Source organism: Ahaetulla prasina, chromosome 1, assembly GCF_028640845.1.
Source record: "Ahaetulla prasina isolate Xishuangbanna chromosome 1, ASM2864084v1, whole genome shotgun sequence".
NCBI classification, from domain to species: domain Eukaryota; kingdom Metazoa; phylum Chordata; class Lepidosauria; order Squamata; family Colubridae; genus Ahaetulla; species Ahaetulla prasina.
In genome coordinates, this window is record NC_080539.1 from 361,265,694 (window position 1) to 361,316,608 (window position 50,915).

Below are 50,915 nucleotides of genomic sequence, written 5' to 3' on the forward strand. Positions count from 1 at the left end.
GGCGGTCCCGTAAGTAACCCGGCCCAATGCCATGGAGCGCTTTAAAGGTGGTCACCAGCACCTTGAAGCGCACCCGGAAAGCCACAGGTAGCCAGTGCAGTCTGCGCAGGATGGGTGTTATACGGGAGCCACGAGGGGCTCCAGCTATCACCCGCGCAGCCGCATTCTGGACTAACTGCAGCCTCCGGATGCCCTTCAAGGGGAGCCCCATGTAGAGAGCATTGCAGTAATCCAGGCGAGACGTCAAATAGATTTATCTCATGGAAAAAATGTGTTTATAAAACTGCAGATTCGAAGGGACCTTGCAGATCATCCTTGCACTGTGCAGGAAATTTGTGTTGTATAAGCACAGTCTTAATACAGTGGAACAGTTTACTATATTTAGGGAGGTCTAGGGTTGTCAACTTTGCAAAGTAGTCCAGACAAGAAACACACCCAGAATTACTAACACTCTTTATTGATACATTGATAATTAATGCACATTCTGTACATTAACAGAATCTAGCAAATCTGAAAGTACATCTCTTCCCCCACCCCTCACTTTTACAGTCCAAGAAACTAGGGAGGGTCTCTCATGAGATGTTTGGCACGCCCTCATTCCTTCATTTATCAGGCTATTGTGCAATCTGCCAGTCTTCCATTGATCTCCTAAGATCATTTCCCACATACCATTACAGGTAATGCTCAATTTTACAACTGCAATTGAGCCCAAAATGTTCTGTTGTTAAGTGAGACATTTGTTCAGTGAGTTTTGCCCAGTTTACAAGCTTTCTTGCCACCGTTGTTAAATGAATCACTGCAATTGTTAAGTTAGCAATATGGTTGTTAAATGAAACTGGTGTGCCCGTTGATTTTGCTTGCCAAAGGTTACAAATGGTGATCTCATGACCCCTAAGAAACTGCAACCATCATAAATATTAGTCAGTTGGCAAGCATTTGAATTTTGATCACATGACCATGAGGATGCTGCAATGGTCATAAGTCACTTTTTTCACTGCAGTTGTAATTTCAGACGGTCACTAAGCAAGCTGTTGTAAGTCGAGGACTACCTATGTATGTCTTCTTTGTCTCTGTAGGTTTTTAAAAAGAAGCTGGACAGCCATCTGTTATGGGTGGCTTAAATGGTTTTCCTGCATATTGCAGAGGGTTGGATTAGATTAGTGTTTCTCAACTTCAACAACTTTGAGTTGTGTAGACCAGAGGTCTCCAACCTTGACAACTTTAAGACTTGTGGACTTCAGCTCCCAGAATTCCTCAACCAGCTTTGCTTACTCTCTTGTAATCCCTTCCTCTGCAATCTCTCCACTTTGGCGGATAAGAGAAAAAGAAACAGACACGTCTGGCTGAGGAACTCTGGGAGTTGAAGTCCTCAAGTCTTAAAGTTGCCAAGGTTGGAGACCCCTGGTGTAGACCAACTCCCAGAATTCCCAGGTTGATGACAGAGGAATTGTGGGAGTTGACGTCCACACATCTTAAGTTGACAAGGTTCAAGAAATACTGGTCTACATTATCATTTGTCTCTTCCAGCTATTAAAACAGGGGTGTCAAACTCGCGGATTGCGGGCTGGATATGTCATGTGCTGGCCATTCCCACCCCAATTTAGCAAAGGGGGGAAAGTTGCAATATGTCACGTGACGACAACATGACACTGCAAGTTTGACACCTCTGTCTTAAAACATCTATATTTGAAAGAAAAAATACTGAGTACAGATGTTATTGTATTAAAGTAATGTGTTATTAGAATCCAGACATTGCTGATAAGCCATGGCTTATTACTTTCCATATTAAGCAAACCCAATCAGCAATCATGGATGATAAACTAGGATTAAACAAAACATTGTTTAATAGTATGGATGAATAACCTCAAAAAGAACGACATACTTGAGCTCATTACAAATGTTTTACCTTTCTCTTTACCTCAAAAATCTTTCAGAACAAAGTTTTCCATTACCATTTGTTGTTTACAAGTCCTCTCAGAGATAAAAAGACTTTGGCCACTCTCTGCTTTTTGAGACGGTGATAATGCAAATGTGAGCTTTGCTGGCTGAGTTGAAGTCCACAAGTCCAAGGTTGGAGACTCCTGGTTTAGAGAACAAACATAATTGCTTGGGTTAGTACAACATGCTAATCAATCAGTCAGCCGCAATAGCTCATTACATAGATATTCATGTTAAAACAAACTATACTTTACCAGACATGAGTCTGGTAATTTACAGTGTGTTTTAACATGAACATCTATGTAATCGCAAATGGTCCAATTGCATCTTTTAACTTAGCGTATTATAGGAACCTAACTGTCTTTTTAGTTTATGCTTTGGTCTGGGATGCAACCTGTGATTTAACTGAGTAAATTATGATTAACTATGGGAATGTATTAATCTAAGTGCAGCTGCTATGGCCTGATTCACATAACATGCTATGTCGAATATATACAACCCTACACAAGTCATGTGTGAATACAGTACAGCCTTGAGTCTTCTAGTTGAAGATAGGGTGGGAAAAAAGAAAGGCTCTTGCTTTAAGATTTTTTTAAATTATACCTTACTAAATGTATACAGGTGCCCAATTCAGCATCACTCCATTAAAATGAATTTCAACCAATTAAGCTTTTGAAAAGGCAAGGTATGTGATTCCCTTCATACAAATCTAGATTTTTTTCTCTCTGCTGTGTTGCTCTTTTAACCTACTCAGCAACAATATGTAAAAGCTGATTATACTTGTTGGAAGAAATATCCATCTGGGTTCAGTTCCAAGTGGGGACAAAGACACTGGAAACATGGAGGCTGCTTGGAAAGATGGTTTAATGGTGGCCAGGATCACATGGCTTGAGATCCTGAACAGAAAAAGGGCTGAGATCCTGTGTGCTCCCTGGCTTTATGCTTTTTCTGAGCTTTGAACTTCCTGGGGCACAGGAAGAGTACCCTGATTGGTTGTCAGACTCCCAGGGGGTGGGGGTCTTAGCTAGCCTTGCTGGCTGATGTAATCTTCCCAGGTGCCATGTGGTGAGTTTCAGTTGCTAGATGGGTTCTATTATGATGCAGATGATGGTTGACAAAGGTGGGGGGAAATGAGTGAGCTTAGCTGAGGCTTTAATGGCCCATTGACAAAGGTGGGGGGGAGTGAGTTTCTGTCTCTGACCCATTGACAAAGGGGGGTGGGGAGGCAGGAAGCTGCTTTCTTTAAAACAGGTTTCTCCATTTCTCATCCAGGGAAATATATTCTGCCTTTTAAATATTTTCTAAAATATTTCATTCTTCTAGGAGGGGGGTGGGTGCTAAATTCCTACATACTTTAACAGAAATTGATTTGCATGCTTTGAATCAACTCTGCATTTTGGATCACACCTTCAAACATTCCTGATAGGCTTGTGTGTGAGAACTGGAAAGTTGTGTGCTTGATCATCCTTAAGGGTTTAGAGACATAAATTGCTATTCCACATTCCAGTTCCTGCAAATCCAAAATGGTAATATACACATAAACTTAGAACTTGATTAAAAACTCATTTAAACAAGAACTTGACTTTCTGTCTACGACAATGTTTCTCAACCTTGTCCTTGGCAGCCTTACGATTTCTGGACTTCAACTCCCAGAATTCCACAGCCAGCAGCTCTTAAAGCTGCCAAAGCTGAAAAACACTGATCTGCAATGTAAAATGTAGGGTCTTAAAATCTGGGTTGCAAAGATATCTAGTTGAGTAATAAAATGTCTGCCAGGAAACAATCAAACTCAGAGAACATCAAGGATTCTATATTGATTGCCACTAGAGGGCAGCACAGAAACAAATTAGAATTTTCTGTATCACTTTGCTGCCCTTTAGTGGTCATTCAAAGTGTTGCAGCCCAGACAGGACAGGTCTAAAATCATATACAGCAATAAATGGGTGAACAAGCTTGTGACTTAGCAACATGTGTGAATCTAGCTCAGGGGTAGCATAATCTTTTCAAGCCTGGTACCAGTTGCTCTACCATGCAACTTCCAGAATTCCCAGTCAGGTTTAGTCCCTGGAAGACATTATGCTGAGAAACACCAATTGAAAAAAGTTCAATTATTTAATTACAAGTAGTCCTCAACTTAACAACAGTTCATTTAGTGACCGTTCAAAATTACATCATCACTGAAAAAAGGACTTATGACTGTTTTTCACACTTATGACCGTTGCAGCATCTCCTTGGTCACATGATCAAAATTCAGATGCTTGGCAATTGGATGGAAATTTAATAAAATAAATAAAATAAATATACAAAGTCAACTTTTATTGCCCCCAACAATCTGGGTCCTCATTTTACCTACCTTATAAAGGATGGAAGGCTGAGTCAACCTTGGGCCTGGTGGGACTTGAACTTGCAGTAATTGCAAGCAGCTGTGTTAATAACAGACTGCTTTAGTCTGTTGAGCCACCAGAAGCCCCTTTAGTTTAGGAGGCAGAGGCTGCTTTAGTTTCATTTTCATTTTCAGCACAGCCTGATTAGCACAGGAAAAAAAAAATCTGCCTCCCAGCAATTTGCCTCCTTGTATCAAACAGCGGAGGCCTGCGTGGCAATAGGCAATGGCAATCCCTGCAGCCTGAAACAGCTGAGGGTCGGAAGGCCGATCCAACAGACAATCAGCTGCTTGTGCTAATCAGGCTGTGCTGAAGCTGAAATGGACTGTTTGCTGTTTGCTGCAAGGAGGTAAATTGCTGGGAGGCAGATGCCGAAGGGTCGGGGCAGGCGGGTTGACAGGGCTACATTCGGTGTATAAGATGCACCCAAATTATCATCCTCTTTTTACAGGGGGAAAAAAGTGTGCCTTATACTCCGAAAAATGAGATTTTCTAGTCCAACCTCCTGCTCAAGCAGGAGACCCTGTATCATTTCAGACAAATAGCTGTCCAATCTCTTCTTAAAAACCTCCAATGTTGGAGCACCAGCTACTTCTGAAGGCAAGCCATTCCACTGGTTAACTGTTCTCACTGTCAGGAAATTTCTCCTTATTTCCAGGTTGTTTCTTTCCTTGATTAGTTTCCATCCATTGCTGCTTATTCTGCCTTCAGGTGCTTTGGAGAATAGCTTGACCGTCTCCTCTTTGTGGCAACCCCTCAAATATTGGAGGACATCTAGCACCTTATTTGAGGGTCCTTGGTGCTCTCTGATCTTGGTTTTCTTGCAGACGTTTCTTTATCCCAGAGTTTCTCAATTTTGACAACTTGAAGGGGTGTGGACTTCAACTCCCAGAATTCCCCAGCCAGCTGTGGTGGCTGGGGAATTCTGGGAATTGAAGTCCATACCTCTTCAAGTTGTCAAAATTGAGAAACACTGCTTTATCCCAACTACGTAACATCATCAAGTTACCTAGTTTGGATAAGGAATTGTCCAAGCTCAGAGAGCACCAAGGACCCCTCATTTCAACCCTGAGCTACAAGTATTCTCTTTTATCAGTGGCTCCTTATTTATTTATTTTATTTATTTATTATTTTTATATGCCGCCTATCTCATGCACGAGCAAATCTTTGCAGGTCTTAAGCTGCTCCTTGCCCCATATATGACTTTGGCTTGGTTTTGTTTGGTGGCCTTGATCATTAAAAACGGTAACCCATGAGAAGAAAGGAATTCCATCTGAAGTTAGAACAATCAGTGGAATGACTTTTTTATTTTATTTTTTATTTATTTAGTTTGTCGATCATGTACTAGATAACAGGTATAAGTATAAACATGGACATGAACACAGGAAATGAGTACAAATGAATGAGGACAGTAAGACAGGGATGGTAGGCACGCTGGTGCACTTAGGCACGCTCCCTTTATGGACCTCTTAGAAATGGGATGAGGTCCACGGTAGACAGTTTAAGGTTGAAGCTGTGAGGGTTAGAGGATGTAACAACGGAGTCAAGTAGAGCATTCCAGGCATTGACCACTCTGTTGCTGACGTCATATTTCCTGCAATCGCGTTTGTTTACTTTGAATTTGTATCTATTGTTTGCCTGTGTATTGTTGAGGCTGAAGCTGAAGTAGTCATTGACAGGTAGGACGTTGTAGCAGACAATTGTGTACTATGCTTAGGTCAGACCGTAGGGGGCGTAGTTCCAGGTTGTCCAAGCCCAACATTTCAAGCCTGGTGACATAAGGGATTTCTTTGTGAGCAGAGGAGTGGAGTAGTCTTCTTGTGAAATACCTCTGGACCCGCTCAATTGTATTAATGTCCGATATACAGTGTGGATTCCAGGCAGATGAGCTGTATTCATGAATTGGTCTGGCAAAGGTTTTGTATGCCCTAGTTTGCCATACAATGTTACCGGAGAAGAAGCTTCGCAAGATTAGGTTAACAACTCTTAATGTCTTTTTGGCAATGCTGTTACAGTAAGCTCTGGGATTTGGATTGTTTGAGATGAGTACTCCTCCTTGACAGAGTGAGGGTCGTCTACAAGGTCGTATCCACCCAGCTTGTATTTGGTGTTCTGATTTTTATTGCCAATATGTAGGATAGAGCATTTGTTAGTTGAGATTTGGAGTTGCCAATTGTGTGACCATTCTGACACATAGTCAAGGTCGCTTTGCAGGGCAGCATCGTTGTCAGTGTTTGACTTGTCTCCAGAATTTGTTGGTGTTCCAACACTGGAGGTTTTAAAGAAGAGACTGGACAGCCATTTGTCTGAAATGCTTGAGCAGGGGGTTGAACTAGAAGACCTCCACGGTTCCTTCCAGCTCTGTTATTCTGTAAGGAGGCTATGAAAATTATGGGGCTCAACAGTTCCAACTGGGAGCTCAGCTGGTTCCTGAGCAGTTCCTTCTTCTTCCTCCTTGGTGCCTCATTGCTTATCTTTATTGCATCAGTGCATCATTCTACCTTGCCCTCAAAGTAGCTTGTATTCCCCAATGCTTATTCTTTGACTTTCTCCCCACTTTTACTAAAGAAAGTTAAGACATGTAGTGTTCTTGCTGTGCTTTACTAGTGAAAGAGAAGATGAAAGGGTACTTTGTACAATATACGGGGACCCAGTTATATGAGGGCGACATCTGGAATTTGTCATGATACACTTATCTTTTCTGTATACTTTCTTTTTACTTCAAAGACTGTCTTCTGAGAGATTCAGCAGATGTTATCCAATGCTTTCAAATATACTTACACCCATGAGACCTCAGAAACTAGGATGTTTCTTTCAAAGAAATCCTGCGCTGACATAATACACTTGGTGGAATTGTTCATACAGAGAGTTATTAATGCCAGAGTTTACTGGCAAAACTCAGTGTCTTATAGCTGAGGAGATTTTTTGACCCATTTTTAACTATTTGGAGGCATGTGTTGCAAGGCAATAGAACTTTAATAATATAATAATAATGTAATGCACAAAATCCACCCATGCCTTCTATAATTTTGTAAACAGAAAACTTAAAGACTCGAGATCCATCCCACCCCTAAAAGAACCAAATGACGAAGACTGTATTGACAAAACCGCTAAAGCCAATCTCTTTAACACATTCTTCGGCTCAGTCTTTGTAAACAGCAACAACACATACCCAATATTTCCCAGTCATACTACAGACAATTACAATGATTACGGTGATCTTATACATATTGATTTTACAGAAGACAACATTGAAAAGGCACTACGCAATCTAAAACCATCTCTATCTATTGGACCTGATGGACTACGTGCATACTTCTTAAAAAAGCTTTCCACTGCAATTGCAGAACCTCTAAGCATAATTTTTGAAAAATCTTTCAGTACCAGCTCTTTGCCCTACCAATGGTCACAAGCCATGGTCATCCCTATCTTGAAAAAGGGAGACCCTAGCCCAGTTGAAAATTACAGACCAATCTCTTTATGTTGCGTCACCTGCAAAGTCATGGAATCAATCATTAATCAATCTATTACCCTCCACCTAGAGACAAACAACCTACTCTCCAACAAACAATTTGGCTTCAGAAAAAAATTATCCTGTAATCTGCAACTCCTACACTGCAAAAACATATGGACTAAACATCTCGATCAGGGAAAGCAATAGACACAATTTACATAGACTTCGGTAAAGCTATTGATTCAGTGGTACATGACAACATTACTTCTAAAACTAAAATCCTATGGCATTTCTGGACTCCTACATAAATGGATAGCTGCCTTCCTGTCAAACAGACAAGTGGTCAAAATAGGAAGCGCTCTATCAAATCCTGTACCTGTTAAAAGTGGTGTTGGATGGAGACACTGAAGCAGTCGGCGTGAGCTTAAATGGACTCCAGAGGATGGTAAAGGACAGGAAGGCCTGGAGGAACGTTGTCCATGGGATCACAATGGGATGGACACAACTTTGCAACTAACAACAACAACAAAAATGCATTACTGGGAGACCTGGAGGACAGATTGGGAATAAATTATCCTATCTACAATCATATGAAAAAGAAAGTACACCCTTTTTAAGTGCTATGGTTTTATGGGTAGATACAACCTCAGATACACAACAACACATGACATATGTCATCATTTACTTTACAACAAGAAAACTTGACAATGACTGTATGTGATTGCTAGGAGTCAACTTAGACTTGACATTCAAAAGCACTCAAGAGTTTATTTGGACCCACTGTGTGGTGGGGCAGAATTTTCTTGCCATTCCTGGATTAGAGATCTTGAAAAGCCATTCCTGAATTGAGGATCTGGGAATACTTTCCATACCTTTTTTGAAGTGTCAATTCTCACAGACTGAAGGAATGGTTGGGTTCATGTGTTAGGCAAAACTATTATTTCTTTTAGCCAGGGTGTATTAGGCAAACCATAATGGATCTGATTCACACATAATACTAAGATGTACAGTACTGTTGGAAGAAATGTCCATCTGGGTTCAGTTCCAAGTGGGGAGAAAGATACTGGAAACCTGGTGGCTGATTGGAAAGAAGGTTTTTAATGATGGGCAGGATCACATGGCTTGAGACCCTAGGCAGAAAAGGGAAGAGATGCTGAGAGTGCCTGAGTTTTATACCCTCTCTGGGCTTTTGAATTTGAGCTTGTATTCTGATTGGTTGTCAGACTCCCATGGGGCCATGCAGGGATAACTTTGTAGGTTGTCTTTTTTGAGTCCCAAGCTTGGTTGAGCCTTGCTGGGTGATGATGTAATGAAAGGGCTTTGGGATTTCTATTATGGCTCTGCCTGAAGGAGGTACCGTAGATCTTTGTTATGTAGAATAGACTGGGCCAGGCCTTAATGACCCATTGATAAAGGGGGCTGAGTTTCTGCCTCCCTTTTAGGGAAAATATTCTGCCCTTTTAATATTTCCTAAAATATCTCATTTTCCTAGGAGAAGAGTGCTAACTTCCTACAGTGCAATACAATCTTGTTTGAAAATCAGACAAGGTACATGATAGGTTAAGCACAATATCTGAAGATAAGAAAAAATCTAAGATAAATATGAGCTACTCCTATACCTGTTGGTACAAATGTAGATTATTCTCCACATATGGTGACCTTGGATAATTCTTGCTCGTGTACATCAGCATCAAGGAATTTAAGCTGAGAAGAAAATAATAATTAGAAAAAAAAACCCAAAGAGAAATCATAATTGCAGCAAGGTGTATTATGTAATGTATTAAAGATCAGAACAGACTCCGACAAGTATGTATTTTAGACAGTTAAGTCAAGATAATACAAAATATCGTGTCTATTTATAGGTTATGGAATAAATGCAGAAACTTCAGTTTCTGGAGGATAGCTTTTACTATGTTTAACTCACCCATCTTGAAGAAAAAGGAAAACTTTACCCTCTTACACATATGCAATCATTTAAGATGTTCTAACAGATGTTCTTTGTGTGTTGTTTGTGATCTTGGTAAGGGAGCTTATCTTGGTCCTTCTGTCTGGCTCCAGACAACACAGGTGGCTGATTTGCACAGAGACCATCTTTGTTTTCTGCAGACCCAGGGAGAGGTGGCTGAAATAAGCACAGATTGCAAAACCTTTGCAACAGTAAAGATTATTTCATGTCCGACCCATTGCGACCCCATGGACAACGTTCCTCCAAGCCTTCACGCCTACTGCTTCAGTGACTTGATCCAGCCACCTCGTTCTCTGTTGTCCCATTCTTCTTTTGCCCTCATTCTTTCCCAGCATTAGGCTCTTCTCCAGTGAGTCCTTCGTTCTAATTAGGTGGCCAAAGTATTTGAGTTACATCTTCAGGATCTGGCCTTCTAAGGAGCAGTCAGGGTTGATCTCCTCTAGGACTGACCGGTTTGATCCAGTGGTAGGTTTCAAAACTTTTTACTACCGGTTCTGTGGGTGTGGCTTGGTGGACGTGACAGGGGAAGGATACTATAAAATCTCCATTCCCACCCCACTCCAGGGGAAGGTTACTGCAAAATCCCCATTTCCTCCCAATCAGCTGGGACTTGGGAGGCAGTGAATAGATGGGGGCAGGCCCAGTCAGAATTTTTACTACTGGTTCTCAGAACTACTCAAAATTTCTGTTTCTTGTTCTCCAGAATTGGTCAGAACCTGCTGAAACCCACCTCTGGTTTGATTGCCTTGCAGTCCAAGGGACTCACAGGAGTCTTCTCCAGCACCATAGTTCAAAGGCCTCAATTCTTTGGTGCTCAGCCTTGGTTGCTTGCTTTCTTACTTACTTATGTTGGAAGAAAATGTCCATCTGGGTTCAGTTCCAAGTGGGGAAAAAGACAATGGAAACATGGAGACTGCTTGGAAAGAAGGTTTAATGGTGGACAGGATCTCATGGTTTGAGTTCCCAAACAGAAAAAGGGCTGAGATGCTGAGCATGCCTTGCTTTTATGCCCTCTCTGAGCTTTGAACTTTCTGGGGCACAGGAAAAGTATCCTGATTGGTTGTCAGTCTCCCAGGGGGTGGGGGTCTTAGCTAGCCTTGCTGGCTGATGTAATCTCCCCAGGTGTCATGTGGGGAGTTTCTGTTGCTACATGGGTCCTATTGTGTTGTAGATGATGGTCCATTGACAAAGGGGGGGGAATTGGGTTTCTGCCTCTGGCCCATTGACAAAGGTGGGGAGGGGAGGCAGGAAGGTGGGAGCTGCTTTGTCTTTAAAACATGTTTCTCCATTTCTCATCCAAGGAAATATATTCTGCCTTTTTAATATTTCCTAAAATATTTCATTCTTCTAGGAGAAGGGTGGGTGCTAACTTCCTACACTTACTTACTTACTTGCAGATTACTAAAATAGCTTTTATGCAGAGAAAGGCTCTGATAAAGAACATGAAAGGTTTTGTGGGGAGATTTTTTCCCCTCTGCATCCATGTATATTCTGAGACCTTTTGCAAACTGCCTACATGCAACAGATAGCAAGAGTGGGGTGGGTGAGTGGGGAATCCTGGAAGCCGAAGTGCACACATCTCTTCAAAGAAATTATTTCTAAAGCTTTTCTCGTGTGCAAATGATCTTGTTTCCTTCCACCAGGAGTCACTCTCCATTCACAATTCTTTCTCCGCGGGTAGCGACTCATAATCTGTGTCTCTCCTCTGAGCTGGGATTCAGCTGGAAAGAACAGGTTTGCAAGCGTTGCTTGTGCGGACAGAGTTGAGATTTTTCTGAATAAAATCCTGCAATTGTGTTGATGATTACCCTCACCTTTCTATTTTTAGGAAGTCCCTCTCCTTTTTAAAGTCCTAGCCAGCAACCTGTCATAGGAACTGCCTGACAATGCCCCCTGTTCATTGAATTTTGGAGAAGCGAAGAACCAGATTTCTCAGTTTGGGATAAAAGCAAATGTATATTGCCAAGCAAGAGCCCTAATTTATGAAGATCCCCCTGCTGTACGTTTTGAGCATGGGAAAAAGGTAATCCATGTATTCTGATAGCAGCGTTCCAATATTTCAGGGGCTGCCACAAAAGAGGGAGTCAAGCTATTCTCCAAAGCACCTGAGGGTAGGACAAGAAGCAATGGGTGGAAACTAATCAAGGAGAGAAGCAACTTAGAACTAAGGAGAAATTTCCTGACAGTTAGAACAATTAATCAGTGGAACAACTTGCCTCCAGAAGTTGTAAATGTTCCAACACTGGAAGTTTTTAAGAAGAGATTGGATAACCATTTGTCTGAAGTGGTGTAGGATTTCCTGCCTAAGCAGGGGGTTGGGCTAGAAGACCTCCAAGGTCCCTTCCAACTCTGCTATTCTATATTTTTAAGTAAGAACATGTTCTGCTCAGCTCTGATTGACACGGACCTATGATGCCATTCATCCTTTTTTTATCTTGTAGATTGTCTTTTCAGGCAAGTTGGCCCTTAAAAATATGCTTTTGTTCAAGAAAGAAAGAAAGAGAGAGAGAGAGAGAGAGAGAAAGAGAGAGAGAGATGATAAACACTTAAAGTGGAAAGAACACATAAGGGATACCTGTAGATGGTGGGAATGGAGAAAAAAGTTTACCAACTGTACCAGCAGATAATTTACAAATGAGCCAAGTTAGAGGTAAATATAAAAAATTGCTTGGGTTTCACATAGTTAGGCCAGGTGAATTATGGACCATGTTCTCACCTTAATTTTCCTCCAGATTTATACAGACTGAAGAACACTTATACAGATATATACAGACTGCCTCATCACCACCCATGGTCATTGCATTTGGGGCATTTTACAGCAGACTCATCTTTATGGCCGATTTCATTTAATGACCACCGCAAAAGACAATCAAAAAATTGGATCCATAACAACCGCAAAGGCTTACAGCTGCAATTCTGGGCTCAATAATGGTCATGAGTTGAGGATTATCTGTAATACTGTCTCAGTTTGATGAGTTTGGCAGTTGGTGACTGTGGGTGGGTGACCCGAATCTTTCTCTTTGCTTGGCTTCCCTGTTTTACTCACTGTTGCAATGTTACATCATTCTTTTCCTTGAATCTTCTGACTAAGCAACGAGTTGGTTAAAAACTCACCAGCAGAAGCAAGAACAGTAATCACGATAGCAAAGGTTGATGTTATAAAAGTACGTCTATTTACTGATTCTAATTTATTAACAATACAGTCAGTGGCATATGAACAGAAGCACAATACATTCAGGGTTATTTAATTAGATTGTCTACCTGGAATGTGGAACACTCAAACATTATGCCTTTGTTTACTATAAATAGGTTTAAACCAGGTGAAGTAAAAAATGCATTATCAAAAATTTCCATTGGGGGAGGGTGGTCAATGTTTCCATTAGACCTGTTTTGCAGCACACCAGCCACTCTAGGTTGATCATTTCCTAGGTTCTTGCTGCAGCCGATCCGGTTGCTTCCAGTTTAAAAAAATCCTATCGATTCTTTATGTCTCAAAAATGCCATTTGGGTTACCAAGAAAATAGAATAGAATAGAATAGAATAGAATAGAATAGAATAGAATAGAATAGAATAGAATAGAATTTTTTATTGGCCAAGTGTGATTGGACACACAAGGAATTTGTCTTGGTGCATATGCTCTCAGTGTACATAAAAACCTAGGCCAACGTAGGATCCAATATGATCTGGTAGGATCTAATATGATCCAATATGGTCTGAGTGGCGATTGGTCTTATTTTCATCAAAAAAAAAAAAAGTTATGGTCTGAAAAACCTGGACAACTTTCCAAGACCACCCTATAAACTAAAGGTCTCCTGGGCATCTGCTATTCTACCTTCTCTTCACCTTCTCCAAATCTTCCTTGCCAGCTTGAATCAGAGAGCAGAGGGTGAAGTAGAAGATAAGCCACCCTAATCCCCCCCACCTTTGAGAACAGAAAGAGTTAACCACTCCCCCCCAGCTCTGCTTTTCCATTGGGTGACTGCAAAGCTTTCTCTGCGCCCCCCCCCACCTTTGATTTCTGTTCTTTGGAAGTGCCAGCCAATCAAGCTTCATCGTGCTCCTGGGGTGCCCACATTGGCGAAACTGCCAGCCAGGGAGAAATTGTTACCGCTGCCCATTTCATTTAATCTCTTCTCATTACTTCTCTCCCATCTTCTGTCAGCCCAAGAGGAGAGAAAAGAGGAAGCTGGGTGGAGGGTCTTTTTGGGGGTGGGGGGAGCAGGGTCCCCAGGTGTAAACTTGGAAAGCCATCCTCTCTTCCCTCCCTTCCTTGCCATGGAGAAACCCACTTGCAATTCGACTCACAGCAAGAAGGCGATCCAACCCCTTCATTATCTTAGGTAAGTGGCTGTACACTGAACAGGGGTGAACCGTTGCCATGTCTTCCTCTCCCAGCAGGGCTCCTGTGCCTGCTGGGATGGGAGGCAGGGGTAGAGGTGAGTCATCCCTGTGCCCGTTTTTTTTCTGAGTTGAAAGAAACGGCCTTAGTTTGGATGCTAATTGTCCCAGGCAAAGCCAGCATGGGAGAATCCTAGCTAGGGAGGGGCGTTCAGACACCAGCTGGGTTATTGAGTTGCCACTGATGGAAACAAGGGCTGGACCAAAAGAGGGAAATCCAGCCTGTGAACATTGCACCCTATTTGCATAGGGGGAAGAATGTCATTTTTGGGGGTTGCTGAGCAAGTGGGGGAGTGGGTGGGGTGGAATAATGCACTGGCTGAGAGATGAACGAAGAGCGAAATTGTTGCTAGCTCCTCCAATACAAATCAGCAAATCAGGAAAATATGATAGTATTAGTGCTGCTGACCCCTTCTTTTCCCACCCCACATGCAGTTGCATGCTGCAAGTGTCATTATTGCACAGCGGTTAACATTTTCGAGTAGGACCGGGGAGATCCCTGCTAAGCCCCTAAGTTTGTTGTTCAGTTTGGGGCCCGTCCCCACCCGACTAGGCTGTGCAGAGTAGAAAGGAAGGGTGCGGACTAAAAATAAACCGGTTAAGTCTCTTTTGCACACCTGAGACGCATTTTGGCTGCACATTCATGAGCGCCGCACGGCGCAGAGCAGAAGGATGCAGCGGTCACTGCTTGCAAGTTTTCTTTCTCTACTTAGGTCCACAAGCACATTCCCAAAAACCTCTAAAAAACAACAACCCAGCAGTGAGAAGAGAAGGGGGGGGGTTTAATACCCCTTCCCCCATTTCCTGGAGCAGGATGGCAACCAAAATTGTTCCACCCTCTTTGCAGTTTGACAGGAGAGTTGTGTGAATAGCTTGGTGTGCCCCCTTGCCACCGATCACCATAGTGACCATCAGAAAGCCGCGTTCATGAGTGAAATGTGGGTGGTGAGGTGTGCAAGGAAGGGGGGCATTTTCTTTCCAACCGTTAACGGTTTGATTGCTGGCGAAGGCTGGTGTCCTTCTGAATCCAAGCTTATACAGTCGGTTTTAATTTGACTGCTGGCTAGAACTGAGTCTTCCCAGAATAAGAGGTTTCAAACCAGGGGGGTGGGGACCTGTAACGAGGAAAAAAAAATAGAAAAGAAAAAATCTTTCAAGGGGGGAGAAAAAAAGGACGGACGCCCCAAAGCGCATGCATTTATATAGAATAGGGCCAATGCACTTTCACGCATCTAGAAATCTCTAGGTTCTTTGCAGGACCGTCGTTTGCAAGAGGGCACAGCCGACTCTAAAGAACTCTCTGCCACTGAATCGTCTGGACAACAAAAGCATGGGGAAGATTCCTTTTTAGGAGAATTTATAAGCTAGGATTCCCTGCTTTTGCTCCAAAATGGGGTTAGTGGGGGTGGGGTGAGAAACCCACTCGGTATATACTCGGAATCCTACAAAATAGCTTCTAGGGCTCAGGGAAAGAGTCATTGTGCTGGAAGATTCCTTTTTTAAAAATAAAAATGAAGTGTTGCCATTACGATGAGCAGCACGGGATTAGATATCCAGAGGCAGAGAGAACCAGTGGCTTTAGGGCGAACAGAAGTCACCAGGACCTGCTTGTGCACTGCTGTATTGTTTGAATCAGATTAGTTCTCTTGAACAAAATCCCCCTGTTTCCCCGTTACTGTAGCAACAAATCCAAAGGATCCATCGAGCTGGAAAGCTTGCTTTTGGGGAATCTCTTTCAGAAAGAAAAAGGGGGAAAAAAGTCTCTTTCCAGCAAAGTGAGTGAGACGCAGGGCTGTCTTAACGCATGGGCCTGATGGGCACTTGCCCGTGGCCCCAACGAGCATAGGGGCCCCATACTAACCTGTGCATGTTAACCTTTCAATGCACCTTGTATCATATAAATACACCAACATATTTATTTTACATTTTACTGCATTTTTTTTATTAATACTAACATGCAAATATATGTTTAATTTTATCCACCTTGACATTTTTATTCCTGTGAGTAATTGTCCTAGGGGCCCCAGTACACTGTTTTGCCCCAGGGCCCATAATGCTGTTAAGGTGGCCTTGGGTGAGAGAGAAGAGTGCAAATGGTTCTTTTCCAATTGCACAGGCTGGGGATCATGGGAATTAAAGTCAGATAAGGGAAGATGATGTAAAAATGAACGTTCACAATCACAATTGGGTCCAGAGTGTCTGTTGATAAGCGAGGCCGTTGTTAAGTGAGTCGCAGCTGATTTTACCACCTTTTTTTGTTATTGTTGTTAAGCGAATCACTGCAGTTGTTAAGTAAATCTTGTGGTAGTTAAGCAAATCTAGCTTCTCCCATTGACTTTGCTTGTCAGAAGCTGGCTGGAAAGGTCATAAATGGCGATCATGTGACACACACACCCACACACACACACCCGAGACACTGCAACCATTGTAAATACATGCCAATTGCCAAGCACCTGAATTTTGGTCCACATGACCATGGGGATGTTGCAACAGTCGTAAGTATGAGGACCAGTCACTTTTTCATTGCTGTTGTAACTTTGAATGGTCACTAACCGAATGGTTAAAAGTCTGTAGAGATTCTTGGTCATCCAGGTCACGTTTGTCCCAAAGGTGCTTTTTTTCAGGAGGCAACTGGACTTTCATGTTTTTTTTTCTTTCAAAGACGTTTTGCTTCTCATCCAAGAAGCTTCTTCAGTTCTGACTGGATGGTGGGGAATGGAAGGATTTGAAACGTTTTCAAAGAAAAAGCAAGGAAGTCCAGTTGCCTCCTAAAAAAGCACTTTTGGGACAACCATGACCTGGATGACTGAGAATCTGTACAGACTTTCATATCATTTATTTATTTATTTATTTATTTATTTTATTAGATTTTTATACCGCCCTTCTCCCGAAGGACTCACATGGACTAGCTAGATTTCTCCTAGATTATTGTTGTTGTTGTTGTTAGTTACGAAGTTGTGTCCGACCCATCGCGACCCCATGGACTCCAGGCTTTCCTGTCCTCTACTATCCTCTGGAGTCCATTTAAACTCACGCCGACTGCTTCAGTGACTCCATCCAGCCACCTCGTTCTCTATCGTCCCGTTCTTCTTTTGCCCTCAATTGCCCTCCTAGATTAATAAAACACAATTAAATATAAATGTTAAATATAAATATATAAATGTTAAAAGTATCTCTATTCAAATACCAAGGTCTAGGCCATCTAACCATTAAAGCGCAGCATTGTTTATATGAAAAAAATCAGATACTAGACCAGTATATGCCCTCAGCTTACAGCTTACAACCAGTCATAATAGGATCTACAGCAGTGGCCCCCCAACCATTCAAGTGCCAGGAACCGGTTCTGTGGAAGGTGGTTTTTCTGTGGACTGGGGCGTGTGTGGATTTTTTGTGCTGCCGGGATCTCACGCCTGCATGAACGGGGTTTTGCGTGCTTGTGCAGCCTGGTTCCTAGTGGGCTGTGGACAGAGGTGGGTTTCAGCAGGTTCTGACCAGTTCTGGAGAACCGGTAGTGGAAATTTTGAGTAGTTCGGAGAACCGATAGTAAAAATTCTGACTGGCCCCACCCCCATCTATTCTCTGCCTCCCAAGTCCCAGCTGATCTGGAGGAAATGGGGATTTTGCAGTAACCTTCCCCTGGATTGGGGAGGGAATGGAGATTTTACAGTATCTTTCCCCAGCCACGCCCACCAAGCCATGCCCACCAAGCCATGCTATGCCCACCAAGCCGTGCTACGCTCACAAGCCACACCCAAGGATCCATTAGTAAAAAAATTTGAAACCCACCACTGGCTGTGGACCAGTGCCAGTCCATGCATGGGGGTTGGAGACCCCGATCTACAGTTGGCGTGGGACCGCACAGTCACACTAAGAGGATACTGTGCCCCATTAATACAGGGGGTCCTGGCAGACGCCGTGTGAGGTGCATTTACAGGTACATATCTCTCAAATTTCAGCTTACTATTTCTTGCGAAGTTCCGTAAGCTCCCAAGGCTTTTTAATTAGAAATATTAGAGCAGGCGTAATATTGGCTAAATGGCAAACATGAGACGTGCACAGTCCAACCAACAGCTCTGCACATTCTGCACATTCCCTCCGGCCCTTCATGGGGAATGATAAATATTGTGCATTAAAAAAAAGAGAAATATGTTTACAGGTGATGGTCGACTTACGACCATTCGTTTAAAAACCATTCCAAGTTACGACGGCGTTGAAAAAAAATGACTTGAGACTAGTCCTCACTTGATTGTTGTAGCACACCTGCAGACACATGGTCAAAATTTGGCCACATGGCAACCAACCTGTATTTAGTACGGTTGTGGCCTCCTGGGGGGGGGTCACCTGATCTCCATTTGTGACCTTTCCAGGGAGCTTCCGAAGAGTAAAATCAGTGGGGACACTGGATTTGCTTAACAGCCGTGTGACTTACCTAACAACTGTGGCAAAAAAAAAGATTGCAAAATCAGGTGCAGCTCACTTAACAAGCCCGTCGCTTAGCAATGGAAGTGCCGTCTTAGTTGTGATCGTAAATCGAGGATTACCTGTACTTCCCGGTTAACTTCTAACCAGCGGTGAAATCCACATTTTTTTACTACCGGTTCTGTGGGCATAGCTTGGTGGGCATGGTGTGGCTTGGGTGGGCGTGGCTTGGTGGGCGTGGCAGGAGAAGGATACTGCAAAATCTCCATTCCTACCCCACTCCAGGGGAAGGATACTGCAAAATCCCCATTCCCTCCCCACTCCTGGGGGAAGGATATTGCAAAATCTCCATTCCCACCCTACTCTGGGGCCAGCCAGAGGTGGTATTTGCCGGTTCTCCGAACTACTCAAAATATTCACTACCGGTTCTCAGAACTGTTCAAAATTTCCGCTCCCGGTTCTCCAGAACCTGTCAGAACCTGCTGGATTTCACCCCTGCTTCTATCTCTCTAGGAAGCCTTGATGAACGTGCATATATCTCTCTGATACATTTTGTCCATAATGCAGGCAGTGTATAGATTCCCTGGTTAACATATAATGTCCAGGAAATGTAACATCAAATTGCTGCAGGCTAGTTTTTCCGAGAGTGAGCAGGTTATAAATTCAATAAATAAATAATTTGTTTGGCCTCAGGCACAGAAGTAATAACCACAGTAAAATCTGCAGTCTTTAAACAACCCCCAGTATCTCTTCTACCTCCCCTCATTCAGCTAAATAGCAGAGAAGGAGCACCCACGGCTAGCACTTAAAAAAACAAAACCTACTGCTAAGGGGTCCCTTGCCTGTCACCTGGACAATGTGCAGAATTTGAACCATCTGTAGTGAAGAGATAAGATTTCATCTTTTGTTCCTGTAGCAACAGACCTGATGCTTGGGGGTGGGGGGAGAAATAAGTTTCTTTTTCTGCTCTAATGTCTTAATGTTGTGAAAGGTGGAAGGGCAGATAAGAAGAAGATGACCAGCAGCAATTGAAACGGACTCAGTTACACCGTTAAGGGACTTAAGGGAGCACCTTAGAGATAAATTGTCACGAAGAAAATCTCTCTGTGTGGTTGCTAAGAGTTGCACTGACTTGATGGCACATAATTAATCTGCCAGTCAGTTAGTCAGCCAATCAATTACTCTGCTTAGTTGGTCATCAGAAAATAGCTGAAAAGAAGGGGATGGATGGTTTTTATCTGCTGCTCTGGCTCTTTCTTGCCACCTCACTTGGCCTTTATGGAACAGCTCTGTAGGTGGAAGAAAAGGGGGGAAGGAGGAGGTTGTGTGTGCCTTCTGTGATTCCATTCTCACACATGCATGCACATATCGTTTTCATTCAATTCTTTAATATTAATGTACTTCCTACGGCATATCCACTTATTCGCAAATAAGCCAAACTAACCTTGCTCAAAACCCAGTTCAGCGTGCTCTGCAAATCTAGCTGCAAGGTTGGGTTGAGCAACTGGCAACTGTAGGTCTGAATGTCCTCCCTTGTTGTGGCCCACCGGAGCTGGCAGCAGAGTCAGACAGTGAGGAGGTTGGGGAGGAACATGTGCCAGTCCTGCAGGCTGGGGAAAGCTTGGACGAGGGCTCTGCGTCAGAGGCAGAGAGGGAGAGAGACAACAGTGAGGCAGAGGAACAGCTGGAGCCCGTTCCCAGTGTGCGCATGTGCAGAGCTGCCAGAAGACAAGTGTTGTGGTCCAACAGCAGCCTGCGGACCTGGCAGCAGAGTCAGACAGTGAGGAGGCTGGGGAGGACAATGGGCCAGTCCTGGAGTCAGGGGAAGGCCTGGATGAGGGCTCTGCATCAGAGGCAGAGATGGGGCCAGGGCCATCTGGGAGCGATGTGCAGACTCCGGAGCCTCCAGAGGCAGACAGCAGGAGCCTGTTCCTAGTGCACGCATGCTAAGAGTTGCCAGAAGGCAAGAGCAGCTAATGCGAAAAGGACGACTCGGAAGTAAGGCCAGGAGATGATTGGCCCCTCCCATAAGGCTTAAAAGAGCAGCAACGGCTCTTGGGCTCTTTGTAGGAAAGCAACATTGCTATATTTGTTTCTTGTCGGCATCTCTTGTTTCTGTACTTTGTGGGGCTTTGCCAAGAAAAGCCTTTGGCAGGGTGCCAAAGAAGACAAAGGTTTGTGATAAGGCCAAAGAACTTTTTCTGAAGAATTTGTTTTGGAATTAATTTGGACTAAGCTGAGAATGAAGTAATTCTCAGCTGTTCTAATAAAATATGTTTGTTTAGGACTGATTGTGTCTGGTAATAACTACTTGGGCCTAGGTCACAACAACAAGAACAGCTCAGAAAGCAGGAGCTGAATTGGGAGTAAAGCCACACCTTGGAGGTGATTGGCCCCTCCCATAGGAAACAAAAGAGGAGCGAATGGGGAGGGGGCTTTTGCAGGAAACGGTTCGTTCGTTCGGTAGTTTCAAGAGTGAAAAGTTCTGTTTGTGATTCTGAGAGAGACTGTGCCAAGTTTTGCCTTACTCTGCGTTTGGAAACAAGTTACATGGCAGCTTGCCAAGCGAGATAATGTGTGTTGAGAAATATTCCTTTGAAAAAACTGTTTGGACAGACCTTGCTGACTGTGAATGAAAGTAATTCACAGTCGTGTAAATAAAAGAGGCTTTGCCAGGACCAATTTCTGGTTCCTGGTTTTTAAGGGAGCCTAGCTCAGAACATCCCCCCATCCCCGATGTTGAAGCCATTAGTGTCAGCCTTCCAAGGTAGACCAGACAAGAAACATAACCAACTGAGGTAATTCTACTTTATTGTAAGGCTATATTAATTGAATCTTGTAAGTCTGGAAGTACAAATCTCCCAGTGACACTTTTCCTAGCCTGATAAGTTAGGGAAGATTGTCCCAAAGATGCTTTTCCAAAGGCAACAGGACTTACTTGTTTTTTTTCCCTTGAAAACGTTTCCCTTCTCATCCAAGAAGCTTCTTCAGTTCGATTAGAATTGAAGTTAGAACTAAAGAAGCTTCCTGGATGAGAAGTGAAATGTTTTCAAGGAAAAAAAAAAAACCCAAGGAAGTCCAGTTGCCTTTTGGAAAAGCACCTTTTGGGATAACCATAACCATAACCATAACCATAACCTGGCATCTCCATAGATTGTTTGGGATATTCTTCCTGAGTTTCTTTCTCTGCTCATTGTGCAGAGAACTTCCCCACTCTTCTCTGTTCATTCCCTAGGCCATGGGTCTCCAACCTTGGCAACTTTAAGACTTGTGGACTTCAACTCCCAGAGTTCCTCAGCCAGCTTTGCTGGCTGAGGGACTCTGGGAGTTGAAGTCCACAAGTCTTAAAGTTGCCAAGGTTGGAGATCCCTGTCCTAGGCATCATCCCTTTCTCCAACTCCCAAGGTCTTTCCCACATAACATGACAATTAGAGCTCCCTGAAACCATGATGGCTGAAAACTGACAGCAACACTTTTTATGGATCTGAATGGGAACTTCATGAAAACTATAGTGTAGACTTAAGAGAGATTGTGGGATGGAAGTGGGGAAGGGGTGAAGTTTAGGGGAGAAGAAGCAATAAACAAGCAAGGCCCTTAACACATTCAGCACCCCAGACACAGGAATATAGCCAAGTTTTTAGGGCCTTCTGAAAGGATAAAAGGATCGTATCTTTCCGATTTCTGAAGGTTTGGTTAACTTAACTGTTTTTCGACATAAATTACCTCAAATAAAAATCAATACCCGTTTTTATTTTTAAGCAATATGCACGTGTCTATTCTTTTCTCTGCTTCATTCCATCCACTTCAGTCCCCTTGCCCTTCCACCATCACATCTATGTTACCTCTTAATCTCAGCACTTGTCTTCAGGCTAGTAGGCTCCTACCTCTGGCTTGGTTGGTTCCTCTTATCTCTTCCTCCTCACGGTCTTCATCACCCTGTCTTGGCACCTTTTTGAAAGCTTGTGGTGTCCTCCTTGAGAAGTTTCTCAATCGTCCCCCCACCCATCTCTCATAGGGAAGATCTATGACTGTGTTTCTCATCCTTGGCCGCTTTAAGATGTGCGGACTTCAACTCCCAGAATTCCCCAGCTAGCTGGCTTGGGAACTCTGGGAGTTGAAGTCCACACATCTTCAAATTGCCAAGATTAAGAATTACCAATCTATGCACATGGATGGAATTAGGGCCAGAGGTTTCTTCTATGAGTTCTGGAAGGAAAGCAAACGCAGCCAGTTTGGGGGATCATATTTTTGAGATCAATGAAGTAATCTTCACTCCCAGATTTCCATTAGATCCTTATATCCAGTAACTTGCACTTATTTAACTACTATGCTGTCCTTTCCCAAAGATTAGAATACCAGGAGCAGATTTTCAAGGCTTTCCTTGATCCAGACTCACCTCACTCCACTTTTCCTTTTAACCACCAACAATGGTGGTCAGTAATATGACCTTTCTCTCTCCTTTTTGATCCCTCGGGTTGAATGAACTGACGTACGTGAACGATTCTTTCCATCCCTCACCCCGGCCTTCACACCGCCTGCCAGGGCTTTTGGGGGCTGTGAGCCAGGAGTAGAACAATCGGAGTATTGTCTCCATTTTTGCCATGTACAAATTCCTGTCTGTGGCTTCTCTCATTCCAGAATGGAAAGCCCAGAGGTAACTATAAGGGAAGAAACATAGGGTGAGGGGAACAGTCTGTACCCGTTTTTGTCTGGAAGCCAGATGACCTGATTTTGGATTGTGCAATTAAAATGAATATATGTATAATATATTCATACGCACACACACTGCAAGCACACACGCATAAACAGCCAAACACTTTTTATTGCCTAAATGCAAGGCTAATTAAAAAGTCAGTCTGTACAGGTTGAAAAAGAAACATGACACATTGGGGGCATGTATATATAAGGTGACCAATCATCCTCCTTTAGGGAGGACAGTTCTTCTTTTGTAAATGCTGTCCTCTCTCGAAAAGTGACCTCCTACATGTCCTCCTTTTCGATATTTGAAGACTAATTTGTAAATCTTCGTATTTGATCAATGCCAGGCTGATTCATTGCGTGTGATGTGACGTATTTGTATTTGACATGACGATTCACCAAGGCTCGGTACAGTGCGGCGAGACGCAATTATGAGATGCATCCGCTCCGCACAGGAGAATTATTTTGAGAGACTGCGCTGCACACATGAGTGCGCCATGCGCAAGTGGCTTTGCTTACTTCTTACTGAAACACGACATGGCACAAACGCACACAAAAAATATTCATTCAATGGAAAAGTACTCATTTAAATAATGAATAGGCATGTAAATATAATTACAATATAAAATGTTATTGTTACAAATGTTTTTCATTATGTATTTATCATATTATAGTGTATTCTGTATTATTGTTGCAATGAATAAAATGTTTCTTTTATTTGCAATATTTTTTTTCTTCAATTTGTTTGTGTCCTCCTTCTCATTGTAAAAAAGTTGGTCACCTTGGTATGGGGTGGGGGGAAAGGGGGAAAAAGGGTGGGGGGAGTCTTCAGCTGTGTTATTTTAACATTCATTGAACAAAATTATCTTTGAACTATGGTGCTGGAGAAGACTCCTGCAAGTCCCTTGGGCTGCAAGGCGATCAAACTGGTCAGTCCTAGAGGAGATCAACCCTGACTGCTCTTTAGAAGGCCAGATCCTGAAGATGAAACTGAAATACTTTGGCCACCTAATGAGAAGGAAGGACTCACTGGAGAAGAGCCTAATGCTGCAAACGATTGAAGGCAAAAGAAGAAGGGGACGACAGAGAACAAGGTGGCTGGATAGAGGCACTGAAGCAGTAGGTGTGAGCTTAAATGGACTCCAACCGGGAGATGGTAGAGGACAGGAAGGCCTGAAGGAACGTTGTCCATGGGGTCACTATGAGTCGGACACGACTTCGCAACTAACAACAACAAACAAAATTATATAGTATTGCATGTGAACATCTGGAGAGCTGGTGTAGAAATAGGTTACACAGGTAGTCCTCAATTTACGATCACAATTGAGCCCAACATTTCTCTTGCTAAGCAAAACAGTCGCTGTGTGAATTTTGCCCCATTTTACGACCTTTCTTGTTAAGTAAGTCACTGCAATTCTTAAGCTAGTAGCATGGTTGCTAAGTGAATCTGGCTTCCCCGTTGGCTTTGCTTGTCAGAAAGTCGCAAAAGGTGATCACAAAACCCCTGAACACCACAACCGTCATAAATATGAATCAGTCTAGTTACTGCCTATTGTTTTGTTCTTGCATCTGGAATTTAGAAGTAAACAATCTCTGAATGTGGACATTCCGCCAGGTAATTTGGTAAGAAATTCATCAGCGCTTTGATTACAGCCTAGCTTTTGAAACAACGTGCAAATGGGATTTTCAGGAGAAATGTAACTGTGGTTCCTTCTACCCTTCCTTCTTCTGCAGCAGAGCGGAAGCTACAGCTATTGAGAAGGAGCTGTTAGAAGAATTTAAATTTGGTCATCAGCAGTTAATTGAGATCTGGGGTCATGCATCTGCCATGGCAGTGACCAAGGTGAGTTCATAGTATCCATGATAGCCAATGAAAGTTTTCCAGATTATTATGTTGGAAGAAATATCCTTCTGGGTTCAGTTCCAAGTGGGGAGAAAGATACTGGAAACATGGTGGCTGTTTGGAAAGATGGCTTAATGGTGGAGAGGACCACATGGTTTGAGATCCTGGGCAAAAAGGCACATGGGAGAGAGAGAAAGAGAGAGAGAGATTTATACCCTCTGTTGGGCTTTGAATTTGAGCTTGTATTCTGATTAGTTGTCAGACTCCCATGGGGCCATGCAGGGCTAACTTGTAGGGCCGCGGTGTGGCTCAGGCTGTAAGAAGCCTGTTATTAAAACACAGCTGCCTGCAATTACTGCAGGTTCTAGTCCCACCAGGTCCAAGGTTGACTCAGCCTTCCATCCTTTATAAGGTAGGTAAAATGAGGACCCAGATTGTTGGGGGGGCAATAAGTTGACTTTGTAAATATACAAATAGAATGAGACTATTGCCTTATACACTGTAAGCCGCCCTGAGTCTTCGGAGAAGGGCGGGATATAAATGTAAATAAAATTTTTTTTAAAAAAAATAACTTTGTAGGTTGTTTGCATCCCAGGCTTGGTTGAGCCTTGCTGGGTGATGATGTAATGAAAGGGCTTTGCGCAATTCCTATTATGGCTGTGCCTGAAGGAGGTAGATCTTTGTTATGTAGAATAGACTGGCCCAGGCCTTAATGGCCCATTGACTAAGTTGTGGGGGGGGGTTGAGTTTCTGCCTCCCTTTTAGGGGAACTATTCTGCCCTTTTAATATTTCCTAAAATATCTTATTTTCCTAGGAGAGGGGTGGGTGCTAACTTCCTACAATCAAATATAATGTAAGGAACCACAGTATCAAGAAACTGCTTCAAAGAATCTCAGCTGGCAGCCCTGGCAGTACGGATAACTGGACAGCTGGATCTAAGTTAGACTTTCCCAACTTCAGCAACTATAAGATGGCTGGACTTCAACTCCCAGAATTCCCCAGCCAGTCGGTCAACTTCCTTTCTGGAAGCTGAAGTCCAGATATTTTAAGGAGGAGGTGAGATTGAGAAACTCTGGTCAAGGAAACAGCAACACTGATTTCAGGCCAGGGTGATTGAGGAAATAGCTTTAGGTTTAAGAAGGAAAGTGACTGCATGTAGATAGAACAGAATATTTGGATTTTTCCTTGGGAATCAATTTTTATTTCTTTACAGGTAGACCTTGACTTATAACCACAATTGGGGCCAGAATTTCCATTGGTAAGCAAGATGGTTGTTAATTGAGCTGTTCCTGATTTTACAACCTTTTTTGTCAAGGTTGTTAAGTGAATCACAGTAGCTGTTAAGTCTACTTAAGTCTACTTAAGTCTACAAATCTGTCTTCCCCCATTGACTTTGCTGGTTGGAAGCTGCCTGGGAACATTACCAATGTCAGTCATATCCCCAGGATACAGCCTTCGTAAATACATGCCATTTCCCAGTGCCCAAATTTTGATCACAAGTCTAAGGGAATGCCACAACGGTTGTAAGTGTGAAAACCAGTTGTAAGTCCCTTTTTCTTAGTGCTGTTGTAACTTTGAATGGCCGTGAAACAAATGGTTGTAAGTTGCGGACTACTTGTGTATCCTCATAGTTCTGAATCTATGCTCCCTTGCAGAATTTTGCTCTGTACTGTGTTCCTATCCCCTTCGATAAAAAGTTCTAAAAATAATCTGAGGACTGGAGGAAACACAAACTGCAACTGCATTTCCCTCAATTTCATAAAGCAAACGAAGAACGCATTAAAAAGGATTTTCAATGACTAATTGAGATTCTAAAACACGTGCACAAAAAAGGCTTCTGGAATTTTTTCTGAACCTTTTAGCAGCGGCGGCGGCGGCGGCCATAAAGAGGCATCTCCAGTTTCCCACAAAGCTTGTACAATCATGTGCCTACACTTTTCTTTCTAGGACCTAATCAAGGTTCATGCATACACCTTGCCTGCATGTGAGGATCTAATCAAGGCAGGTGTAGCATCAGTGTGGTGTGTGCTTGTGCAATGCATGTGCACTGGGAAAGCAAGGTTTAGGCTGCATTTACTATTTTTGGTCACATGACAAGAAGCAATCAACAAAATCCCAAACCACACCCAACCATTGCTGTCACAGAGAGGCATTGATAATTCCTAAACGAGTTCCTAGACTAGTTCTTCCTCAAATTTAGCAACTTTTAAGACATGTGTCAGGCCTGGAAACCATCTTTTTCATTGGATCTTCAGGCCTGCCACATTTACTTCTGTGGGAAACTGGGAGTGGGGAATAGTGTGGAGCCAGGGTGATATATAGTCATAATAACATTCCTTTCTCAGAGAGTCAAGGACATCTTGCCCTGCACCTCAAAGTCTGGAACTAGGAGGAATCTCCAGTTGGGATGGTGCTCTGATTGGATCATGTGATGGACTTGTGGGTGTTGGGCAAGGACTTGAACTTTCCTTTGGGTGGGGAAAACCTGGAAACTTTCAGATTTGGGTTTTCCCAGATGTGCCAATATGACATCTCTAATAAAATGGAACTTTGAGGAACTTCAGGCCTCGGAGTCTTATAACCTTAACCCTGACAGCATATGGACTTCACCTCCCAGAATTCCCCAGCAGGGCATTGACAAGTTGGAAAAACACTGCCCTAGACTACCCCATTTTGAAACCTCCTGTTTAAACTGTTTACCCCATTTTTAAACTCACCATTGCCAGATTTTCCTTTATACACCAAATCTAGTCCAGTTCAGGAGTGGTGGTCAAAAAAGGCAAGATGTCAGTCACAGCAATGGGATGAAGGCCCAGCCCCTTCATATGTTTGCTTGTTTAACCTACTGGAATATAGAGGCTTTCAGCAGGTTATAATCTAAAGCACAAAACACGACAAAGAATGTTTATAACCATCTATAATAATTGAAAGTAAAATCATAATGCAGCCAATCAAAAAGAAGGTGCCGTCTCTAACTCAAAGCGCTTTTTAAAACCTCTATTTTTAATAATCTCTTGAAGCCGAGCAAAATAGAAGTTATTGGATTTTGGAGGGAGAGGCAAGGAAAGCTGTAGAGAATGGCAATGGGTTTTTTTTTCCTATACAGGATAAAAAACTGGGAGAAGAAAATTGGAGGATAAGTAGCATTGGCAAAATTGTCAGTTTATATATCCGTAATAGAAGCTAACTCAATTTAAGCATGAATAGCTCCCATGGATGCAACACAGAGCAAGACAAATTGAGATATCTAGAGCATGATTTCTAGGAAGAGTCATGAGACCAATAAAAATAATGGATGACATGATTTAAAGAGATATTAGCTGCAACCCACAGTGCTCAATGCCCATTGCAAAGTACAAATATTTAGGTCAGCGGTTGGGAAACAAAGGGAAGGGAAGGGAAGACAACATCACTACTAAAATCTATTTTTAAAAAATCAGAAAAAATGGCTGGACTTCATCCTTGTAATCTTTCAGGAAAAAAAAAAGATGTATTGGGAAACTTCTACAAGCAGTCCTCTACTTACAATCATTCATTTAGTGACCATTCAAAGTCACAACCCCACTGAAGAAAGTGACTTATTACTACTCTTCATTCTTACAACTGTTGCAGCATCCCCATGGTCACGTGATCAAAATTCGGTTGCTTGGCAACTGGCATTTATTTATGGTGTTTGCGGGTCATGTGATCACTTTTTGTGAGTCTCTGATGAGCAAAGTCAATAGGGAACTGTGTTACTAACTTAACTACTGCAGTGATTCACATAACAACTGTAGCAAGGAAGCTTGTAAAATGGGGCAAAATGGATTTAACAAATGTCTCACTTAGCAACATAAATTTGGGGCTCAGTTGTGGTCGTAAGTCGAGCCAAGCATCCAGATTTTGATCACGTAACTGCACAAACACTGCAATAGTTGTAAGTGTGAAAAACAGTCATAAGTCACTTTTTTCAGTGCCATTGTAACTTCAGATTGTCAATAAACGAATGGTTATAAGTTGAGGATTACCTGGTATCAAGTCAGCATTGCAATAGCATCATCTGTTTAGCCAGGACTGGAGAATGTATAATTGGGTATCATCATTTATTTAATGGCATAATTCAATTTGTTATACTTCCTGATTCTCAACAACACTGGGAGACTTTTTATAAATTTAATGAACTTCTTTCATCTGCTAAAGAAATGTATTATGTTGTTTGTGTGCAGTGAACTGTGTTGGAATTCTGCCCTCTTCCTGATCTAAGCTTTATTTTTAGGAACACTGTGAACCTGAACAATCTTCTCCTCCTCCTCCTCCTCCTCCTCCTCTTCCTCCACCTTCACTTGCTGGATTTCTTTTGTTTCAGGTTTTCCCCAGGCAGTCTCTCTCAAAGAAACAGCCGACACTATTGGTGATCTGTGGTTGTGAACAGAATGGGGCAATCGGCCTGGCATGTGCCCGGCATTTGCGTATATTTGTAAGTATCCAACGAACTCTGAATGCTGTGGGGGTGGGCCACCTTTAGATCATGGAACTGATTTATTTATATCTTGCCTTTATTATTCTTATAAATAACTCAAGGTGGCAAATTTTTTATAAATAACTCAAGGTGGCGAAGAGACCTAATACTGTCCTCCTTCCTCCTGACAACAACCCTGCAAGGTGGGTCTGAGAGAGAGGGACTGGCCCAAGGTCATCCAGTTGGCTTTCATGCCTAAAATGGAACTAGAACTAAGAGTCTCTTGGTGATTGGCCCAAAGTCACCCAACCGGCTTTCATGCTCAAGGCGGGACTGGAACTCACAGTCTCCTTGTGATTGGCCCAAAGGCAGCCAGATAGCTTTCTTGCCTGGTCTCCTGGTTTCTAGCCTGGTTCCTACATCAGTAGACCAGTGAATGAATGGCTGATGCCAAAGAGCATAGGTCTTGCCTTGCACAAGCTCAGGGAATTGATAGATTGCCTTTTGTAGAGTATTTGCAAACCGTTCCCTTAGCTGAGTCTCTGCCCCACTAACGTGAGCTTTTTAAATGCAGATTCTTCCAAACAAAACTCCCTCCAAAATAATTTATTTCTAGTTATCTGCATTAAAGCCAACAATGCCACCAAGAAAACTTGCCCAAGGCTTTCTGACTATTATAGCAAACTATGTAAGTTGCTCAGTGGCAAACATTTCTCACACATTAGCAGGATTGCTATTATCTTGAATATAGTACATATACTGAATTCAGGGCCACCAAACATGATACATTCATTTTAATCGTACATATTTTTTCCTTAAAAACTACCGTACATTTGTACAGTTGCTATAAAGCCAAGAATTGTATCGCATAATTCAGTGATTTGGCAATTGAATGGATCATTGTGTTCCCATGCATTTAGTAACTCTAGAAGTGCAAAATTAGATTTGCTTAATAAGAATAAGTATTAAACAAATGTTCCTGCCATCCTGCGCAAGATTTAAAAATATATTTTAAATTGACAGATTTACAAAATTTGGATTACAGAATTTCTGAAGAACACCACCAACATCCAATTGTTGGAAGAAATGTCCATCTGGGTTCAGTTCCAAGTGGGGGAAAAGACACTGGAATCATGGCAGTTGCTTGGAAAGGTTTATTGATGAACGGGATCACATGGCTTGAGATAGTGGGCAGAAAAGGGCAGAGATGCTCAGAGTGCCTGAGTTTTATACCCTCTGTTGGGCTTTGAATTTGAGCTTGTGTTCTGATTGGTTGTCAGACTCCAATGGGGCCATGCAGGGCTAACTTTGTAGGTAGTCTTTAGAGTTCCAGGCTTGGTTGATTCTTGCTGGGTGATGATGTAATGAAAGGGCTTTGCGCAATTCCTATTATGGCTGTGCCTGAAGGAGGTGGATCTTTGTTATGTAGAATAGACTGGCCCAGGCCTTAATGGCCCATTGACAAAGGTGGGGTGGGGGGCTGAATTTCTGCCTCCCTTTTAGGGGAAATATTCTGCCCTTTTAATATTTCCTAAAATATCTCATTTTCCTAGGAGACGGGTGGGTGCAAACTTCCCAACTAGCTTTTAATGTCTTTACAGAATCTTATTTTCTGAGGTAAAGAGGTCTTCTTTACTGCATTAAGGACCCAGATATATTTCAGAATCTATGACATAGATTTTTGATCATTGGATTAAAACCAACATGAGATGTTCAGGGTCTTATGTAACTGATAAAAGTCCTGGAAATGATTTTCTGAACCTCTCCTATGCCACCAATTACAAATTTTTAATGTGACACAAAAAAAAAATACACACAGAAACCAGTGTAAAATAATATCAATTAAAGCAAATTTTGTTTTTGTAGTGGTCCCCTCTCACTTTTTGCTATTCTTTCTCCAAGTATTAACTAAACCTTTCCCTGCTTACATTTATGAGATTAGCATTTAGATCAGTGTTTCCCAGCCTTGGTGACTTTAAAACAAATAGACTTCAACTCCCAGAATACCCTAGCCAACATGGCTGGCTGAGGAATTCTGAAATTTTTCATGTCTGCTAGTCTTAAACTTGCTAAAGTTGTGACACCCCGGTTTAGATGCTACCACCTACCAAGGCTGGCATTCTTAATATACATTTCTATCATCAGAGTATTGATAAACTCATCTATCAACACAAGCCTTCGTTGATAGATTAGCGGTTATTATCACGGGTGGACTTCAAAAAATTTAGCAAGAGGTTCTCTGCTCGGTTGCTGGATGGGTGTGGCCATGGTGGGCGTGGCCTACTCGGCCTCCTGCACCACAGTGGGGGTGGGCGTTTTTGCCCTCCCCAGGCTCCTGAGGCTTTTCTTGAGCCTCCAGGAGGGTGAAAACGGCCTGAAATTTCTTCCTAAAATTTCTGTTAGGCCCGTTTTTCCTCCTCCCCGAGCCTCCGTGCGCGCTCTGCACTTACCTGCATCCAAAACTGGCTGTGTGGGGATTCCTGGGAGGGGCAGGGCAGAGTGGGCGGGGCCAGCCAGGAGTGGGATTTGGGGATTCTCTGAACTGCACAGAATCTTAGCTAGAGGTTCTCCCGAATCCTTGAGAACCCGTAGCAGCCCACCCCTGGTTATTATATCTCTTTGAGTCAAACTAAAGAGAATGAATTTTCTTTTTGGGAGCACTAAATGTCTTCGGTATTTGAAATCTGTCAGTCCAGTTTCTCACCATTTCATGTTTGAATAGACATGGTCAAATACATTTGAACAAATTTTGCCAGATTAGAGTCGATTTCAATTTTCTGATTACTTAACTGAAATCTTTATGTTTCCTCAAGGACAGGATTCTGATTCATTATGTTTTATAATTTGGGTACCCTTACAGAGGACTGCGGAAAACAATAGCATCCTGAACCTTGAAAATATCCTAAATTTCTTCGAAGTTTCAACTCCTGGACTGAGCATAATGTCCAGGATTTCTTACAAAGCTGCTTTGAATTGCGATCCAGTTAATTCATCTCGTAGTTCCTAAAGAAAATCTCATTAGGAATTTCCCAATAGCAGTTTGTAACTCTCCTTTCATTATTTCCTCACCTATGTTCTCTTCCGTGTCCTGCCTCTGGAATTTTAATTTAATTAGAATGATTTCTGGGATTAAACATATTCGCATTAGCTTTGGTTATAACGAGGGAAGTGATTGCCCTTGATGCTTATATGCAGTCATCTCTTGTTTTCTTTTCCAGGAATACGAGCCGACCATTTTCTATCCCAAAAAGTCATCTAATCCTCTCTACAGAGATTTCACCACGCAGTGTGAAAAGATTGACATTCCTTTCCTTTCCTACCTGCCAACAGAGGTAAGGCGAGATGCTTAATCGCATTTGGGAAAGGAAGCCGATTACAGTAAAAATCCTTTTATTTCCAGCTTTCACACGTATTAATGTTTCCATCCCACCTTCAGAACTACGTGGGCAGAGACTTACATTTTAGCATCTCAGCAAGCACAGTCTTCAATTTACAACAATTCATTTAGGGACCATTCAGAGTTTCAGCAGCAATGAAAAAAGGCAATTTTTGACCATTTTTTGCACCACCATGACAGCATCCCTGTGGTCACGTGATCAAAATTCAGATGCTTGGCAACTGACTTGTATATATGACCATTGCAACGTGCCCTGATCACACGATCGCCTTTTGAGACCTGACAAGTGAAGTCCATGGCGAAGCCAGATTCACTTAGCAACCGTTTTACTAATTTAAACAACTGCAGTGATTCACTTAACAACTCAATTGTGGTCGTAAGTCAAGGACTACCTATAAAATGATCTAGATCAGGGGTCTCCAACTTTAAGCCTGGAGGACTTCAACTCCCAGAATGCCCCAGCCAGCAAAGCAAAGCTGGCTGGGGCATTCTGGGAGTTGAAGCCCTCCAGGCTTAAAGTTGCCAAAGTTGGAGACCCCTGATCTAGATCTTTTTTTCAAAAGAACTGTAGTTAGCTGCCCTTCTGTTTAGAAGGAGGTTAAGATGGCTATCTCACCAGCTTTTGTCCTCTGGATGTGTTTGGCTAGAGTTCCCATAATCCTGTAGGTGCTATGCAAATAAGACATAGTTGAAGAGCACTGGATAAGGGAGGTACAGTATGTTTCTCTCTTTCTGTGTATAGTAGGAGCTCATTGTCTTAATTATGTATCCTGAGCCATCATTTCCACCTCTCTCTGCAATTTTCACATGATCTGAATTTGAGGTTGAGTCAAGAGTGTTTTGGTTATATTTTAGCATTGATTGCACATGTTTAATTCCCCCAAAGTATGGTGCCCACCTCAGTGCAGTCATGCGTATGATGCCATCGTTGCTGTTTCAATGCATATTTCTGCCTCGTTGAATCTATAGTGCAGAGCACACTGTGAAATGGCAATATGGAAGAAATACTTGAAAAAGGATTTCAAGAGAATCCTTAGCTTTCATCTCCAGAATTAGTTTTAGAAGTATTAAAGGATCAGCACAGATAATCCAGTTATTATGATTATTCTGGGTTCTCAGTAATTCATCCGATTAAATCATTCTCAACATTTCTTTCTCTACATTTAATAAGTATATCATGTTACCCTATTAACAATGATACATAACTTTGGAGGTCTTTTGTGGGGGGGGGCCTCGGCAGGTGAGGGATGGGATACGTAGCCTGTGATTTAAATTATACATGCTTGGGTTATATTTGAATTATTTTCTTAGGGAAGGAAGTTGCAAATGTTTCTGATGAATTAGAAAAAGACTTTAATACTTTTGCTAAGGCCTTACATGGCTTGCAATATGAGGTTGAAGGAAACTGACTGTGCTGGTTGTGTGTGATTTTGGATGGTCTTCTGGAGTGTGCAATCTCCTGTTGGATACAGATGCATGAGGATAATAAAGTTGAAACTGATATTAATATGCTGTTAAGTACGCCTACCAAGGGTGAAATCCAGCAGGTTCTGACAGGTTCTGGAGAACCAGTAGTGGAAATTTTGAGCAGTTCGGAGAACCGGTAGCGGAAATTTTGAGTAATTTAGAGAACTGGCAAATAACACCCCTGGCTGGCCCCAGAGTGGGGTGGGAATGGGGATTTTGCAATATCCTTCCCCCAGGAGTGGGGAGGGAATGGGGATTTTGCAGTATCCTTCCCCTGCCACGCCCAACAAGCCACACCCACAGAACCGGTAGTAAAAAAATTTGGATTTCACCACTGATGCCTACCCTTTTATGCACGACAGCATAACACATCAGCAGTACAAGTACTCCTTATTTAGCAATGTCCTTGTTTAGTGATTGTTCACAGTCACAACATGATGAAAAATAATTTTGAGACCAATCCTTGAATGATTACCATTGCAGTTATGTAAAGCACCCTTTTTTCTGAACTATTACCATCTGGCAGACAGTACAGTACAATAAAAACAAAGACAAATAGGCTGAAAAACAGCTTCTATCCCAGAGCAGTAACTATATTGAATTCTATTGTATAGTGCAATATTAATGCAATATCGGGGGTTTCGATTCAGTTGTATAGAATGTGAAGGATGTGTGTTTTTATTTTATTTTTTATGCATAATGCACACTGAAGATGGCATTTAATTTCATTGAATGAGGTACAATGACAGTAAAGTAGAGTAAACTACACTAATGGAAAGGAAAGCTGAAATAAGATCATAAACACAGTTGTGTCAAAGGTGCTTTTTCAAAAGGCAACTGGATTGTTTTTTCATGAGGAAGACATTTTGCTTCTCATCCAAGAAGCTTCATTAGTTCTGGCAGAATGGTGGAGGTGATGGACGGTCAATTAGAATTTGCGCTGACTACAAGGCGACGCTTAACAAAGCCTTACAGAAAAGCGCTTACCGTTCCCGTGTGCAACACTTATTGCACTCTTTGGGGCAAGGGCAAGTCTTTGCAGTTAGACTTGGCCCAAGCCTACCAACAACTGCCAGTAGACGCCCGCACAGCGGAAGCCCAAACGATTGTGACGCACAGGGGGGCCTTCAAGTGCACCCGATTACAATTTGGGGTCAGTGTGGCACCAGGGCTGTTCCAAAACCTGATGGAACGACTACTGCAGGGCTCCCAGGGTAGTTCCTTACTGCGATGTCCTAATTTCAGGGAAAACATGGAGGAACTGGGGAGTTAAGAAAGGTCTTGAGCATTTTCCGGACAGCCGGGTTAAAAGTCAAGACAACAAATGCCAGATAGGGGGTCGAATCCGCCGATTTCTTGGGCTACCGGATAGACAAGAAAGGAATTCACCCTACTGAGAGCAAGGTTAAGGCAATTAGAAGGCTCCAGCGCCCAAAAACAAAGCAGAGCTGCAGGCATTCCTGGATTGGTTAATTTTACGCGGTCTTTTTAAAGAACAAAGCAACTGCTGGAACCGCTGCATAGGCTCTTAGGAAAAATACTGTTTGGTCTTGGGGAAAGTCGAAAATAGGGCTTTTGAAGCAGTAAAGAACCTGCTCTCAAGTGATAGCCTGCTCATCCAATATCACGACTCATTACCCTAGTGTTGGTTTATATGCCTCCTTATGGGGTGGGGCTGTACTCAGCCATAGACTTCCAAACGGCACAGAAGCCCCTATAGCTTCTACTCTAGAACGATGTCCTCCCAGAGAGGAACTACAGCCAGTTAGACAAAGAAGCACTAGCCATTGTGTCAGGGGTCAAGAAATTCCACAGTATGTCTTTGGGCGGAATTTTGAAATCGTGACTGACCACAGACCGCTACTAGGAATACTGGCTGGCGATCACCAACGCCTGTGGCACTTTCGCCACGCTTGACCCGATGGACTATATTTTGGCAGCTTATTCATACAAGCTGCAGCATCGACCAGGAAAAGAAGTGGGCATAAGCCGATGCCCATTACCTGGGCGCATCAAGACCCCACTCCGGGACGCCCATCCTACTTATTGACTCTTGACTCTGGCCCAGTCACATCTAAGGAAGTGGCTCGGCATCATACCGACATTGTGTTAAGGACTGTACCGGTTGGGTACAGAGAGGGTGTCATTGCGCCGGGCGAATAACGGTTCAAAGAATTTGTTAAAAACGAGATGAGCTCTCAGCTCAAGGGGTGCCTGTTATGGGGTGATCGTGTAATAATTCCTGAAAAGTTAAGGGAAAGGTATTGGACCTCTCCACGAGGGTCACCCAGGAATCGAAGGATGAAGGGTTAGCCAGAAGCTATGTATGGTGGCCACCATGGACGCAGAGATTGCTGAGAGGGTAGGAAATGCCAGGCTTGCCAAGAGTCCAGACCTCTACCCCCAACGGCCCCAGTCAGAGAATGGGAAAAGCCCCAAGGGCCCTGGTCAAGAATCCACATTGATTTTGCTGGCCCTTTCCACGCCAAACATTCCTAGTGGTTGTGGATGCATTTTCTAAATGGTTGGAGATCATACTCATGAAATCCACTACGCCGGTCAGCAGTAATCGCAACCCTGCGCCACCTATTCGCAACTCACGGGTTGCCGGACACTCTGGTGTCCGACAATGGGCCCCAATTCACGGCAGCCCAGTTTGAAGAATACCTGGCAGAGGAAGGCATCCGACATGCCCTCTCTGCGCCTTTCCACCCTGCGCCGAATGGCCTTGCAGAGCGCTCCGTCCGAGCGCTAAGGAGGCATTGTCCAGGCTAAAGCCAGGTGACTGGCAAACAAAATAGACTTTTCCTAGCAATCCAGCACAGAACCCCAAGCACGCCACCGGAAAAGCCCAGCCGAATTGCTAATGGGACGGAAACTCCGTGCCCACTTGACCGCTTGAATCCCCATTACACACCAGAGGGTTACAAGGAACTAGAAAAGACAAGGAAATGAGCATAGGCGACGGTGTGGGCCCGAACTATGGGGACGGCCCAGTTGGCTCAGGACAAATAATAAAAGTAACTGGCCCAAAATCACGTGGTAGAGCTACCAGACAACCGAGTGTGGGCGCCACATAGATCAGTTAAGGAAACGAATAACTGACCAAACCGAACCAAATGAAACAGATCATGACCAATACCAATTTGATTCCACAGCTGACAATGACCCGGGAGGCGCAAGACTTAGCTGAGGTCCCAGAGTTCCAGCGACGCCATCAGGTTCCCGAGGGAAACAGCAGGAAATTCCAAAAGTAATCCAAGGCCGGATGGCCAAGAAAAGAGTCGGCTAATAATCCGGAGCCCGTTGGCCCAGAGAAAGAGCTGGGAGGAGAAAACAGCCTCCGACCAGCTCAAAACACCACCCAGAACTGAACCGCGAGGTCAGAAAGAACTAGAGGCGCCCAGGTTATTTGCGTGACTACGTCGAAAAATAACATGTAAATATTTATGTAAATATAGGCAAAGTGTTTTCTGGGAGGGAGGAGTGTTATGTATTAATGCTGTACCTTTAAATATTTGAGCGGAAATCAGCACGTTGCTGATTGGTCAAAACCTCAACAGAACTATATAAAAGGAGAGGTTTCACATGGGAGCTACGAGCTCCGTGCAGCCACATTCTGGACCAGTTGGAGCTTCCGGGTGCTCTTCAAGGGAGCCCCATGTAGAGAGCGTTGCAGTAGTCTAGGCGGGACGTAATGAGGGCATGAGTGACTGTTCAGAGGGAAGCCCGGTCTAGAAAGGGACGCAACTGGCGTATCAGGTGAACCTGATAAAAAGCTCTCCTGGCGACGGCCGTCAAATGATCTTCAAACGACAGCCGTGCATCCAGGAGGACGCCCAGATTGCGAACCCTCTCCGTGGGGGCCAACGACTCGCCCCCAACAGTCAGCGATGGAGTCAGTTGGCTGTACCGGGATGCCGGCACCCACAGCCACTCGGTCTTGGAAGGGTTGAGTTGGAGCCTGTTTCTCCCCATCCAGACCCATACGGCCTCCAGACACCGGGACATCACTTCAACGGCCTTGTTGGGGTGGTTAGGGGTGGAGATGTACAGCTGAGTATCGTCAGCATACAGATGACACCCCACCCCAAAACCACGGATGATCTCGGCCAGCGGCTTCATATAGATGTTGAACAGAAGGGGCGAAAGAACCGACCCCTGTGGCACTCCACGCAGGAGGCGCCTTGGGCTGACCTCAGCCCCCCTGCCAACACCGTCTGCGAACGGTCCATGAGGTAGGAGGAGAACCACCGAAAAATGGTGCCCCCCACTCCAAGCCCCCCGAGCTGCCGCAGCAAGATACCATGGTCGATGGTATCAAAAGCCACTGAAAGTTCTAGAAGGACCAGGACAGAGGAACAACCTCTGTCCCAGGCCCTCCAGAGATCATCTACCAACGCGACCAAGGCCGTCTCTGTGCTGGGACCAGGCCGGAATCTAGACTGGAACGGGTCAAGATAGTTTCATCCAGGTACCGGGGGAACTGTCATGCCACCACACTCTCAACAACCTTCGCCACAAAGGGAAGGTTGGAGACAGGACGATAATTTGCTAAAATTACTGGATCCAGGGAGGGCTTCTTGAGGAGGGACCTTACCACTGCCTCTTTCAGGGCAGTAGGGAAGACACCCTCCATCAAAGAAGCATTGACAATTCCCTGGAGCCAGCCTCGTGTCACCTCCCGGGTGGCCAGCACCAGCCAGAAGGGACACGGGTCCAATAAACATGTGGTCACATTCAGTCTCCCCAGTATCCTGTCCATGTCCTCAGGAGCCACAGTATCGAACTCCTCCCGGATGGCAACCTCAAGACCAGCCTCCGCCATCCCGCCCGACCCTACCCACTCAGAATCCAAACCTTCCCGAATCTGAGCGATTTTATCGTGCAGATATTGCCCAAACTCCTCAGCACGTCCATGTAAGGGGTCCTCCACTGCTCTCTGATGAAGAAGAGAGCGGGTCACCCTAAACAAGGCGGCTGGGCGGTTATCTGCCAACGCAATGAGAGCGGAAAAATACTCCCATTTTGCCACTCTCATCACCACTAGATAGGTCTGAATTTGAGACCTAACTAGTGTCCGGTCAGACTCCGAACGGCTGGCCCTCCAATTACTCTCTAGGCGTCTTCTCTGGCGCTTCATCTCTCTCAGCTCCTCGGAATACCAAGGAGCTAATCGAGACCGGCACCGGGTCAGAGGCCGCAAAGGCACGACGTGGTCTAGAGCCCCCGCCGCCACCCTTTCCCAGGTGGCGACTAGGTCTCCAGCCGAGCCGTGGGCTAAATCCTCAGGTAGTGGTCCAAGCTCCATTTGGAACCTCTCTGGGTCCATCAGGCACCTGGGACGGAACCAGAAAACCGGCTCCGTCTCCCTGCGATGGGGGTCGGTGGTTCGAAAGTCGAGTTGAAGGAGCGAATGGTCTGACCATGGCAGGGGTTTAATGACTAGATCCCCTAACTCCAGATCATCCAACCACTGTCCAGAGACAAAAATCAAGTCTAGAGTGTTTCCCCCAATGTGAGTGGGACCATTTACTAACTGGGTCAGGTCCAGGGCCGCCATGGAATCCATGAACTCCCAAGCCGAAGCGGATGCCCCACCAACCGACGGCAAGTTGAAATCCCCCATAACCATAAGTCTGGGGGTCTCAACTGCCATCCCAGCGATCGCATCCAACAGCTCGGGCAGGGTTTCTGTCACGCAGCAAGGAGGCAGGTACGTGATCAGCAAACCCACCTGCATCCCCAGGCCCCACTTCACAAAGAGGGACTCACATCCAGCTATCTGTGGTAAAGTGATCTCCCTCGACTCAAGGCCTTCGTTTATAATAACCGCTACTCCCCCACCCCTACCCTGGGCCCTCCCCTACCCTGGGCCCAAGGAAAGAAGCAACTTAGAACTAAGGAGAAATTTCCTGACAGTTAGAACAATTAATAAGTGGAACGACTTGCCTGCAGAAGTTGTGAATGCTCCAACACTGAAAATTTTTAAGAAAATGTTGGATAACCATCTGTCTGAGATGGTGTAGGTTTCCTGCCTGGGCAGGGGGTTGGACTAGAAGGCCTCCAAGGTCTCTTCCAACTCTGTTGTTGTTGTTGTTGTTATTGTTGTTGTTGTTGTTGTTGTTGTTGTTGTTGTTGTTATTATTATTATTATTATTATTATTATTATTATTATTATTATTATTATTATTATTATTATTATTATTATTATTATTATTATAGAAAGCCTTCTTTGCATTAGCATGCCTCTACTTCTTTTTCTTCTTCTTCAAGTTTTTTATTTTATTTTATCCATACCATGCATATTTTGTGGACAGTGTATTGACTGGGTCAATGTCCTTTTTAAATATAGTGACCAGACGTCCCGCTTTTGGCGGGACAGTCCCGCTTTTTAATAATTTGTCCCAAATTATATAATTCCAAAAAATCCCGATTTTTTTTTTGTTTCATTCCCATTCTAAAAATGGGAGGCAGCAACACAAGAGGAGGAGGTGGAGAAGGGGGAGTGGCGGAGAAGGGGGCGCAAGAGGGAGGAGAGATGCCGCTTGACTTCACCTGAGAGGAAGAGAAGAGCCGAGAGGAGAGCCGAGCCTGCCTGGAAGAGCGGAGAAGCAGCAGCCGCTCCTCCTCCTTCAGGCAGGTGGCAAGACTAAGTGCGCATGCGCAGCCCGCCCACCCCCCGTCAATGGTGTCGCGCTTTGCCAACGCTGAAATCTGGTCACTTTATTTTTAAACAATGTTGACAATAATAATACAAATAAGTATACATAGTCCTAATCTTCCAACTTCACCAATAACATTCTCTCTTTATAATTCTTTATTGTTTTTTCCCATTAATATATTTAAACCTAAATAACATTTCTTTGCACCATTTATTTGTTATCCCCTACTAAGTCACTAATATTTAATATTTAGAAATTACTCATTATTCCACCATAATTTCGATATCCCAAATGTCTAGGACTACTAATAAAGCCAAATATTAACAAAATTTAATCAATCCCGGGATTATATCTTAAAATCCTCACAATTTCTAAATAAAAAGAGGGAGAATGTGCTGGAAACAAATGAATATTATACAAATTGTATGGGATTTTAGCAACGGTAGAGAATTTTCATGACCTATTTTGCTCTGCGTAAGCTTTGTATTCTATTGCTCTGTAGATAATTTGTTAATTTCTCCGTGTTCTTTGCAGAAATGGATGCCTTTTGTGAGAGCTATCCAGAAGTGAGGATGTATAGCAGTTGCTTTCTGATCTTTTCTCTTTCTGCTATTAATTCAGGGTTATTATGTTCCTTTATTCTGCGCTGTGGTTAAGCCAGCACGTTCAATATTTATGCTACTGAAAAGTGTAAAATTGAAACCCATCCATTTTTAATGGGTATTTGTGATACGTGAGCCTATGTCCCTGTATACATTTGTGAGTTATATGATTTATCACTGAATTTTTATTTTTATTTATGTATTTAGAGAATTTACAGTAGTGGCCAAAATTGTGGAAACCTTTTGGGAAAAGTGTATTTTTGAGGTTTGAAAGGGCTAAGGAAATTCTCATTATTTCTTTGCATCTCTGTGCAAATATGACACGTCCTTGAAAAATTTTGCCTGTGTAACCCAAAGTGAGATGGAGCCCATCAAGTGGCTTGTTTGACTGATTGCTGTCGCCAGGGAGATGGTAGATTATTGATTTTATACTGGGATTTTATTTTTTTGTAAGCTGCCCAGAGTCATCAAGAGTGAGTGGGCAGTGATATAAATTTTCTAAACAAACAAACAATTTTATGTGGCTTTCACTCAATACTTCTATTTCATCTTTCAAACAAATCAGAGCCCAACCACTTTCTTCAAATCACGTTTCTAATACAGCTGCTCCTGCCTTCTTGGAAAGAAGCTTCAGGAGAAATTAGTTTGGCTGGATTTCTGTTGAAGCTTTCCAAAAGCATTATCCTCTAAATGATTCCTGGGTTCTAAAGTTTTCCTAATTTCAGTATGGATAGAGGCAGAGGGGGGGCAGGGAAGTAATTTTTAAAAATGGTTTTGGCTTTGCAGTTTGACTTCACCTCATGAAATTGAAGTTCCTTTCGTCAATCTTGCGGTATAGAAGCCACCCAGAAGTCAAGTGAAAAACAAAAACTTTTGTGAGAATACAAAGATCTTAAATAAAAGCTTACAACTGAAACCTCTAATGGTAAAAATAAGAGGGGGCCGTGCAAAACTTTGTTCCTGTTTTCCCTCTTATCCAAAGAGAGCTTCTGCTAAATATCCATGCCATTTAATTTATCTCACTGGTTTCACTCATTGACAAGCTAGTTTGGTTATTATGCATTTCCCTGTTCATTCTTTCATTAGATTTATGTCCAATTTTCCTCCAAGAGTTCGAAGCAGAGTACAATGACCAAGTTTTTCCGCATGCGAGGCTGTTTGAGCTAAGTAATTAATGAAGCGTCTACAGCTGTGTTTCTCAACCTGGGCAACTTTAAGATGTATAGACTTCAATTCCCAGAATTCTGAAACTTGAAGTCTATACATCTTAAAGTTGCCAAAGTTGAAAAACACCAGACACAGAGTGATCCTAGATAATCAGGAATCACAGATGTTCTCTTCATTCAGAGATGCTATTTCCTGCACTTTGTGGATGCATTTGGTCAAGTTACATTTTGTCTTCAGCTCTTCCCATCAGTGCCGAAGAATTCAAGATATTCGGGGTAATGAGCTGTCACAATCTCTCTTCCATGGGAGATGTTACAATGCAATAAAACCATGATGGTGAACCTTTGATGTTCCCGCATGGCCTGCGTGCAGGAAGTGGCACGTCAAACCATCTCGCGAGGTATGCGCAGCCCTGCTGGCCTTCGTGCGCGCGGGAGCGCTGATACTCGGAAGAGCAGTGGTCCATCGTGCATGCCTGAGCCGGCACCCAAACAGCCGGGTACCAGTATGGAAGCGCACCCGACGAACAGCTGGCCATCACGCATGCGCGCAATGTCAACTTGGAAGGTCAGGTGCCGGCCTGTGCATGTGTGCCGGAACACCGCTCTTCCCGGTTCCACCGCTCCTGCGCGCGCGACGGCCAGCTGACCGGCGCGCGTGTGATCACAGGAACCCGGAAGAGGAGCCTGCGAGGCCGCGCATTCTTTGTGGGATGGTTTTGCGTGCCGCTTCCGGCACATGTGCCATGGGTTCACCAACTGCAATAGTACATATATGAATACCGTGATGGGATTCAACCAGTTCTCACCACTTCGGCAGAACCGGTTGTTAACTTTCTAAGCAGTTTCATGAACTGGTTGTTGGAAGAAATCATTAGGGCAGAGAACCGGTTGTTAAATTATTTGAATCCCACCACTGCATGAATACCACAGCCCAAGAGAGAGATTCAGGTTTGGCTTGGTGATGATATCCCTGAGCAAATTAAAACTGATGAAAGCTAAACAGTAATATCCAAATTTATTTGTCACATAGTTAATGTAACACAATGTAAAAGTAGGAAACAAACAGAAATAGATATTAAGCTTCCTGTGCAAAGGGCTAAACATAAAACTGGATACATTTAAAAAAAAAACCTGCACGATGAATTCTGAGTAAGCTTGTTTCATTTTGGAAATAATAAGGAAACCTTTGGAAAGCTAATATGGCATTGAATGCAATTTTTCCTTTTCCTTCTGGCAGGTTCAGCTAATCAGTGATGCATACAACCTGGTAATTGACGCCATGCTTGGCGTAGAAGACAGCCTGGGGGAACTGTCGGAGCCCTACTGCACAATCTTGGCAACGCTCAAACAAATTCGGATTCCTCTTGTCAGCCTGGATGTCCCATCAGGTGTGTAGATGAGAGCTCTGATCTCCCCTTGCTCCCCTGCCCACATTTGGAATACTGCATTCAGTTTTGGTCACCACGATGTAAAAAAGATGTTGAGACTCTAGAAAGAGTGCAGAGAAGAGCAACAAAGATGATTAGGGGACTGGAGACTAAAACATATGAAGAATGGCTGCAGGAATTGGGTATGTCTAGTCTGATGAAAAGAAGGACTAGGGGGTGAAGAGGGAGTCGAACTATTCTCCAAAGCACCTGAGGGTAGAAAAAGAAGCAATGGATGGAAGCTAATCAGGGAGAGAAGCAATTTAGAACTTAGGAGAAATTTCCTGACAGTTAGAACAATTAATCAATGGAACCACTTGCCTCCAGAGGCTGTGAATGCTCCAACACTGGAAGTTTTTAAGAAAAGGCTGGATAACCATTTGTCTGAAGTGGTGTAGGGTTTCCTGTCTGAATAGGAGGGTTGGACTAGAAGACCTCCAAGGTCCAATCCATCTATTCTATTCTATTCTATTCTATTCTATTCTATTCTATTCTATTCTATTCTATTCTATTCTATTCTATTCTATTCTATTCTATTCTATTCTATTTGCATTGGTCTGGCCTTCCCGTTAGGTAGAGGGAGGCAGCCACTATTCTAGGAATCAGCTTTTGATGTTGTGAAAGGGTAGCCATTTGCTGGTCTTTAGATAATGGAGGGGATCGGGGTCCCACTCAGGTACATTTGAGCCCCTTCAGATTCTTGGAGGTCAATTGAGCTCGTCTTTTGGGAAGTAGGCGGCTATGTCCCAATTTTTCATCCTTCCTTTGCTGCGAGATTCCTTCCTTCCTTCCTTCCTTCCTTCCTTCCTTCCTTCCTTCCTTCCTTCCCTCCCTCCCTCCCTCCCTCCCTCCATTCATTTTGCTAGGCTTATACAGGTAATCCTCTACTTATAACCATACATTCAGTGACTATTTCAACTTGCACATTGAAAAAAGTGGTTTGCAACCAGTCTTCACATTTATGAATGTTGCAGGATCCCCATGGTCACATGATCAAAATTCAGCACTTGGCAACTGGTACGTATTTGTAATGGTTGCCGTGTCCTGGAGCCATGCGATCGCCATTTGCAACCTTCCCAGCCTGCTTCTTCGGACAAGCAAGGTCAAGGGAGGAAGCCAGATTCGCTTAAGAACTGCATGATTCATTTAACAAGTGCAGGGTTTCATTTAACAACCATGGCAACCAAGGTTGCAAAATCGGGCGCCACTCACTTAATAATTGCCTTGTTTAGCAACAGAAATTAGAATAGAATAGAATAAAAACTTTATTGTCCCTTTAAATGTACACTAATCAGCATACATTAAAATGCAATTTCGTTGCGTTCAGCTCTCAAAGGATAACCATTATGCATGTATCCACACACACACACACACATATGACACAGAAACATTACAGTCTAGTTTGAATGTATACATATACATGGCAGGAAAAAAAGTGTGTTTACTGGGCGGATGGCGTAAGGAACAAAGCTGTTACAGAAAGTAGTAGTCCTGCTATAAATACTTTGAAACCTCCTCCCAGAGGGGAGCAACAGAAACAGACCGTGAAGTGAGTGTGTGGGGTCTCTAACAATGCTTCAAGCTCTAAAATTGGATCCCAGCTGTGGTTGTAAGATGAGGACTACCTGTATGGTGTTCCTCTCATGTCTCGTTCTAAGCAGCATGCAGATTTCCAGTCAACAATAATGTTAAAAACTAACAGGCACAATATATTAACCCGAAGTTTTGCTAAAACAACCAGGTCTTATTTATTTCATGAAAAGAAAACAAATTTCAAAGCTGATGTTATTGGGAGCCTTCTTCTAGGTTGACTCCAAACCACTGGTGAAAAGCTGGTCCTGCAAGTAACCAGTTCCTAAACAATAAAGAGCTTTAAAAGTGACAATTGGCAACTTGAATTGCAGTGAAGAATCACCAGGTATCCCTAAACATTTGAACCACTGCTTCTGGACAAGCTGCTCGTCTTCAAGGGTAGCCTCATTGTAATAATCCAAACTGGAGGTGACGAAGACATAAAGACAAATATCATTTGTCCCCAGTGTTTGATAACTGATAACTGATAACTACTCCTGCACATGGAATGTCAGTTTTGCCATATTCACTGATGTCATTTGATAGATGTGGAAGAATTTAAGAGGATCGCAGATGAACCAGATGGAACCCATTTATATCTACACTACCTTCGCTCCACAACTGTTTCTTTTAATCAAATATGTTTCAGAAGTTACTTTCATAAAATGGAAATAACGCACTCCCTTCAATTTAGCTCCCAATCCCAAGCCTTGCCTAGGGAATTATGGGAGTCGAAGTTCATATACCACAAAATTGCTGAGATTGCTGAGATTGACAAATGCCGGTTTAGATAGATCAGAACGTCTCTCGCACGCTATGATTCCATGCATTCCTTAAAGCTTTGTGGGTGGAATATTTGTTATGTAGTCATTAAAAACAACCAAACTAAACTAAATTAGGACAAAATGCTCACTGCTGGCTGGAGATTCTGAGAAGTAGTCTGAAGACATCTGAATACCAGGTAGGAGGAAAGCTGCTTGAGAGAATAAATTTCGCAAACATGAAGCCTCTATTAATGTCGCCCCCGCGCATTGCCATCACCACTTCCCTGTTCTTTCAGAACATGACATTCCTTGATTCTCCCTCATCTTCATTTTAATCCCTTCTCCACTTCTTCGTACTTCCGACCTCTTGCCAAGTTCCAACTTGGCTCGTTGGCACCCGCGGTGGCTGTCTGAAGAGGCGGTTCTTTTGAACGGCAGAGCTTGCTGTAAGAAGATTCAGTTTTTCTAAAACGAGACATGATGTCATCTTCAGACACGTTTTGCTGTGTCTGGAGAGTGTGGTAGCCTGAAACCTGCTTTCACCATCAAGGGAAGGAATTTTTTCTGTGGAAGAACAAACAGGCAGATGAGACATGAATGGGAATAAATTTCTCCTCCCGGCCTAAATGTTCTAATTTCTTTCCACTGACAATGGCTGTTTCAGAATTTAATTTAAGTTAACTTAAATTAATGGAACAAGAAATGTGATATCCATCGGCACAAAACATTGGTCTGTTTTTAAACAAGCTGGTCGGGGAATTCTGGGTGTTGAAGTCCACACATCTGGAAGTTGTCAAGAGTGAGAAACACTGCACTACACTATCCCTACTATTCTGTTTGAAAATCTCCACTGAAGAGATAGAAACCATTCCACGCAATCATCAGTTCTACTGTTCATCAGTTGTTACTTCCTAAGGTCTTCCTAATCTTTCTTCTGTATCTACCTCCTTGACAATTCATCCCATTCGTTCTAGTTCTACCAGATAGAATCATGGGGTCAAAAGGGATCTTAGGAGGCCTCCTTGTCCAAACTTTGCCCATGGCAGAATCCACAGACCATGCAGCTACCAAACATTTCTTGCAAATCTCCAGCGATGAAGCCTCCATGACTCCAAGAGGCAAGTTGTTCCACTGCCTAAAACATTCATGGGTGGGAAATTCTTCTTTAGTTTGAGTTTGGATCTGCTTCTTGCCCTCCCTTCAGGAGTAATGACAAATAAGTCAGTTTGGTCTAAGTGGTTAAGTCATCATACTAGAAACCAGGAGCTGTGAATTCTAGTCCTGCCTTAAGCATGAAAGTCAGCTGAGTGACTTTGATTCTATCACCAGGAGACTGAGTTCTGGTCCTGCCTTAAGCATGAAAGAAGCTGGGTGACTTGGGGTCTATCACCAGGAGACTGAGTTCTGGTCCTGCCTAGGCATGAAAGAAGCTGGGTGACTTGGGCCTATCACCAGGAGTCTGTGAATTCTAGTCCTGCCTTAGGCATGAAAGCCAGCTGAGTGACTTGGGGCCTATCACCAGGAGACTGTGAGTTCTGGTCCTGCCTTAGGCATAAAAGTTGGCTGAGTGACTTGGGGCCAGTCACTCTCTCTCAGCCCAATCTACCTCACTAGGTTGCCATTGAGGGGAAAATATGAGGAGGAAGAAGTATGAAGTACGTTTGCTGCCTTACATTATTTATAAAACAATAAAGATAGAATATATATATATTCTATATTTTATATATATTCTATATTTTATATATATATATTATATATATATAAAATCAGTCCCCACCCTCAATCCTGGGTCAGCCCTTCAAGTTTGGGAAATCTGCTCCCATGTGGGATATGCAAAGGCCAATAGAACCACGAAGCTTTAGCATCTAGAGTTTCCTTTAATTAAAGCTGTAAAAATCTCTGAAAATGAATTATTGAAGGAGAAATAGAGAATACACCACCACCACCCTGCTGGGGACATCTGGATAATTAGAGCTCAGATCAGGCAGCATTCCTGTAATTGTCCTGGGGTTTGTTTGTTTTTTGCCTTATTTTTGCTCTTTCTTTGCAGGTTGGGATGTAGAGATGGGCAGCAGTGATGGAATCAGCCCCGATGTTCTTGTCTCCTTGGCGGCTCCAAAGCAATGTGCCACGAGATTTATGGGCAAGCACCACCTGGTGGCTGGGCGCTTCCTCCCCTACGACGTACAGAAAAAATTTGAACTGAATTTGCCAGAATACCCTGGCACAGAGTGTGTGGTTTCTCTGTAGAGCAGGGGTGTCCAACCTTGGCAACTTTTAAGACTTGTGGACTTCAACTCCCAGAATTCCCCAGCCAGCATGGAGAGTTCTGGGGAATTGAAGTCCACAGGTCTTAAAGTTGCCAAAGTTGGACACCCTTGCTGTAGAGCTTAGAAACATCCAGCAGTTTGTGGCTTCTGGATATCTTGGCCCTGCTAAGAACTCCCTGGTTTGCTTCTCTTGAATGTCAAAACGAGATCCCCAGTATTAATCAGTTCCATGTCTAGGCTTTGGAATGTATAATAGTATTGTTTAATTCAATGTAAAAAAATAATCTGGCAAAACCATTTGGAAGAAACAGAATAGCCCAGACAACTGAGCCACCTAAGAGGACCCCTCCGGAAAACGTGAATTAAAAGAGACACACATAAATTCCTCTTCAAATAACTGTTATGAAACCCATTAAGATTCAAGCCAATTTCTTTTTTAAAATCTGCTGAAAGCTGATTTATGTCTAGGTTGTGTGTGTGTGTGAGAGAGTGAGAGAGAGAGAGTGCACGTCTTTAGGAAGGCACACTTAATTTTTTAAATTTTCCTTCTTTCTTCCCTGTTGACTCCTCAAAGCAGTCTTTAACAATTTAAGGCCAAAAGCTGATCTAAATATATTTTATATGTCTTTGAGCACCTTTCATGGGTATGTTCTCTCAAGATGGTCTCACCCAAACATTGTGCACTCCATCTGGGACTAGGCCAGAGTTGGGTTTCAGCAGATTCTGACCAGTTCTGGAGAACTGGTAGTGGAAATTTTGAGTAGTTTGGAGAACCGGTAGTAAAAATTCTGACTGGCCCCGCCCCCATCTATTCTCTGCCTCCCAAGTCTCAGCTGATGGGGAGGAAATGGGGATTTTGCAGTAACCCTGGCACGCCCACCAAGCCATGCCGTGCCCACCAAGCCACACCCACAGAAGTGGTAGTAAAATTTTTTGAAACCCACTACTGGACTAGGCCATTGCAATCAAGGTAGGGGTGGCTGCAAGGGAAGGGGCTAATATGCCCTCCTCTTGCAAACTTTAAATATCTCACCCCATCCTGCCTTCAGGTTACCACACCTGAATTGAAAGATCTCAATGTATAGGTGAGGCAAAGGTGCTGGGAAGAGGCATTCAAGTTTGCTAGGCCTTAAGGAACAGTTTGGGACAGGAGTTGGACCTTGATGAAAAAGCGATAAGCAATGTTCTATTTATTTCTCCTTATTTATATTAAAATTCTTCCCTGCCCTTCTAATGTATACACATGACGGAAAGCAGGAGGTGCTTAATATCAAAAAAAGTGGAAGGACAACAGATAGAGCAATGCTGGGTATAATTGCAACTGGCATTTTTAAAGCTTTCTCTCCCCCCACAGAATTTGGCATCTGCCTAAATATTTGGCATCTGCCTCAATCTATTAAAATGGACATACAGGTAGTCTTCGACTTATGACGGTAATTGAGCCCAGAATTATGGTTGTAAATCGTGATAGTTGTTAAGCGGATCACCATATGATCCTGACCAGTTTTATGACCTTTTTTGTAGAGGTTGTTAAGTGAATGGAGCAGTCGTTAAGCAAATCCATAGTGTGTAAGTAAACACAGGTTTCTGGCAAAAACACCATACATCATAGGCTGGTTGCCGAGCTCCCAAACTATGACCACATGACCACATGTGGGTGTGGGGTCTGTCAGAACTTTGAATCTGTGTTGCAAATGACACTGGGTGGTCCATCATAGCTTGTAAAAGTTGCTAAGCCACCAGTCATAAGTCGAGGTCTACCTGTACCATTAAATGGCAGTAAAGATATAGAAAAAGACTCTTGCTTCCATCTAGTGATCATTTTATTTTTTTCTAAATGAATTTTTAAGTTTTCAGAATAGTTCTTTTAAGACCATCAACAATCCTTGTGAGTAGGGTATAATCTAAAGGTAATTTATCTGGAGTTTTAAAAGGCTTTCCAGAAATGTCCCTCAACTGACCAATTTTAGGATAATTTGCGTCTGTTTACATCTGTAACTCTCCCCAAAATATCAAAATATTTTTTTGTACACAACCTTAATG

The 50,915-nt window shown here is 43.2% G+C and overlaps 1 protein-coding gene across 1 annotated transcript; it reads left to right on the forward strand.

Annotated features, from left to right (window-relative positions):
- The first annotated feature begins 13,823 nt into the window (after positions 1–13,823).
- YJEFN3 (YjeF N-terminal domain containing 3) lies at positions 13,824–49,353 on the forward strand. The gene is made up of 6 exons (XM_058163333.1): positions 13,824–14,082; positions 24,992–25,100; positions 29,447–29,557; positions 32,758–32,871; positions 44,077–44,227; positions 48,653–49,353. Exons 1-6 carry the CDS (start codon positions 14,018–14,020, stop codon positions 48,850–48,852), a joined length of 750 nt encoding a protein of 249 aa, XP_058019316.1. The 5' UTR covers positions 13,824–14,017; the 3' UTR covers positions 48,853–49,353.
- The last annotated feature ends 1,562 nt before the right edge of the window (positions 49,354–50,915 follow it).

What these genes read in the sequence shown, in the direction of transcription:
- YJEFN3 (XM_058163333.1), top strand. Translation starts at nt 14,018, where the DNA reads ATGGAGAAACCCACTTGCAATTCGACTCACAGCAAGAAGGCGATCCAA. An exon ending in CAACCCCTTCATTATCTTAG is followed by an intron (nt 14,083 to 24,991) that starts GTAAGTGGCTGT and finishes CTTCTTCTGCAG; the next exon opens with CAGAGCGGAAGCTACAGCTA. An exon ending in CCCGGCATTTGCGTATATTT is followed by an intron (nt 29,558 to 32,757) that starts GTAAGTATCCAA and finishes TTTCTTTTCCAG; the next exon opens with GAATACGAGCCGACCATTTT.